This window comes from Pyrus communis, chromosome 1 (assembly GCF_963583255.1).
Source record: "Pyrus communis chromosome 1, drPyrComm1.1, whole genome shotgun sequence".
Lineage (NCBI taxonomy): Eukaryota > Viridiplantae > Streptophyta > Magnoliopsida > Rosales > Rosaceae > Pyrus > Pyrus communis.
In genome coordinates, this window is record NC_084803.1 from 37,205,562 (window position 1) to 37,275,635 (window position 70,074).

Below are 70,074 nucleotides of genomic sequence, written 5' to 3' on the forward strand. Positions count from 1 at the left end.
ATCCCGTACGATGCATATGTCCCATTTCAATCAAATTACCTATTAAGTGGACAAACGAATGCAACAGCATATTTTTGAAAAACCCAATGCCATATGCAGATTATTGGAAATTTTTCTTGAGATCTTTCTCTTTCTTGCTCAGAATAAGGAAAAAAAGATATTGCTATGTTTAAATGGAACAATGGGTCTTATTTGGATTAAACTTTGTAAGAATACGCTAAGTTGAAATGGATCATATGTTTAGTTGAAATGGATCATATGTTTAGTCGAAATTCACTTTGAATACTATATGGTTTTGACACATTTTGCACATTACTGTATATGACATTCTAATGGAATTTAATTACTGCTGAGGAGACTAATATAGGATCACTTCTCGTGATGCAGGTCAGCGATAAGATGGATCCAAACGAGCTTGTTAAGCTCATTGAAATTTTGAATCCTCAGAATAAAGCTGGGAGGATAACAATCATCACAAGAATGGGAGCTGAGAACATGAGGGTGAAACTTCCTCATCTTATTAGGGCAGTCCGCAGGGCAGGGCAGATTGTCACATGGGTTAGTGACCCAATGCATGGAAACACCATTAAGGCTCCTTGTGGTCTCAAAACACGTCCTTTCGATGCCATAAGGGTATGATTCTTGTCTTTTTCCTTTTTGCTATATTCAACTGTTAGGTTTATTGATTATGTTGTAGGTTAGTCGTGGTAATTGATAAACACGTTGGTTCAGTGCACCTAATTAGTAAATAAATAAATGTTTTTGTGGAAAGCTTACCAGCCATGAGAACAAAAATAAATTTGATTGAGCTTGCACATTGTTCACACATGTTTGTTGGTTTTGTCTAATTAGATGCTTATAGTCATGGTACTTCCATATTTTAAACAGGCTTTTCAACTAAGTTTTCATGAATCATGACAACCCGCTGAGTGACGATAATTGTCACAATTTGCCATTGGCTTCTTTACTTGATGGATGATTGTCATCCACCAACACTTGCACTCAATTCGTTGTCCTATGGTCCATATTGTTGAAAAATTCTATAAGTTTGTTGGGGTGGGGGCAGCCAGCTTTATTGTCTCACTTCGTGGCAATTCTGTAGCTTTAAAGATAGGCATCTTAATGATCATGTCCTAGCAATTGACTCGTCTGATGGCGCAATGTGTAGGTGTAGTAGTTAGGTGTACAGTCGAAATGGAAGCACTAGAAAAGCATATTTGAGCTTCAGGTTTTTATACTTTTTATTTTTGTTTACGGGGTTGGGGAAGAAGAGAAAATGGGCGAAAATATTGGCAAAAATTTTTAAATGACCGTTTAGGTAGGTAAGCGATTGTTTTCAAAAGCGACTTGGAGCCCGTTTTGCGTCACAAAGAACTCATTTTCTTAGCAAGAAACAAAAGAAGTCTTCCTTTTTGTACAATGCTTTCCACGATCCCTTTTTATTCTTTTTTTTTTTTTTTTTTTGCTTTGAGAGATTGGATATTGATTTTCATAAATCATTTTTTTGTTGGCTGGTGAGACATCGTATATCAGTATGTCTATTTAATTTTGTGAATTAGATCTCTGATAACAAGAATGGTTTACCTGTACCTGAACTTTATTATTTGCTATTTGTTCAGGCTGAGGTGAGAGCGTTCTTTGATGTGCACGAGCAAGAAGGAAGCCATCCAGGTGGTGTTCATCTAGAGATGACAGGCCAGAATGTGACAGAATGCATCGGAGGTTCACGCACTGTGACATTTGACGACCTTAGCTCGCGCTACCACACTCACTGCGACCCAAGGCTCAATGCCTCGCAATCTCTTGAGCTGGCCTTCATCATCGCCGAGCGCCTCAGGAAAAGAAGGATCAAGTCACAGCATTCAGTTGCGGCCTTGGATCTGTAGAATGGTTTCAAGGGTGAAGAACCGCGGAAGTTGATTCTTTTTGTCTTTTTTACTAAAACTGTACTGTGTTACTACATCACTGCTGTTTAGAGTTAATTCATGTCGTGTGTTGTATGTGTATACTGGAAGTGATGCTTTGAGACCTTGAAGGGAAGGAAAAATAATTACGGTAAATTACATTTTGCCTACTCAAATTTGGATGCAATTACAAACGCATGCATCATCTTTAAAATATTGCAACGTAATTCACCAGCTTATGATTTAGTTGCAAAGTCATACGCTCGGCATATATTCTGTTAAATTAACATATAAGTGATACGACGCTACTCTCAAAAAAGGGTCGTCGTCAAGTGAATTATTTATATGGAAATGGTTTACCGTTGGAGTAGCGTCTTAGTCCAAGCGTCCAACAATACAATACAATGTCGTGTATTTAAATCATACACATAACAATGCAATGTTGGATTTAACGTTAAATCAATGAATCTGTTCAGATGACATCGGTGTTTATTGTAAACCATTTCCATATAGTTTTCCGTGTAAATGAGACTTGTTGATACACAAAATCGGCAAGGACTTTCGTACAACAGAAAGTCTGAAGTTTGTGACCTTCGCTAGATTACTCTGGTCATTAGTGCGGATAAGTGCCTCCTATTTCTGGGACTTTGCCGAGTTTTGAGACTTCTCCTGAGCAGCCTTTGTGAAGGCGGCCTCCTGTTTGTTTGTTTGTTTTGATTCATGTGTATGCACGTATTTGTAATTTATCGAAGATATCAATAAATAAGCTCTACTTCATTCAACGTGTTGTGTTAAATACACTAAGGTATCCTTCATTAAGTTCTTTGAATTTTTTATTTTGTTGAAGTTTGCATGTTGAAACTTCGTGGGTAGACCCTGTAGGTTGAAGTAGTGCTCCCTTAATTTCTTGAGTGAGGAAAACTTCTCGGTTGGGGACTTGAAAAATCCAAGGCACTGAGTAGTCGTGAAATTTCTGAGTACCAAGGTGTAATAGTATATGGTAGGAGTCCCCCAAGTCTCCGGTCGAGGGACTTGATGAGGGAGGTGTCTTGCTAGTAGGCAATTTTCCAAACAAAACTTCACCATTTTCCTTTCTAAGTAGTTGCCTAAAACTCCTTATTCATATATATTTGGTATGAAAGTTGTTAGGCCCAAAGAAGGGGAGGCCTAGCCTCTTTTTTTTTTTTTTTTTTTTTTTTTGAATTTTCGAAATTTTTTTTTTTATTTTTTTTTATTTATTTATTTTTAATGGGTGAATCTTTGATGTTAAAGTTTTGGTGTTTAAGCTTTTGTGTTGAAGCTTTGATGTTGAAGCTTTTGTGTTGAAACTTTGTAGGTGAAGCTTTTGTGAAGCTTTGTAGGTGAAGTTTTGGTGTTGAAACTTTTGTGTTAGAACTTTGGTGTTGAAGCTTTGTAGGTGAAGCTTTTGTGTTGAAGCTTTGTAGTTGAGAGTTGAACCTTTGTAGTGAAACTTTGGTGTTGAAGTTTTGTAGTTGATAGTTGAACCTTTGTAGGTGAAACTTTGGTGTTGAAGTTTTGTAGTTGAGAGTTGAACCTTTGTAGGTGAAACTTTGGTATTGAAGCTTTTGTGTTGAAGCTTTGTAGTTGAGAGTTGAACCTTTGTAGTGAAACTTTGGTGTTGAAGCTTTTGTGTTGAAGTTTTGTAGGTGAAGTTTTGGTGTTGAAGCTTTTGTGTTGAAGCTTTGTAGTTGAGAGTTGAACCTTTGTAGGTGAAAATTTGGTGTTGAAGCTTTTGTGTTGAAGTTTTGTGGTTGAAGCTTTTGTATTGAAGCTTTGTAGGTGAAACCCTTGTGCTGAAACTTTGTAGGTGAAGCTTTTGTGTTGAAGCTTTGTTGGGCACCATAAATTGATTTTGCATCACACTATCTTGATCAAGAGTGTGTGAAGCTTTTGAGAATTGTAGTTGCTCTTCATTGATGAAGCTTTATTTGATGTTGAAACTTTGTAGGTGAAGCTTTTGTTGGCACCATAAATTGATTTTGCTTCACACTATCTTGATCAAGAGTGTGTGAAGCTTTTTGAGAATTGTTGTTGCCCTTCACTTGTTGAAGCTTTTGTTGGCACCATAAATTGATTTTGCTTCACACTATCTTGATCAAGAGTCTGTGAAGCTTTCTGAGACCTGTTGTTGCCCTTCACTTGTTGAAGCTTTTGTTGGCACCATAAATTGATTTTGCTTCATACTATCTTGATCAAGAGTGTGTGAGGCTTTTGACATTTGTTGAAGTTGTTGAATTTCCCATTTTTTTTTTTTTTTTTTTTTTGGGGGGGAAAATTAGAAATTTGAAAATGTGGGAGAGACAACATATACCAATTTTGCTTCCACACTGTTGAGCAAGAGATTGTGATGCAAGCCACACCTTGTAGTAGTCGAAGGTTTGGATGAACCATATAAATTGAATTTGCTTCGAACAGTCTTGATGAAAAGTGTGTGAAGCTTTCTACGAGTTGTAGTGTTTGCATTGTTACAGAGGAGAAATGTCGAAGTAGATGTAAGAGGGCTGAAGAGCTTGATCTTCGTATACCATGCATTGAAGCCGTTGTTGGCTTGCAATAAGACTTTGTTGGTGACTATAACTCTTGTTAGGCATAAGTGTTTCCCTAGTTAAGTTGTAAAGCTTGAGGGTTTTTTATTATTTGTGAATACTAGGAGTTCACATGTACAAGTTGTACCACTCGTCTTCTGGTTGGTGTAATGAATGGTGAGTTGCTTTCATCACTTGGTTAGTGGTACGAATGTGAGTTCCTTTATCACTTTTCATCACATTTCATCACCTGATTGGTGGCACGAAGATGAGTTCCTTCTTCACTTGGTTGGTGGCATGAGTGGCAAGTTGTCAAATGATATTAAAGTACAGGTTGTACATTTTATCACCTGGTTGGTAGCATGAAGGAGAGTACATGTTGTACATTTCATCACCTCGTTGGTTGCATGAAGATGAGTTCTTTCTTCACATTTCATCACTTGGTTGGTGAGAATAAGGGCAAGGTGTCGAGGCATATTGTAGCAAGTGTCGAATGACACAAAGTGTGTTGAACCCTTTCAAAGCACAGTTGACTTATGTATAGATGTGTTGGAATGTATGATGTTTATGTATGAATGTGTTGGAATGTATGATGTTTATGTTGATTGACATAAGTGATGCTTATGAATGTTTTGCTATGCATGAAGGGATCCCTTGTTTGGATATAAGTCATGTTAACATATACTTAGACTTTATTTCATGTTGTAAGCATTCGTGTTGAAGCTTTGAACCTGAGTGTTTCAGTGATAAGAATCTAAGGGAGTTAGGACCAAGTTGTCTAAATCACTTTTTTATTGAATTGATGACAAATGGCCTTCATTACATAGGATGCCAAATGGTCGTAGCTCAACACTTGTACAGTGTGAGTTTACTTGTAATAGTACTTCAAGTGATCAGCGTTCCATGGATGGCCAAGGGTCTTGCCATCGGAGCTCCTGAGCTTGTAAAAACCAGGGCGACTGATGCTAATAACTTTAAACGATCCATCCCAATTTAGGCTAAGCGTGCCTTCACTCGGGACTCTGTCGCAGAGTAGTCTTTTCTTCAATACCCAGTCCCCCACTTTGAAAGAGCGAGGTTTGACTCTTGAGTCATAGTAGTTAGAGATGCGCTGCTTGTAGGCGACATTCCTCAAGTGAGCCTGATTTCTGTGTTCCTCGACTAGATCCAAGTTGAGGGTGAGTTGTTTGTCATTTTCACTTTGCATGTAGTTTTAGACTCGAAACGTTGCTTGCTCAAGCTCAATTGGGATAACAGCCTCTGTACCAAAGGCAAGTGAGAGAATGGAGTTTCTTCTGTTGAAGTCTGATATGAAGTGCGGTATGACCAAAGAACTTGTGGTACAAATTCTGGCCAACAACCTTTAGCCTTGTCCAAGCTGGTTTTCAAAGTGCGCTTGATTATTTTGTTGATGGCCTCAACTTGTCCGTTAGATTGGGGATGAGCTGGAAAGGCAAAACATAAGTTGATGTTGAACTTAGAACAAAACATCCTGAACTTCTTGTTGTCGAACTGTCGCCCATTGTCCGTGACTATCGCATTAGGAATGCCAAATCTGCAAAGGATGTTCTTCCATACGAAGTCTTCTATTTTTGCCTCAATAATGGTTGCCAAAGGTTCTACTTCGGCCCACTTTGTGAAGTAGTCAACTGCAACGATTGCATAGCTGACCTTGTCCTTTCCTACAGGCATTGGGCCGATCAAATCAAGTCCCCATTGGGCGAAGGGCCAAGGGCTAATCATAGGAGTAAGAGGCTCGGGAGGGGAGTGGTGAATAGTTGCGTAGCATTGACACTTATCACATGAGCGGGATATTCTGATGGCATCTTAGTAGAGTGTTGGCCAGTAATATCTTTCGTGAAAAGCCTTGTGTGATAGGGATCGAGATCCCGCATGATCTCCGCAGACTCCTTCATGTATTTCTCGAAAGACAATTTCCGCTTCCGCAAGTGTGAGGCACCATAAGTATGGTAGGTTAAAACCTCGCTTGTAGAGTTGGTCATTAATGATCAGGTAGCAGGTAGACTTGTATCGAATCTGTTTAGCTTGGACTTTATCATTTAGGAGAGTGCCATGAACAAGGAATTTATAAATTGGGGTGATCCAGCTATCCCCATGTTGCAAGTTGCACACTTCTGTGACCATGGTGCTTGGTGTTGCCAACAAGTCGACATGAATTTTTCTCCCAATCTTGTCTTCCACTGCTGAGGCGAGGCGAGCCAAAGTGTCTGCATGACTGTTTGCCGCTCGAGGGACTTGGGTGATTTGGTAGTGGAAATGCTTGAGCAAAAGCTGCGTTTGCGCAAAATACGCTACCATGGAGTTATCCTTAGCGTCAAAGTTGTTCGTCACCTGGTTAACCACCAATTGGGAATCACTGAAGATATCAATTTGTTTAACTCCAAGGTGTTTGGCCAAACGTAAGCCTGCTAAAAGGGCCTCATACTCGGCTTCATTGTTTGACACCTTGAATTTGAAGCGAAGAACATACTTCATTGCCACTTTGTCAGGGGTAGTCAGGATTAGTCCTGCTCCACAACCCTGTTGGTTGGATGATCCATCAACATATAGAGTCCATACTAGGAGTGTTGGTTCTACCTTCCGGATTTCCAGGGGTGATGAAGCCGCTGCCTCAGGTGTAGGAGAAATGTCAACGGAATAAGTGAATTCGATAATGAAATCTGCAACTGCTTGGCCCTTTTCAGCTAGCTTTGGGTGGTAGGAGATGTCAAACTCTCCCAATGCTGTGGCCCATTTGATCATTCACCCCGAAGTGTCATGACTCTGAAGTATTTGTCGAAAGAGGTACTTGGTAAGCATGATGATGGACTGTGCTTGGAAGTAGGGGCGAAGTTTCCGAGCAGACATAACTAATGCTAGAGCTAATTTCTCAATGTTGGAGTATCGTGTCTCCGCATCTTGTAAAGCCTTGCTAGCGTAGTAGACAGGCCGTTCGATACTACCATCCCTACGAATGAGGACGAAACTAACTGCTGAAGCTGAGACAGATAGATAGACAATTAGAGTGTTGCCAACTTCAGGTTTGGAAAGCAGATGGGCTTTACTCATGTATTCCTTGAGGTTCTTAAATGTTTCGGCACATTCATCAGTCCACATAATGTACTTCTTACTTCCCTTAAGTGCTTTGAAAAAATGAGCGCATTTGTCTGTGACCTTAGAGATGAACCTGATCAAGGCTGCCACCTTGCCAGTAAGGTTCTGGATGTCTTTTGAGGTTACTAGTTCTTTCATGTCCATGATTGCTTTGATCTTCTCAGGGTTAGCTTCAATGCCTTGTTGGCTAATCATGAAGCCCAAGAATTTTTCATAGCCCACACCAAAAGCACATTTGTTGGGGTTCAACCTCATTTGATACTTCTTCAGGATGAAGAAGGTTTCAGACAAGTTGGCAATATGTTGGTCAGCATGTTTGCTTTTGACTAACATATCATCAACATAAACTTCCATGTTTTTCCCAATCTGTTCAGCGAACATTGAATTGACTAATCTTTGATAAGTCGTCCATGCATTCTTTAGGCCGAATGGCATGACTTTATAGCAATATAGTCCTCTATCAGTGGTGAAGGCCGTGGGTTCTTGGTCCGAAGTGTTCATGAGGATTTGATTGTACCCTGAGTAAGCATCCATGAAGCTCAAGAGTTCACACCTTGCTGTAGAGTCTACAAGTCTATCAATGAGAGGAAGGGGAAAACTATCATTCGGGCATCTTTTGTTTAAGTCGGTGTAGTCGACACACATTCTCCACAAAATCTTTTGAAGCAAGAGACTTTCCTTGGTCGGAGACCACATTTGCTACCCACGTTGGATAATTGACTTCACGGATGAAGCCTATGCTTTTGAGTTTTTCAACTTCTACCTTCATTGCTTCATATCGTTCAGCATCATAAGATCTTCGCTTCTGTTTCACCGGCTTGGTCTTGGGATCAATACTCAAGCGATGACAGATGATATCGGGAGAGATGCTTGGCATGTCCTCGTATGACCAGACGAAGACTTCAGTGTTCTCTTGCAAAAAATAAATCAATGTCAACCGAATGGGTGATGAAAAAGTGGTGTCAATCTTCACTATGCGATCTGGATAATCTTTTGAGATAGAGACCTTCTCCAACTCTTCAGCAGGTTATGCTTGCTGGGTGAAAGAGTCATCTCGAGGATCGTCAGGTTGATTGTTACCACCGTGAATATTCAAGTTGGCTTTGTCCGAGCTGGTCTTGATAACTTCGTCATGTATAGAAAATGTTTCTTTGGGTACATGCAAGTGTTGTTGCTTGATTGAAGTGTTGTAACATGACCGTGCACTAAGTTGATGTCCTTTGATGTAACCATTGTCATAGAGGGTTGGAAATTTCATCAACAACATATGTGTGGATACCATGGACTTGAGATTATTAATGCCTGTGCGCCCAAAGATGACATTGTATGTCGTTGGGCAGTCAACCACCAAGAAGTTAGTGGTGATGGTGGTTGTGTACGGGCCTGTACCGATGGTGAAGGGTAAATGTACGCTCCCTAAAGGTTGCACGGCATCATCAAAAAAGCTTATCAGAGGAGAAACCGAGTGATCGAGCAAGTGTTCAGCTACATTAAGTGTTTTGAAAGCTTCAGCAAACATGATATTGACCGACACCCCCGTGTCTACCAAGATTCGTCGTACATCAAAGTTGGCTATGTGAGCCTCCATAATCAGTAAGTCGATGTGAGGATAGATGATACCTCTTTCTTCCTCAGGGTAGAAACATATTGGATCCTAGTTAAGCTTTTGATACTTGCCTCCCCTGATGTCTTCCACGTGAAACACTTGGTGGCCAGGCTTCAACGTTCGTTCATTGTTTTTCATGGCTCTGTTGGAAGATTCAGATATGGGTGTGCCACCGCTTATGGAATATATCACATTCACTTGGCGTTGGTTGCGGTTATCCCTTGGAGGGTGAAGAAGGAACTGGTCAATTTTTTCTTCATGTGCTAAAGCTTCAATATGATCACGGAGGGTGATACATTTCTCGCCGTCATAGCCATTATACTCGTGGTAACCACAAAACATGTATGTGTTCTTCATGGACTTGAAATCTGGCTCCCTCGGCTTTGGCTTTGGTATCAAGTGAACTATACTGGGGTAAATGGTCGTGCATGTGGCGTTCAAAGGTGTGTATGTCTCATACCTCGAGGTAGGACCATTCTTGACACGTGTTTGGCCCACTACATTGACCGTCTGGGGGCGGGTATTATCGTGGTGATACCTTTGGTTATCGCGATAGTGCCTCTTACTCTTCTTACTAAAATGAGACTAGTGAGGATGAAAGTTTTTCCTCTTGCTCTGAGAATGATACGCCTGTTGACTTGGCGAGGTATTAGGTAAGGCAGGGGGAAGCGTCACTGCTGTTTGGAAGGTTGAGGTCTTCTCATTCGGCTGGATTTGGCTTCCACTCCCCATTTGCTGATAAGGGATGGTTGTAGGGGGTTTCCCTTGATATGTCATTGTCTCGACGAAAGCATGGTTATAAGCATGTGACATTACCTCAGAGTAAGTCTTCCAAGTGTTAGCATTGATCATGTACTTGAAGAAACAATCGCGTAAGCCTACCGTGAAGGCTTTAAGGACGGTCTTGTCATCTGCTTCAGCGCAGCGAGAATACTCATGGCTGAAGCGGCCGGCATACTTTCGTAGTGACTCATTTGGCTTCTGGCGAATAATGTACAAGTCATCTGCGGAATGCAAGCGATCTGTCTGGAAGATATGTTGAGAGACAAATAGTTTCCTCAGTTCCTCAAATGAGTTTACTGTCTCAGGTGGAAGACGACAATACCAATTCAGAGCTCCGCCAGATAGGGTAGAGGGGAAGAGAAGACATCGTTTTTCATTAGTGTGCATCCGGTATGCCAGGTGGACTCAAAGAGGTTAAGGTGTTCAATCGGGTTCTCCCTTCCAGTGTAGAGTTGTAAGCCAAGGTTCTGCTTTGTCTTTGCTTGGAGGGGGTGTCGAGGATCCTCCTTGTAAGAAGGCCAGGCCTAGGTTGGTTCCAGTCAGGTATTTCGGCCTTCAACTTGTTTACTTCCTCAAGGAGTTGTAGGACAAATGGGTCCTGAGTGGAGTCACGTACTGCTGGATCTTTCTTCCATAAGTCTCCATCTCCTCTTGGAAGTAGGAAACCTAGGTCAAGGGCATGAGATTTTTCTTTGGACTCACCGTACTAACTTCCAGGGCGAGCCTATTGAAACGCCCCTGAGTCTCCTGTACCTTCATATTCCTCTAGGACATGTCGCTCATTCCCTAGATTGGTAATTGGCTTGGGGCATGGGAGAGGACCGAACCTTTCAGAAACCTTTGGATCATTGACTTTCGAGCTTATATAGATGGGGTTCTCTCAACGTTGCCTCAAGAAGTCCCGACAGTCACGATAAACGGCTTTTGATCCTTCCACTCTTTCTGCAAGAAGGTGTCTTCCTCCAGTTCTCCTGCTTCGGGTCGAAGCAGCTGGGTCGAGAGAGGTCTCATGTTGATCAACACCTTGATGAGTAACTCGCTCCCCATTAGGGATATCCATGTTGAAGACAGGTGATCCCCCGTGTTGGGGGGCACCCAGGTGGTGGTTGACTTCCCCGGGGACGATGAGTTCATGTGTTTGAGTATGCCTAGCTTCATGGAGCATTCCGAAGAGCTTCTCATACTGCTTTTGGAGGATCTCATTCTTTATTGCTATCTTGTTGTTCTGAGCCTCTAGCTCATCGACTTTAGCCTGAAGAGCAAACCTCTTTCGTTGCTTTGCACTAAGTGTGAGGGGGTGTCGTTCTGCGTGCTGTGGCTCCCTTCACTCCCCATGTTGGAGAAGGGTGCCTGGTCGAAAAAAAGTATGCGAATGGTGGAAACCAGCTTGACAAAGCTAGAGAGAGTAGGAATAAGTGCGATTCCCACAAACGGCGCCAGATGTTAATGCACAAAATCGGCGAGGACTTTGGTACAACAGAAAGTGTGAAGTTTGTGACCTTCGCTAGATTACTCTGGTCATTAGTGTGGATAAGTATGTAAATGGATAGAGACAGGGAGGCAAACAACACAAAATGTACGTGGTTCACCCAGATTGGCTACGTCCATGGAGTAGAGGAGTTCTCATTAGTTGTGAAGGGTTTACACAAATACATAGGTTCAAGCTCTCCTTTAGTGAGTTATAGTGAATAGTTTAGTACAAATGACATTAGGGATTATTGTGGGAGAATGATCCTCTTTTATAGAAGAGAGTTTCTAGTTTTGTTGTGACATTGACACGTGTCGTGTTATGATTGGTCTCTGATATCGACATGTGTTGTGCTGTGATTGGCCTCTGATTACCGATACGTGTCGCGTTGTGATTGGCCTCCTAGTTAGAGGAAAAGTCTTGTGGGTCCTTGACAGTATGATGTTGACCGGTGTTTAGTAGTTTTGGGATTGGTCAAGTATGGTACAAACAAGACTGACATAATTAATGTCGTATCAGTTGTGTTTATTGGTATATCGTTAATTGCGAACATATCAATGATATAGTAAACAAATATCAATGACAAGTTGAAAAACTCATGTCATTTTCTTATAGGTTGTTATTGGTCTTTCTCCGTTATGGTGTGTGTTGATTTTCTTTAAATCATCATGGAGCAGTGTATTTTTCTTGTCAGATATCATGGAGCAGTTTGCCATCTCAAATTTGTTTTAGTCCTCTTTTGAAGAACTTCACTGGAGAATGGGCTGGTGTTACGTTTAGTGGTATGTTGTAGCCAAGGCCGTCTCTGAGATTTCGGAAAGTTCTGTGCAAAATTTATGAAATGACCCATTTTAAAGATAGGCTTTTTAGAAGGAAAATTCACACTTAATAAAGGTGCACTATCAGAATATTTTTTTTTTTTTTGAACAAACGATATTATTTACACTAAGGGAGTGGGGGAGCTGGCTAAACCTCACAATGGGCTAGCAATAATGTGGTTTAAATTCATCTTTGGCGAGAATCGAACTTAAGATCTCTCACTTACTAATGAAAAGGAATATCACTAGACTGTAGTACTAAGTGAAAAATGCACTATAAGATTTTTTTTTTTTTTTTTTTTTTGAACAAACGAGGAGGAGGGGTGATCTTAGTCTCACAATGGGCTAGCAATAATGTGGTTCAAATTCGCCTTTGACGAGAATCAAACACAAGACCTCTCATTTATAAGTAAAGAGGAATATCATTAGATCGTAGTACTAAGTGGCAGTGCACTATAAGATTTTAAAGTGCTAATAAAAGTTTTTTTTTTAATATATATAACATTATTACATATAGGAAGCCTTTAAGAGAAAGGATCCCCATTTTTATGATCCCCATTTTTTTTATAAAAATGGGCATTAGTTGTGGGGTCCACACCACAACTAACTTTAACGATCCGAACCATCTATTTTTCAAGTTGTACCTCATAGATCATCCTTACAAAATATTAGCCAAATTGGAAATATTTAAGACATCTAATTAGGTTCAAAGAAATGAACGAATACTTCGTTATATAAGAAACAATGAAATTTGATCTTGATAATTAAATAGGCAAGTGGTTTCGGATTTACTTAAATTTTTGGAAGGATGATCTATGAATCGAAACTAACAAAATAGACGTTCGGATCGTTGAAATTCGATGTGGAGTGGGCCCCACACCTAATCCCTATTTTTTTCAAAAAATGGGGATCTCTTTGCATAAAGTGTCTGATTACATATAAATATAAGATACAAAAAATTTTTAGGGATCCTGTGCAATTGCACCTTTCGCTCCCCCTCAACGCCGCCTCTAGTTGTAGCCTTAAGTAAAGGGTTGATCGGAAATTCTCTCATGAACATTTTTATTCACAAGTGAAGATTTAGTTAACAATCATTTTTCTGGGTCCTTTATTGTGCAGGAGAGTAGAGCCTGTAGGTTGATTACTTGCAATTCTCAAATAACAAAGGTAACCGTTGTCAATTGGTTACGAGGCGGAGGTTCTTAATCCTAACCGTTGTCAATTGGTTACGAGGCGGAGGTTTTTACCCAAAATTTCAAAACCAACCTAACCCAATTCAAAACGACCCGACTTTTCGATTTTTATCCCAAACTGACCGATTCAGTTTCAAACTCAGTATAGAAAGTCTTAATCTTTCAGTTCATTTTGAACCAAACCGATATTTATATATTTATGAAATTGTTTTGAAATGTCAAATGAATTTATACACTTTTTTTTTTTGTTGTATGAACCGAGATTTTAAGCGATTTGTCATATCAACTTTTTGAAATCATTAATTTGTCAGCTCATCCTAATTGCATTAAGTTTTCAATCCAAAATAATTCATGACTTAAGTTTAGGGTTATTTTGGGCATTTCAACACCTCATTACTCTGTTAAGTTCATGATTAACTTGTTATATCACTCTAACTCTGTTAATTCTCCCTGTAAACCTTAGACTTTGAAGGAAATCAGTTGAAAATGTTGTGAACATTAAGCAATATTTTCTCATTACTAGGTGCCCTTGATTTTCAACATGATTAGGCAATGGACTAATACTTTTGACATGGTAGCAACGAAATGAAAGAGATGTCATTATTAAGGGAAGTGTTATTGGCACTCCAAAAATCTCATTCTACACTCCTCACAAGTGTATTTTTCTTTCCAAATATAGAAAGTTTGGAGTGTAGAATGAGATTTTTGGAGTGCCAATAACAATTCCCATTATTAATCACATTTTGTTTATGGATTGGCCATGTTTTTTAATTGGGTAAATTACACTTTACCACCTTAGGTTTGTGGTTGATTTCAATTCCTTACAACATCTTTAAAACATTTCACTTTCATACCTCAAGTACTATTTTATTTCAATATAATACATCTGTTACATTTTCCATCCATTTGTCCTTTAAGAGCTGACGTGGCTACTACATCTGTGCTACGTGGCTAAACACTTAATAAAAAATTTTAAAAAATTATTTAAAGAAAAGTTATAAAAAAAATAATAAAAAAAACAAAACAAAACCCAGATCCCGTTTGTCTTCCCCAGCCCACCCGTGCCCACCCTCCCACCTCCCACCCCCCATCACCCACCCCTTCGCAATCTCTCATCTTTACCTCTCTTCTGCAACACCAACACCATCCTCATCTTCTTCCTCGTTTTCACTCCCATTTTCTTCAATTCCAAACCTCCTAACCCCATAAATCCCCTAACTGGGTCTCCCTATTCCCATTCAATCCCCAATTCTCCCCCAAAAAGTCCCAATCTTTCTCCACCATTGACTGAAAATTCCAGAGAGATCCGAACCGCCCCAATTGGGTTCCCAAGGGAACCAAATATCCCACTCTATTTAACACCCTTTGAAATCCCAATGCTGCAAAACCTCTTATTTTTTTTCTTCAATCAATAAAGTGCAGCGAAAACGTTGAGCTTTGAGGGAGAAAGGGACGTAGAGAGAAAAATGAAAGGGAGCCAGAAAGATCAAGAGAAAGTGATTTGGGATCAGATGCGGAGCTCCATAGGGACCCCAATTCCTGGACCCGGCTCCGAATCTTGAGCCACCCCTAAACTCCTCGTCTGGCTCCTCCTCTTCGTCTCTTTAACTTAACAAACTAAAATCTCCGTCGGCTAGTTTACTTTATCGGGTTGGTGGGGTGGGGCGGGGGAGGGTGGGTGCGGATTGGGATGGAAGGGTTGGGTTGCGGGGCAGAGGACGAGGATGGGGACGGGGAAGATGTTTAGGTTTTTTTTTTTTTTTTTTTTAAATGCATAAAAAATTATTTTTTTTGCCATGTGGCACAAATGTGGCAGCTACTTTAGCTCTTCATAGACAAATGGATGGAAAATGTAACGGATGTATTATATTGAAATAAAATAGTATTTGAGGTATGAAAATGAAATGTTTTAAAGATATAAGGAATTGAAATCGACCCCAAACCTGAGGTGGTAAATTGTAATTTACCCTTTTTAATCAGTCAAAATTAAAGGACTTGTACTAAACTGCAATGAACAACTTGTAGAAAGGAGGTCAAAAGTCCGAACTAATCATGTAGACAAGTCATGTACAAGACATGTGACTTATTTTGGATGAAAAGTTAATAGTGTTAGAGTGAAATACCAAATTAATGATTTCCAAAAGTTAATATGGCAAACCGTTTAAATTTTTAGTTAACATGACAAATTGAAAATGTGTATAAGTTTATACATGATATTTCACAAAAAAAAACAAAAATAAAAAATAAAAAAAAATCCTATAGCAAAATTGATGCTAAGGAGACTCACTATACCAACCATCAACTTTTGATGATAAATACATGTTATGTAGTAAAGGGAATTGTTATTAGCACTCTAAAAATCTCATTCTACACTCCAAACTTTCTATATTTGGAAAAAAAAAATACACTTGTGAGGAGTGTAGAATGAGATTTTTAGAGTGCCAATAACACTTCCCGTAGTAAATATTAATTATTCAACTTAACATCTCCTCAAAACCACGGTCGCCATCCTTTTTCACTCTCTCTCTCTCTCCTCTCTCCTCTCTCCTCTCTCCCTTCTCTCTCTCTCTCTCTCTCTCTCTCTCCACCATGATGACTATCACCATCGCTAAAGTTCCTCCTCCATCCCTTTTTCTCGCCACCATCGCTACAAATCAGCCAGTGCCACTCCATTTCAACCATTGCCACCACTGAATTTCAACCACCACACTTTACCGAACCGACTCAAAACCGAAATAAGTTTCGGTATTCTTGATTTTTGGGATCCCAAAAGTTTTTGTTCGGAGTCGGGCCAAAAAAATCTATTTGACTATTTTGGGATTGTATTTCAGGAATTCATATTCGGTTCAAATTTGAAATCTCTCTTATATTTAATACAATCATCATTTGACCGTTAGATATGTCAATATATTTCGTTAATGCAACCATCATTTGACTGTTTAGTTGATTATATTAGATACATATAAGCATTGTGACAAATTCTCCAAATTTCATACATTTCTTATTTTCCAAGTGTTTTTTTCTTCCCTTTTCTAAGTTTTAGATTTTTAAAAGAACAAATGAGAGTAAGAGAGAGAAACATTTCGTACACTTTACAGGAGTTAGGAGTAAAGAGCAAAATTTTGGATGGAGCACAAAACAATAAATAATGCACAAAACATTTGAATTACGTAACGTACTATTGAATATTGATGAAATAAATAATGCACAAAACAATAATTTTACGAAATGATATACGAATATGATTCGAAAAAGTAATATCCCGGAAATTAGTCGGAAAGAAAATAAACTGGCATATATTCGCGCCCTCCGCCCGCGCGAATCTTTGGTCCACCGACTCCACCCTAAATGGCAAAAACAAGAAAAAACACACGCTAACGTCGACGCGGCAAAATCCGACTGCAAATCTCCCAGCAAAACCCCAAAGCCCCGCTCCTCCCCCTCTCTCCTGTTTCATTTGCTTGCTCGCCTACTTGCAATTTCACCAAATCCACAGCTTCTCTTCCTCCGAATTCCAATTCACTTGCTTTCTTTTGTTTTGTTGATCTCCGCAATCTCCAATCTCCGATGGAGAATTCTGAGGCCCAGGAGTTGGGGCTCACAGATCGCCGGCCGGGCGCTCTCGGAAACTTCCGAGTCCTCCCCGACGATCTCATCTGCGACATCCTGGAATACCTCCCTCCTCGCGACGTCGCTCGCCTCGCTTGCGTCAGCAGGTGCCCGTTTGAATTTTGAATTTTGGGACTTTGATTTGCATTTGGATTTGAAATGTTTCTGTTATGAATTGAAGTTATCGTTTTGGTATTTGATTTTAGTTTATTTTATTGGATTTTTGTATGTTGGTTTGTATTGATTACCTTTTGGAATTGATTATATCTTCTGGGAGATTTGGTATGTGCAGTGTGATGTACATACTGTGCAATGAAGAGCCTCTTTGGATGAGTTTATGCCTCGGTAAAGTAAATGGTCCGCTTCAGTACAAAGGCTCGTGGAAAAAGACGGCACTGCATTTGTATGAATCGGAGTTTATGCTGTGCTTTTCGATTAACTGTACATTAGTTTTTTTTAAGAATTTGACTCCTAGTTGTTGTGTTTTTGGATGCAGAGAGAATGTACAATATGAATGCGACCAGGCTGGCAGAAAACCACTTTATTTTGATGGTAATGGATGTCGTGTCTTTCGAATACAAAGTCCTCTTTTATTCTCTTCTATTGAAAATCTTCTCAAGATGATGTCTTTTATAATTTCCCGCTGATGGTTTTAGTCATTTCCTATTTACTTTCTGCAGGATTCAACTCCTTGTTCTTGTACAGAAGATTATACAGGTGCCATACCACATTGGATGGTTTTTCTTTTGACGATGGGAACGTGGCAAGGACGAAAAACCTCACTATGGAAGACTTCTCTCGTGACTATGATGGGAAGAAACCGGTACAGTGATGAATGATGTTGATTCATTTTTTAATTCACAATTTAGGTTGAATTATAACACGCTGGAAGAAATAGTTATATTTTCTTCCCATTGATTATATATTGACATATTCTTCTTTTAAAACTTAAATCATAGTTTTAGATTTGAGAAAGAAGGATGCTCTATCACAGGACCCCCATGGATGAGCCATACACAAGCATGTGCTGATGTTTTTGTAATGGATGCCATATCAAATAAATGAATAAATGGAGAAATATTTTATTTTCTATTAAAAAATATATATATCCTATTCGTATTGCTACCACCGACCATTAACACTTTGCCACACCATACTCCCCTACTGCTCATTCTACCATATCCCCACCCTTCCAGTACCATTCCCTCAGTATCACCAGCATATTGTACAACACTAACACCTTTCTATAACCGACCATGCCACCATTGTCATTACCATAATATCGCTTTACAACCACTGCAGTTGATTTCACTATCCAGTACCACAACCTGCCACATCAAGTGGAAAAGGAACCAATAAACCTCTTTACAACCTTTAATCACCAGCACCTCTATGCCTGATTTTTCCATGCTTCTGTTTTCACAGCTTAAAAATATCCTCTCCCCCAACAACCCAAAGTTTCCCACCACGCTCTCATTTGATTCACAAGTTCTAGCATGTCTGATTTAGTTTTTTTTTCTTTTCTGAAAGAATTTTTCAAGTACACATGGCGCCAAAAGTTTCATATTTTGAGTGTGGGTCATATTGTGTTTGTGTTCTCTATGGTATTGATTTTATTCTGGGAGAATAAAAGGGAAACCGGAGATGAAAACCTGGGGTTGTCCAAATTTGACCTTTTTCTTATGCTTGATGGTCTTGTACTATAGAGAATTTTAAATTGCAAATTGGTAGTCACGATTAGCATGATGTTTATTCTGTACATACAGACTGGTTTTAAGCTATTCACATAGGTCACTGCCAATATTACCAGGTTTTGCTCACGGGGTTAGCTGATGCCTGGCCTGCAAGGCATACATGGACATTTGACCAGTTATTGCAGAAATATGGAGATACAGCTTTCATAATTTCTCAAAAGAGTGCTCGCAAAGTCTCAATGAAATTCAAGGATTATGTTTCATACTTGGAAATTCAACATGATGAGGATCCCCTATATATTTTTGATCACAAGGTGCTCAATGGTTCTGTGTTTATGTTTGAGTATACCTTTGGATTATTTTGTTTTTTTTTTTTTTAATCTAATGTAACTTCTTTTTTAAGCAGTTTGGAGAGGTTGCACCTGCCTTGTTGAAAGATTACAGTGTACCTTGTCTATTTCAAGAGGACTTTTTTGATGTTTTAGATGGAGATAAACGACCTCCTTTTAGGTGGCTCATTATTGGGCCACAGAGGTCTGGTGCCTCTTGGCATGTTGATCCAGCTCTGACCAGTGCTTGGAACACACTGTTAGTAGGCCGAAAGAGGTAAAATTCAACTTTTTTTCTCAAAAGCTCTTGTGTTTAAGAATATATCGTTACTTATGCTTGTGTTAGTTGGGGACATGGATTTAGTATAACACTTCCATTTTGTGTAATTACCGATTTGTTCTACTTCTTCGTCGTTCGAGCTCCTCCACTAGTCCAATGCTGTTTCTAAATTTATATCAATTACAGAGTCTCCTTTTTGCTTGCCTGTTGTCCAGGTTGAATTTGATTTAATTCTCCCCACTCCTCGCAAGTTCTCCTCACTCTTACAGTTAATGGATAGGATAGGTCATTATTGTATACCTAAAACATGAGGCTAATGCTAACCTGAAAAGAGTTGAGAATACCATCAACGTATTTTGCTAATGCATCCATCATTCCCAAATCATCTGAATAATGTTTTTTTTTTTTTCTCTTCTATTCTTTATTCTTCTTTTTTTTTTTTTTTTTTTTTTTTTTGCCTGTTTGGAATTAAATTATTGAGGTCAAGATTGCGTTTTGTGAAGGTGGGCCCTGTATCCTCCAGGAAGAGTACCGCTAGGTGTTACCGTACATGTAAACGAAGAAGATGGTGATGTCAATATTGAAACTCCATCTTCACTGCAGGTATTTTATTCAGCTGTTCTAATCCTCTATGATTTTTCATGTTTTCTGTTGTGGTTTTTAAGTTGCTGTTATTGGTTCCTTTTTATGTGTTCCAGTGGTGGCTAGATTTTTATCCACTTCTTGCTGATGAAGACAAGCCAATAGAGTGTACCCAAGTTCCAGGGGAAACTATTTTTGTTCCAAGTGGATGGTGGCACTGTGTCCTAAATCTGGAACCAAGTATTGCCGTTACCCAGAACTTTGTAAATCCCAAAAACTTTGAATTTGTGTGTTTAGATATGGCACCTGGTTATCGTCATAAGGGAGTTTGCCGTGCTGGATTACTTGCCCATGAAGAAGGAAATTCGGAGAATGATTCTATTATCTCTGATCCGATTAGGAAAAAGAAAAGAGTGAGAACTCTCGAACCTGGAGAAAAGAATGCTGATGCTGCCTCTAATGACCGTAATGTACCACAAGGGAGTTACCAGGGTTTTTCGTATGACATCAATTTCTTAGCCATGTATCTGGACAAAGAGAGAGACCACTACAACTCTCCTTGGAGCTCGGGCAATTGCATAGGACAAAGAGAAATGAGAGAATGGTTATTTAAGCTTTGGTGTGGAAAACCAGGAATGAGAGACTTAATCTGGAAGGTACTTCTACTTGTTAGCCTATTCTTCATGCTTTCCTAATTGAATTTTATATAAATTAGTGAAGTGGTTGCTGGTAATCTATATTTGAGAGTCTAGAAGACAGATAACAGGATTTTCTACATGGGTTTTAATTTCTAAAGTGGTGGATCCTTTGCCAGTGACATCTATCCCACACCCACCGCCCGCCGCCGCCGCCCCCCCCCCCCAAGTCCGTAACTATCATGTTTACTTGCACTTTTTCAACTATAGTAAACCACTTTGTGCTTAAAAAAAGCTGTTCACTATTTTGTCTCTTGTGAGCTTCTTGTTTCAGTTAATTTCTTGAAAGGTGCACTCCAATTTCTTTTCTTTTACTTTTTATTAGAATTGTGATTATTTCTTGCTGTGAATTTCAGGGAGCTTGTCTTGCATTAAATGCAGGGAGATGGTCCGAATGCCTGGCAGAAATTTGTGCATTCCATAATTTGCCTTCTCCAGCAGAAGATGAGAGGCTTCCTGTTGGCACTGGTAGCAATCCTGTAAGTTAAATTTATGAAAGTGGCACATTTTTGCATATATATATATATGTCTGCTAATGTCTTCATTTATGGAGTGAACATATTGTTCCTACATTGTTGTTAGTATCTTGGACTCATAATTTAACTCTCTCTCTCTCTCTCTCTCTCTCTCTCTCTCTCTCTCTATTTTTTTAAGGGAAACAATGTTAAAGAATGAAATCTTTGTCCAATGCGCAGATGAGGAATCCATAATTGAATTACATGAAGCTAGAATAACATACGATCTGACAAAAAGACTTAAGCAAACACAATCTGTACACTAAATTTAAACTTCATCTTCCAACAGCTAAAAAAAATTCACATTAATGAAGAATAATGATAAGGTCATGAATACTATTGGATCCGCTAGTCAACTAAGCTGTGGGAGGAGGTAGCATATAATTTAAAGGAAGGTTCAGGATTGGATCACTAGATCTAAACCAAGCTCAAGTTTGAAGACGCTTAACCCCTTCAAGCAGTCAGTAATTTTGTACCTGTCATATGAGATAATACGACCAATGGCTAGTCATGTCCTGACAGAAGAAAGCAGAGGCCTCAGAGCATATTAGAGTAGCCATGGGAAACTAACCACAGTACTGGGGATATTTCCTATAAGCATTAATACGAATAATTTCACGAAAGTTACCACTAGGGTGGCCAGCTGAGGAGATCATAGATTATGATAGATGAGAAATCGTATTGAGGAAGGACCAAACTTTCTATTATTAAGTCTCTCGATTCATTAGAGTTGTAGTTAGTTTTTGAGTTCAAGTTCTGGGGTATTACATGACAATGTATGTGATGAGTATTGGGGAAATAGATGATTCTGTCCAGCCTGGGTGGGCAGCTGAAGGGATCAGAGATTATGATAGATGAGAAATCATATTAAGGGAGCACCAAACTTTCTATGTTTAATTTTCTCGATTCATTAGAGTCACTGTTAGTTTTTGATTTCATATAGTTCTAGCCCTCTAGGGTATGAAAAAAAAATGTATGTGATGAGATTTGCTAAATAGATGATTGTGTCCAGCCTGAGAGCGGTATTCCATGAAGATTCTCCCCTTATTTCTCTTAATTATTTCCAACAGGTTTATCTCTTGAGCGACTGTGTAATCAAAATTTTTGTTGAAGAAGGGCTGGAAACGTCACTCTATGGTCTGGGCACAGAGGTACTATTTTTCTTTTAATTATTTTCTTGCAGCATTTTTTATATACATCTAACATTTTAGTGCCCCATTGCAGCTAGAGTTTTACAATCTCCTATGCAAAGTCAATTCCCCTCTGAAAAATCACATGCCTGATGTTTTGGAAAGTGGGATCATTTATCTTGAGAATGGAGTTTACAGAATTGTACCATGGGATGGCAGCACGGTTCCTGATGTGATTGCCAGATGCAATCTTATTCCTGAGAAGTTCAATGCAGATGGTTGTCCTTTTGGTGTATGGAGTAAAAAACAATTTAATTACAGAAGGGCTGGGATGCCAATACATGAAACTGTCAGCTCACCTGAATGCTCAAGAATATGGCCATATCTTATAACAAAACGATGCAAAGGAAAAATATATGCAGAGTTGTAAGTGAATTTAGTGTATAAGTTCCTTCTTGTAGTTCAACTTCTACTTAGAGTATACACAGCACAGCTCTTTAATTGGCCTTGTTTTATTTCTAACTTTGCAGAAGAGATACCATATCATTGGAAGATGCACTGAACTTAGCATCCTTTCTGGGAGAGCAGCTCCGTAACCTCCATCTCTTGCCCCGGCCACCTCTTAGTGTCTCAACTTTCTCAGATATTGAACCAGAAATAGATATGCCCTTATCTAATGATTGTATGGAGGCTGTTCCTGATAAATCAAAAATTCCAGCTGAATGGAATATTTTCATCAGAACTCTAATCAGGAAGAAGAAGGATGTCTCAAGCCGCTTGGTTAAATGGTATATTATCTAGTACTTCTGGATAATATACTACTCTGTACTTTATTTACGTATCTGTTTTGATATACTGCTCCATACATGAATGCTGTGATTATGATAGAGTTTGTTTCCGACAGTAGCATCTATACTAATATATAAAACCAAAGATTGCAACATAGTACATCATAGTAAACGAAAAAACGAGTATTAACTTTTGACCTTCCATGGAAGGTATCATGTGGTGAACTCAAAATGCGTATCAGAGAACTAGACCATTCTTGTTTACCCAAAAAAACAGAGAGAGAAAAAGTTATTTTTTTGTAGAGGTGTCCTAATAGGTGTCAGATTGTTGTAGATGCTAGGTCTTGTCAATTATGTCATACTTTAACTAGAAGATTCTCATTTCATAGCTTTATTTAGTCAGTTGTGATAGGTCTTGACTGTCATACGTCATTGTAGTAGATATAGCTGGTTTACCTTGATGGATAGTCCAGAAAAGGTTGACTGGTTGGATTCTCTCAAAATATTGGGATTTTTATTAGATATTCAAGGTGAAGGAATTGACACTTGTTGTGATTATCAATAGCCTGAGTAGGCGTGTGGTGTTTCAATCAAGTCTTTCACTTGCAGTTGAAAGTACTGTGCTAAAGCACATTGCATTTTTATGCATCGTACATCCTGAGTTATATTTCTTACACATGCCACACGTATTCTTGTTTCATGTTTGTGCTTTGTTTCATTGTGTGTATTTTTGGGCATTAGTGCTCCTGTGTATATGTTTGATGTCTTGAAATGTTGCAGAACTGGGTTTTACTTACTGAGAGATTTTTTTTGAATCTATTGTTCTTCAGTACATGTAGTGGTGGTCAAATGTATTTATTTATTGTAATCTGAGCTCCAGTATGTTTAAAACATGGTATGAGATTATCTTACAGGGACAGCTGTTAAGTATCTGAGTTTCAATACGCAGGGGAGATCCAATTCCTGCCACACTAATAGAGAAAGTCGATGAATACTTACCAGATGATTTGGCCAAGTTGCTTCACGTATTTGAGGTCTCTACCCTGTCCCATCATTTAATAAACATGTCAAGATCAATTTCAATTTTATAATAATTTAATGCAGATCACAATCTTTCAAGACCATACATATGCTTGGTCTGATTTGACCATTTACGGTTTCAGGATGAAAATTGCTTAAACAAAGTGGGTAAACTTTGTTCCTGGATACACTCAGATATCATGGATGATAACATTCACATGGAATCGTGTGGTGCTAATTCTTGCTTGATTGAGAACACCAAAGACAATGGTCTGGTAACCAATGGTTCAGAAAATGGAAATTGCAACAGTGCAGGGACTGAGTCATGGCGTCCTAGCCACATTCTTGATTTCAGTGATCTTTCTATAGGTTGGTATTTAGTTATTGAATTAATTTTCCATGTGTTGTTTTATGCTTGTGTCATTGCATTAGTACTTCAATCATATGTTGATTTCTTTTATTAACTTTTCCATGGTTAATCTTTTTTTATGAGTTACAGTTTTGGAATTTGTATGTGTTTATTTTAGTTTTCCGCTTTATTATTTACTATGCGGAGATGCCGGTTAGTTTTACTATGTGTATAGTTATCCTTGTTTATAATCTTCAAATTATATATATTTGTAAAGTATCATACACTTAGTACACATCTTCAATTGGCTTTCTGATATGATGTTTAGGCTTGTATGTACTGTTTTCAAGTTGATTCTTTTATTTCTTTTGCAGGTGACCCCATTTTTGATATAATACCCATATACTTGGATATATTTAGAGGTGATACGCGTCTCCTTAAGCGGCTTTTAGAAAGCTATAAACTTCCTTTAGTGAGTGGAGAATCACAGAATAAGTCTGTTAAGGGTGGAGACGAGTTTGGACGGCTATCCTACCATGCGATGTAAGTAATAACCCTCGTATATGCTTGCTTATGCTGTTTTATCAATTTAGTTGGAAATATATCTTATAATGTTTTAGGCATTTTCAGTGGTATACTGTATACATCATTCGTGTGCTATTCAAACTATGAGAATAGTTACGCAAAGGGTATGCAATGCCTTGGATGTAAAGCCAAGGAAAATTACATTCTGAACAGATATACCCTTTGGTTTAAAAAGGAAAATTACATTCTGAACATTAGCAGTCAAATTTGCCAATCCAATGTTAATATTTTAAGTTCTTACATCCAATCTCTGTTCATGTTTCGTATCAGTATCGTCAGTTGGTCGTTGTTCTGTCAAGCTTGCATTGATGTTTATGTTTTATCTGCTTTGGTGCAAAATGTTGCCCAAACAATGACGGTGGTTGAATTTATTTTGAATGGTTTCATTTGTGTAGGTGCTACTGTATTCTGCATGAAGAGAATGTGTTGGGAGCTATTTTCAGCATGTGGAACGAACTCAAGACGGCAAAGACATGGGAAGAAGTTGAGCAAGTGGTGTGGGGAGAGTTGAATAATTACAAAGGTTTCCCTGGTTTATCTTCCACTTAGCATTGACTGTTGCTAATTTATTGTTTTATCACTTCATAAGGTCCAAATAATGCGTAAAATCATGATACCATGTAAGCAGAGGCCAATGTACCCCCATTTTTATATATGATCGAACCAAGTTTCATGTTTACTTTGTTATGTTCAACATGTGTTTTTCCCAATCTTTTTTTGTCAAATATGTATTGAGTATATCGTCTTCGCTGTGTGAGTTTTGGGACCAGCATTAGTGCAGTCAACTCCCGCTAAACCGAAGGAAGGTTAGTTGGTGTTATCTTTAACATGCTCGAGAAATCTTAGTTATAGGCTTGTATGTGGATGCAAATTTGGTACATGGTTGAATTGACGAAATTTAGACTACAACCAAAAATACTATTAGCATAATTGACGAACACCTAGAAAAATGGGAGGGTGTTCGCCAAAGGTTCTTCAATTCTTAAGTCAGAAAAGTCATTTGAGAAAAAAAGAGAACTAGAGAGAGCTTTGAATAATTAGTTTCCTATTCGACTTGGCTATTTGTAGACATGAACCCTAGCAAGCAGCTAGGAGGGGAGGTTGTACGTCATATTAGGCAGACCGTAACGTCCATACTAGGTAGACTGTAACGTTCTGCTAGTGATGGTGCAGACTGGTCTCCATAATCTTGCTAGCTAGTAGTCCTAAAGGTCTCTATTGGTGTAAGAGCGCAGGCGTGCCGGACACTCTGAAAAGTCAGCTTCTTGCCACCGTTAGGCTAGATATGGGCTGGTGGCTAGACATATCATGGGCCCCAAAGCACCTTTGAACATTGAAGGCCCAAAGATCTAATTATCACAAGATAAACAGGTACCACGGTACCTCATAGAGGGCAGACAAATGCCATGTTCCCTGGAGTAGTTCAGGGTTTGCTCACAACGTCAAGAGTAAAACCATCATAACGAGCATATGATCCATGTGTCCTCTTATTAGATGTGGTTAATATGTGTATCCACAAATACCCTCACATCTGCTTGTATTTAAGTAGAAAACAAAAAGAGATGTACTTCCTATTTGCATAGGAATTTTCTTCCAAGACAAACTAGGTTTGCAAGCCTTAGTAGGAAAAGGTTTTCTTTTTATTTTCCCACAAGAATTTGGTATGTAGCAGATATATTACTTGAATTCTCACAAAATTCCTTACTTTAAATTCAGGCTTTGTGAGGAGAATTCAGAGAGAAAAATCTCGGTATGAAATTTTTCCCTCTTTCTTCCTTCCCCGATTTCATCATACATTACCGGCTCAACGGGGGCTGCCCTCTGGAACATCTCGACCCGGGCAACACGGATGTGTGCTACAGGGTGCACCAGGAGCTGCTGTTGGCTTTACCAAAGTTGGGATGGAAACCGGACCCAATTGGGCATGTGCTGCTTGCTAGAGCGCGCAAGCGCGCGCGGGCGGGGGTTGCAGGTGCGGGTTGCCTGGAGCGGGTAGAGCCGGTCCAATTAGGCCCGGTTCAGCTGACTTTTCCATTTTTTTGTTTATATTTTTGAAAATTCCCCGGTTCTTTCCAGTTCAATCCAACATCAATCCATTTTCTGTTATAAATAAACAAAAGTTAAAGAGATAACATTTGCTAAGGACAGGAGCTAAGTAGATGCAAAATATCACACTATAACTCTAACACAAAAGTATTGTTAAGGAGGTGAGAGATACTGATATAATTTCTCTTGCTTGCTTTCTTTTTGCAGTGTATATTTAGATAGCACACGGAGAGTTCTATTTATAGAGTAACTCCCGTAACTACAACCATCCAAATACAATAATGATACTTTTGAAAATATCAAACACTATTCCGAAGTCTTTATTCCTTTGAGGGCATTCACCCACTAATTCTACAACATTTTCAGCATTGATATCAACAAAAGCGATATCCGACTAAATTAAGGTGTTATGAGCATCTTCTGAGATTTTTTTTTCCCTTTCTTTGGGCAATAATTTAAACCAAATACTGTAATGTTTCGACATGTAGAGTAAGAATAATGTGAAGCGACAAGGATAATCTGTGTACACGTTAGAAGTCTAGTTGAGTATGGATTATACGGGCAAACAAAACTATCAAATGACAAAAATTAATTCGGGTGTAAAGCATTAGACTTTACCTTGAAACAGAAAAATAAGATACGATAAAAGAAAATTTTAACAAAACACTACCGGTACTTTTCACTTTTAACGAAAAAAAACATTTTTACTTTAAAAACTACCACAATTCACTTACAACACCTTTTTATCCTTCTAATTAGAACTAAATTTTCAAACTTTTTTCATTAATTTTCCTAAGACAAAAAAGGGAAAATGTAGCCACAATTATTAACGACTTATAAAAAGCTCCAATATATTAATAAAACGGAAGTTCTCCTAGTGAAAATTCCAATTATCTCAGCAGCAATAGAGCAAGAACTTTAAACAGTCATCAAGTAGCACAAAAACCGGAAAACAATAACACACTAACATCCATCTTTCAACTTTAACAAAACTTAGATGACTCGACCACGGATTATGCTGCAATAGATGGCTTTGAAGCAGCAGAGAGCCTGGACCTCTTCTTGGCCAAGCTCTCACTTCGGCGATCCCTCTGCTCCTTCAATCTTGATGCAAGGAGTTTCTGGTACTCAGCAGCCTCGGACTTGGCCTTTGCAACCCTCTTCTTCTTGTCTGCAATTCTAGCTCTCTTTCTTTGCAGGGTCAATGGAGTGACCAGTCTCTGGATCTTGGGGGCCTTGCTGACCTCCTTACCTGCGGAACCAGATGGGATAACCGAGTTGAAAGGGCCACCAAACCAAACAAACAAACTTAAAATGTAACACATTACAATACCAAGATTGCTTATGAATCCAACAGTCTAAAGGTACAAAATTTAAGCACCACCAGAGGACAGGAAAAGATATTAACTACACCTATGCCATATGTTGATTCTTATTATATGTAAGTCGGCAAACAATAATTTTCTAGCTAAGGATTCAAAGGCATTCTTTAGAGAATAGTTTCCTAAGATAAGGATACTGGTAGTTTGTCAAACTGTCAAACACATGAGATACAGTATAACGATGCATCAAAGTGTACATTTTAAGAAGCCAAATCGCCCAAACATGAGCAAACAGAATGGCAACAACTAAGAAAGCTTACCCTTTTTGTTTGTGAATGTTCTACGGTATGTGTTGACATACTTGCGAACATCATCTTCTTTTGAGAGGTTAAAGAGTTTGCGGATCTTAGATGCCCTCTTGGGACCTCTCATCCTAGGCTTCTCAGTGTCGGTCAAACCAGGAAGGTCATTGTCACCCTTCTTCACAATGACCAAGTTCAAAACAGAGAGGTCGGGGCTGACAATGCACCCACGCACAGACTTCCTCCTCCTCTCACCATTTCTCCTTCCATAACCACGGAAGCAAGGAGTTCCTGACCAAATAAATTTACCAGGTTAGGAAAAATGAAGACAAGCTTCTGGGAAATTTATTTATGAATGGAACAAATACTGATATTAAGCATGAGTTTCTAACAACCTCTGTGGAGCAAGAGGCGAACACGTCCAGGGGTCAACACTCCCTGCTTCATGGGGAAACCTTGCTTGTCACAGCCTCCCATGATTTTGAAAACATAGCCCTTAAATTCCTGTTTCACAAATAATAGCTATTCAAAAAACTTGAAACCCAAATGAAGAAACACGAAAAAGACAGAAAAAAGTGCAAGTTGTATACCTCTCCAAGAGCATCTCCGCTGACCTCCTGGGAGATTCTCTTGTCGAAAAAGGCACGCCTACACAATAGCAGAAGCAAATAAAATCAAAACCCTTGCCCAATGAAATAACTAAACAACTGCTAATTTAAAATATACAAGCCAAAATCTAAGCTAACTGTTTCTGGGAAAGGAAATAAAATGCTAACATTCAAATCAAAGTTTAAAATTTCAAACCCTAGCGTTCACAAAAATAAAAAATAAATTTCACAACAAATCTGAAATACAAGGCAAATATTCAAGACCAAATCTAAACAAAAAGGAACCCAATAATTCAATTTAACAAATGCAACAGATATCAGAAATGCAAAGCAAATATTCAAGGCGTTCAAGCTAGACACAAAACATACTCAAATCATCGAAAACAGCGGTACAAAAAATTAAAATCATGGATAAAATTGCATAAAAAAAATCACATCATTTCAAGAAAACCCAGATGAAAAAAGGCGTTACAGTTTGTGGTCATCGTCGATTTCGAGCTTCTTCTGGCACCCAGTGGTGGGGTTGGCGATGTTGAACTGCACAGTAAACAGGGATTAGGAGTCAGCGAAAACGGAGAAGGAAGAAGGAGAGAGAGGAAAAGATGGGAATTGGGTGGGTGAGAGAAACCTTCATGTTTGGGTCTCAGATTGCAGAGGCAGCCGCGCAACCGAGAGAGAAGGAAGATCGGCGGAAACTATATTGCGCTCTCTCGCTTGCTCTAGGGTTTTGAGCGGCGAGTGATGGGCATTTTATACACTGGAGTTTTGTGTGGTTTGTGGGGTTTAATGCGGACGCTGTCGCAATTTTTGGGATGAAGGCCCAAACTTATGTAGCGGCTACTGGAAATTGGACTCAGCTCATTTGCATTACAAGCCCCATAAGCGATATTTAAAATACTAGAACTGTTTTTTTTTTTTTTTGGGACAAGTTCATTTCATTATTTATTAGTGTCTCTTCAGCGAAGTCCTCTTTTGTGGTGTCGAGTGATAGTTGCAGATATTGTTGGATCTCGTGGACTTGTGATATTCTTGTGTAGTCTTTCCTTTCATTTCGGGTTTATCTCTCATTGTCAACAAAAAAAACATTATTAGTGTTTAAATATTCATGTAAACTAGAGATAGAAATTTAGTACTCTCTATTGGATTAGGCTTATCGCTTATGCGCTTTTGTAATTAGTGAAGGACTCCTAAACTTTTAGATGGAGCACACAAGAAATTAGGCTTATGCATTTTTATAAATTCACCAACTGAAAATATAAACGTAAGGCATTACGCGAAACAAAAGAACACACAAGAAGTTCTATTATCCCTTTTCTCTTTCTTGTGTTTTTTATTTTTTTGGGTGTTAGCCACACACATATTTATTTCTCACACATTCTTTTTTAATTTATATCATTTAATTTTGTTTTCATTCATTGAATTCAATAACTAAATTTTTAAAAAGTTGTGCAGAAGGTAGAAAGGGGTACATAAATAGCACTGCTTGTTTTTTCTCTCTAATTTTGCTCTACAACCAAACATGTTTTTAAAAGAATGTATATGTCTTGCACATTTGCTCTGCAATCGGGTTGTACTCGTGGACATTCTCTTTAATTTTATTGCTCTTTCTATCAAAATAAATAGGGTAAATTACACAGAATTACCTCAACCATTAGGTCATTTACCAGTTTCATACCTCGTCTTTAAAAAGTTTCAATGTCATACCTCATCTACGAAGTCGAACCACCTCATCTAGGAAGGGGATCTGGGTTTGGTTTTTTTTTTTTTTAATAATTTTTTAATATTTAATTAATTTTTAATAGAAAGTGGGTCTCACCTCAAGCCATGTCAACATTTAACAAAGGAATTGATAGACAACTGACGGAAGATATGAAATTGTAACAAATTTGTAGATGAGGTATGATGTTGAAACTTTTTAAAGACAAGGTATGAAACTGTTATTGACCTAATAGTTTAGGTAGTTCTATGTAATTTACCCAAATAAATAAGGGATGTGCTATCCACACACCTTATTTTACGTCTCACACACTCTTGATAATTTATGTCCGTTGATCTTCTTCAATTCATCCGATCCGACAACTGAAAATTAAAAATATGTATGAGAAGTAAAATGAGGTGTGTGAATATCACACCCCATAAATAAATATGGTAAGTGGGCCTAATTATATCAAACAACGTAACAGTAATTCGTTCCATTTATTAATCATGTGGTGTTGGGATTGTCATTGACCCATCTGATAAGCCCCAAAAACCACATCACCATCACAAATTAAAATATTTATTGGAAAGTGACCGCTCTTTGATGGTTATCCTCTAACTTATTATCCATATTGTATCAATTTATTTTCAGCTCTATATTATTAATATTGTGAGGATTAGGCTTAGCCTCATAATAAACTAATAATGATGTGGTTCAACTTTGTCTTTGGCAAACATCGAACCATCCGATAAGCCCCAAAAACCACATCACCATCACAAGTTAAAATATTTATTGGAAAGTGACCGCTCTTTGATGGTTTTCCTCTAACTTATCGTCCATATTTATCAATTTATTTTCAACTCTATATTATCAATATTGTGAGGATTAGGCTTAGCCTCATAATAAACTAATAATGATGTGGTTGAACTTCGTCTTTGGCGAACATCGAATATAAGACATTTTCCTTACAAGTGAAGAAAAATATCACTTGATAATAATACTAAATGACACACGTATAGTGCACATTAGTGTTTGAGAGAACGGCTATTTTGTTGTTGGTGTTTTTGTAAGATAGTTACTAAAAGCCAATTTCTCTACATTTTTGTCTCCAAATCATATATGTATTTCATGATGTTGAATTAAATAAATTAAACGATATGCACGAGGAGAAAACGTTGTGCCGCTACCATGGACTGGTTGGTCTCAATATTTGCTCATAATATTTTGCGTTTTTATCACAAATGATTTCTAAAATTGAAAATCAATTAATGTAGTCCTGAAAATAAGTGTCGTAAATTAATGTGGTCATTCCGTCACAATTCTGTTAAAAATTCTATTAAGTGCTGATGTGGCACATAAATAGGTCCCACAAGATTTACGGGTTTTTATCACAATTGATCCCTGAAATTGACTCACACCATCAAGATGGTCCTTAAAATTGAGCTACACCATCAAGATGGTCCATAAAGTTGAAAATCGTTGAATGTAGTCCTTCAAAATAGGTGTCACAAATCAATACAATCCTTCCGCTACAATTCTATAAAAAAATTTGTTATGTGCTGATGTGGCTGTAATAATTAATTTAAAAAGTGTCTAAATACCTTTTTGCATACTGATTTTTTTTTTCTTATAGTAGGACCTACTCCGAAAAGAGATCTCTTTCGTAAATTTTTAAAGGCACAAGGCTTAACCAAGACCTAAGAGAAGAGATGGTTTGGAAATAGCTTTCAACCAACAATAGACGCACGTCGGTTATAACCTTAAGTCACTAGACCAACAGGGAAGCATCGAACAAGCTCTTCAAGATTAAGGTTGTGAGTATGTTGATCACATAAATGTTAACGGTGATGTCTTAGAAGTCGTTGTCAATCAACCAAGTCGTCACCAAAGGTGATCACGATCTAGGTTCAATTCGGTGAAGGGTGTCGAATTGTGTAAAGATGCGTGTATTGAGATTTTTTTTAGAGAATAGACAACAAAGGAGGTAGAGGAATGTGGACTGGGATTAGAGATGATTGCAAGACTGGGTTTTTGGATTCACAACTTTCTATTAATTATTAAATTATTAAACTTATTTGTAATTTTTTAATTTAATTAGACTTGTGTTTGATCCATTTATGTGTCACATTAGCACATAACAAAAATTTTGACAATGTGACAAAATGCTACATTGATTTGGGACACTTACTTGCGAGACTACATTAATCGATTTTCAATTTTAGAGACTATTTTGATATCACAAGTCAATTTCAATGACCATTTTGATGTCGCGGGTCAATTTCAAAGACCATTTGTGAGGAAAAAAAGACTTATGAGAACCATTTATGTGCCACATCAGCATTTAACGAAATTTTTAACAGAATTGTGACGAAATGACTACATTGATTTATGACACCTATTTTTAGGCACTTCATTGATTCGGTTTTTAATTTCAATGATCATCTTGATGGTGAGGATCAATTTCAAAAACCATTTGTGATAAAAACCCTAATATTTTTGCACATTCATATATTTTTCTCCTTCAAAAAACAACTATTTCATTACACATTTGACCATGTGAAGGTTAAGGCTCTGCAAGAACAGAAAGAAAATGTTCCAACGAACACATTGCACAAAGCAATAAGCAAAAAATATGTTCCAACGAGCACATTGCACAAAACAATGAGCAAAAAAATATGTTCCACCTTAGAGCAACTCCACCCCTATCCACTTTGTGCCAGCACCCAGCCCATTTATCCACTTAATTGAACAGTAACAGACTCAATGAACAGTAATAGGCCAAAGCATCTCCACCTCAAAAAAAAATGTGCTGGCACCTATCAAATGTAGAAAGTGTAGAAAGTGTAGAAAATATTGAAATGTGGTGTAAGGTGGAAGATGAGGGTTAGGTATTTATAGAAAAAAAAAATTAATTTTTAAAATTTTTTGACATTTTTAATTAATTTTTAATAAATTTTAATGTTGTAATTAATCGGGACCGTTGGATTTGAAAAATAATCAAATCCAACAGCACTCATTACGCCACATGGCCAACGGTCAAATTTCTGACCGTTGGGCCTTTTCTTTTTTTTTTTAAATTTTTGGTGAAATAAACGCGGACCGTTGATCTGTGATCGGACGGTCCAATTTAAAATTCAAATTCAAATTTTTTTTACCGTTGGAAATCCAACGGCCTCAAAAACTAGCCGTTGGAAATCCAACGGCTCTGAGGAGGCCACGTATCCTTCACCCCGGACGACTGCAAGTTGCCCTGCCGCGCGGGCCCCACGGCCTGCAAAGCTGTCGGCTACTCGCCTGGCCTCCCGCGTGTTGTGCACGCGCCAGAAACAGACCGGGGAATGGGTCTGTCCATTTTGGGCTGGGCTCTTGACTGGCACGGGCTGGGTGCCAGGCAAGTTGGCGGGCTGGAGCACTTTCCCTGCATGCCGGGCTGTTATTTGGACTTGGTGCTGGGCAAAAAAAGCTCCGGTGGAGCTGCTCTTACTAGAATCCAACCAAAAAGGACGAGGAGTTGTGAACTGAAACTGGAGTCGCTCGAAGATCAATCGACCTTTTTCATCCAAGGGGTTCAAATGGGGGAACCCTAGAACCGAAGGGGTATTCAGTCGCTAGGTTTCTCAAGGATTCTCGCATTCGAGTTAAACTCATCTAGTTCAAACAGACTCTATACAATAATTTTCCAATTGAGGGTAGTAATTTGTGTTAACCAAAAAGGACGAGGAGTTGTGAACTGAAACCGGAGTCGCTTGAAGATCAATCGACCTTGTTCATCCAAGGGGTTCAAATGATGGAACCCTAGAACCGAAGGGGTATTCAGTCGCTAGGTTTCTCAAGGATTCTCGCATTCGAGTTAAACTCATCTAGTTCAAACAGACTCTATACAATAATTTTCCAATTGAGGGTAGTAATTTGTGTTAGCAAGTTCTGTTCTCATCAAACTTGTTTAATTAATCGTGTCAGATGACCCAATAACAATCAAACTCATTGACCAGTCAAATCATGTTCAAAGAAATCGTGACAAAATATAACAGCAAGTCATCTGCAACAAGTACAACATATCTGATGAACCATTTCGTACAGCTGGGTTTGCCTTCAAAAACTATTAGGTACCTACTGCTGCTAGGTAAGAAACAGAGTCACAGATGGGGGATTGGTGTCAATTTTGCACATAATACTTTTGTACATATCAATTCACAAATCAAACCTATACAAAAGCAACATACAATCTTCAGCCAAGAAGCAGTAAGCATTTCAAACAAAGGAATAACTTTTTTCTTAAGTGCTTATGCAATAGAACTTCTAGATCATGCTAACCAAATTCTAGCTTCTGAAAAATACCTAAAAGATAAGCAATTAACAACCACAGAGTTCATCAAACCTTACCATCCTACCCAGAAAATAAAAAATAAAAAAAAACTACACACCAAATCTTATTATTTGACCTAATGATTGGGGCCTAAAAGCGCCAGCAGAAACGCCCTGTAATGCCCAGAAGTCTCCGAATGAACCGCATCATTCAACGTCTTCCCGTACTTCTTCAAATACTCCGCCTTTATAAACTGCATATCGATTTCGGCCCTCGAAACGATCACCCTCAGGAGAGTACTGTCGTCTGTCCCCAGACCCTTCATCGCCCGGTGCAAAACCTTCGCAAAGTACCTCCCGGGATGCTCCGCGCACTGCAAGATAGTCAGAAGTGCGTGCTCAAAGTACCCAGATGTCTCCTTCTTCACCGCCTTCTTCAGCGAGCTACCGTACATGTTGTGGTAGGCGGCGCTCACGGTGGCCAAGTGGGCGCTGCTCCGCCCGCTGAATATCTGCACAAACACCTTCTCATCAGTTCCCAGTCTCTTCTCCCCTGCGCGGAAGAGAGCTTTAGCGTCATGCTCCGCCGCCGCCCTGTCGACCTCCAAACCCTCGTACCGCGGCGTCGCCACATAAGCGAGGAGGAGCTTTTTGTGGTCCCCGGAGGTGTGAAGCTCGATGTCTTGCTCGAGGTAAACCCCGAAGGCGGAGAAGTAGATGTTCTTGAAGTGGAGGATCTGAGATGGGGTTCTGGAGCAGATGACTTCGGTGGCGGCTCTGAGGTCCACGATGCCGCCTCCGGCCAGAGCCTGGCGGATGATGGTGGCGTCGCGGGTTGGGGGGTCGTGCATCCAGAGGAGGACGGACTTCTTGGTGTTGCCGCTGAGCTCGGAGGAGAGGCGCTTGGCGAGGTCCTCGTGGTACATGGTTTTGTACTCCTGTTTGAGGTAGGCTCGCTGGGTGGCGTCGCGGTGGGCGAGGATGTTGATGACGGCGGATGTGTCGCAGCCCAACCCTTTGAAGGCGCGGTGGAGGCTAATTGCGTCGTCCCTGGGGGTGGTCAGCACCGGCGGTATGGTCACAGAGGCCATTGATTTTGTTTCTGCAACTAGAATCGATGAATTTTGAGACCAAGTTTATGAATTGTGGGATTAAACTGGAAAATATTGAGATAACATAAAGAGGTGATCCACCGAGTAAAGGAACAAATTTAATCTGAGAAGGAAAGGGAAAGGGAGGTCAACATACATCAGCTTTAATGTACAGGTCATGCCGTACCAACTTTTAGGTAGCATTCAATGCAAATTACGTTTAAAATTCATCATACGCGGTGTACTAGTTTAACGCTCAGTTTAATCATGTTTACAATTTGTTACACGCATGCGCGTAAAATCGATTAGCTTGAACCATAACAGTGAGCATACATATTTTTAAAAGGGAATTTTAACGGGAAAAAAAAATTCTTGATACAGTTTATTTTAATAAAAAAATATATTTTTACACAAAAAAATTAATCCTGATACTATTTATTATATCATTTATTTTATTCTTATTATTAAAACTCAAAATTTTCAAATTATTTTCATTAATTTTTCCTTTTTAAAATTTATTAGGACAACGGATTTGATAGCGCTTTTTATATCATAAGCATAAAATTCTAAAAAATTTATATAATCTATATATTCTCATTGTGAGAAGGTTTTTGACTAAAATATGTCATACATGTCTTAAAGAGCACGGTAAACGAATAGTTCAAATTTTTCTGAAAAGACAAAAAATTCAAATTCAAATTCAAATTGAATTGAACTAATAAATAAAAGCAGAGAAAACCTGTTTTCTCACCGCTTCGTATGAATTGAATTATGTTGCTGGTTCAAATTTGTCCCTATTGATTAAGATTGTTCTATATAAAAGGTTGTTACTTTTTTTGAGGCATGCAATTGGCGTTTGTAGAGGAAGAGGAAGGGCCACATCAATAATTGGATTAGTTGTATAAAAAGACCTGGTCAGTTTTTTTTTTTTTTTTTTTTTTTTTTTTGAAAGACCTTGTCAGTTCCAATCTTCTTTTTTTGGGTCAAGAAAGCTTCAACTTGTTGACGATGCTAAGTGTGGGGTCTCTGAATAATTGAAGACGCACTGGAAATTTCCTAATTCATTTACGAAAGTTTTAAATAGTAAATGTAATGAGTAAATACATATACGATAGTCAAGTCCCTAATTTTGGTCATTGGTTAAAACTAAATCCACATGCATATATGCTTATGACATCGGTGATAGTAAACATTTATCCTCAAATGTCAAAGTTAGTTCGAATCTCCTTCCATATTCTTTGAACAAAATAAATAGATAGAAACATTACACTACCAATATAAATAAACGTCATGCAATATGTGGAGTAAAAAATAATCAAGAAAATTATAGAGGTGGCACGTGAACTTTTGGGTAAAAATGACAAAATTACCTTCAAGGCACATCGGGATTCTCACGCGCATGCAACAAACAATAACAGCTCAATCAAGAAAAAGTCAAAGGTGATCAAAATGGTATTTATTCAAATCTTTCTCATCACTCCTCATTAAATCCTTATTCAATAGGTAACTCCTAATTTTCCTATTTAAATTAAGAATAATTGCCATGGTAATTGCAAGATATTGTTTCACATAATATCTTGCAATTATTCACAAAAATTCACCATATATGGCCAGCCTCTATTCTCCAAATAGGGCCGGTCACACCCCTATAAATAGCCATATTTTCTCACTAAAAAGCTAATCCATTTTTGATACCCACAAACTCCAAAACACATTCTTTTCAGAATTCTAACTTTGGCATCAGAGATTTTTCGACCAAACCCCCCCCCATTCATCATGGGCACGTGAGGCTTTTAGCCTTAATCTTAGATGTTATTATTTTGCAGCTGCATTTAAGTCCAAAGAGAAGATGGCGGAAATTTGCATCCACGAATTGGTGTTTTCATTGAGAGTTTGATTCACACGCTCAAAGAAGACTCTCGCATTCAAAGTTTCTCGTTTCTCGTTCATTTGTAGATTTTTCGTACGTTCTTATTCCTAGATTTTTTTATAAAGTTATTTGAATAAATGTAAAAGAAAAGTACAATGACTAGAAATACAGAAACCACAACGAACAAAACTTCCTACGTTCAATGATTTGGACCAAGCGATGGAGATCAAGGCATAGCCCTACCACGATGATCCACGAGGCTCAACATGACAATGAATGGAGCAGCACCACCCCCACGAGGCACCACCGTGGCTATGCCAATGGCAGCCACCGTGGTAGCAGCCACTGTGGCAGCTCACGGCGAGACCCAAGCCCATGGTGAAAGCATTAACTTGCAGCTGCAAGCCCAGACACATGCTACCTTGTAGCAACAAGCCCAACCTTGCGCTACAAAGGAGCCCAGCACGGCTGAGCCCAAGCAGGCCCAAGGTGCAACCGTACTCACCAAAGTTGCACCTATGGGAGCCCAACGCCCACACACTCCAACAGCCTAGCCTGCACCCAGAATCCGACCCATGCTAGCGACCCGACCCACTCCCGCAGTCCAACCCGAAGTCCGGCCCATTCTTGTGGCCTTTCTAGCAGCCCCAAAACTTGTCTAAAATTAGTTTAACCATCCCGGCTTTAGATTTCTGAATCGACGATTGAACCGAGGGTATTTTCACCCCATTTCTCCGTAGATTTGACAAGCGTCATCGCGCAGCAAACGACCTTGATGAATCAACTTTTACAGCGTACCGAGATTCAGCGTGTCCCAGATGATGTGTCCTGAAGTAAGACAATAGCAAACGATGAACCTCTCTAGCAACATCCTGGCAAGCAGCCACTTGACCAGTCACGAACCAAGCCTTCTGTTAATGTACACTTTTGACTAGGCCCCCGAGATAGATTATACTCTCGTTTTAGCGTGCGGATGAGCGTGCACTCTTGGTTAGGCCCACGAACGAGCATACATTCACGATTGGGGCCACATTCTGATAATCAACATGAGCAACCTTCCAGGTGAAGGGTTCATGCATAGCTAGGCTCACAAGGAGCATCATCCACCTCACATCGGAGTAGGTAGCACGATGGACGGAGATAAGCAGTCACTTAATCCGACCCAAGTTCAACTAATAGACTGCGAGAAACTCGCTCGCCAACTAGGAACATACCACATGCACTATAGTCGCAGCATAGACGACCAGAACATATGGAAGAGTAGCTTTGACCAGTATGTCACGACCAGGGGTAATCAATAGCTCTGCTACCCCCCAACAAAGGTAAATTCAGGACGAAGTAGAAAGGCTTCTGATTGAGAGATTATATGATTTCCAACGCAACGAGGTCACTGATGAGGCAATATGACAGGACATGACCAACATAAGCAGGTCATCCTTCATAGACGAGATCGAGCAAGTATAGCCTCCACACAAGTTCAACATGTCGTATTTCACATCATTCAAATGGGGTGGAGACCTAAATAGACATCTAAAGCACTATCAAAGTGTAATGATCCTCTATTGAAACAGCAATGCTCTCATGTGCAAGATATTCGCCATCACTTTACAAGGCGAAGCGGAAGATTGGTTCCACACCCTGCTGCCATAATCCATCCGGAGTTTTGACAAACTTTCTTTGGTTTCCACCAAAGAATATTCATCCTATTGCTCGATTAAGAAAAAGTCCGATCACTTGTTCAACATCAAGAAAAACCCAAAAGAGTCGCTCCGCGACTATATGAAGACGTTCAAAGCAGAGAAGGCAAAGATAGTCGAATGTAACGACTCGATAGCTAGTGCATTTTTCCAAAAAAGATTCCCAGTAGACCATCTGTTGTTCGGAGAATTGATCATGAAAGAAGATCTAACTCTGGTAGACTCTTTCACTCTGGTAGAGAAGCATGCACTTTGGGACAAGGTTCAACGAGCAGACAAAGCACCCGAGCAACCTCGAAAAGAATTTACAGTAGCTCAACAAAAAGAAGACGAGAAGCAGTACAACAACAAAAGCAGGCTGGAGGCCAAGCGCAGAGACCAAGTACTGCGTATTCCATTGAAGTCTCGGTCACATAACTGATGATTGTTACACTTGGAAAAACTACCTAAAGAAGTTGATGAAAGAAGGTAAGGTCGACAGATACTTGGACAAGCCAACTATAGTCAATGGCATCTTCGCCGAATCCAAGCACTTAGGGACCACCAACAACTCTAAGAAAAAATAAGATCTAACAGGCTATACTAGTCTCATAGGTCCAGGCAGTCAATGCCCAACCTAAACCTATCATTGGTTTCATCGAGTAGGATGCCAAAGGCGTCGACTGACCACACGACGACGCACTAGTAGAATCTGTCTAACTAGCCCACGCTATAGTCAACAGAATGATGGTTGACAATAGAAGTACGGCTAACATACTTTAGCTCTCAGTAATTCAGAAGATGGGCCTGGAAAGAACAATCATACTCCGAGCGGAGGTACTCATCGAATTCAACAGACATACCTCGATTGTCATCGGCAACATTACACTTGACGTGAGAACATTCCAGTTATCTCAAAGTAGATGTTCACGATGGTAAGCAACCCGTCTCCCTTCAATGGGATTCTAGGGCGACTTTGGCTTATAAAGTTGGACGTTGTAACCTCCTTCAAGTATCAAAAACTCTGATTCCATATTCCAAAAAAAGGAATCGAAGAAATTAAGTCTGACTAGGCCACATCTCGACGATGCACTGTGCAAGTACTGAAGGAGTAAAAAAAAAGGCATTTACCCTCGCAAAGGCTACCGAGGTCCAAAGGGACAACGAAGCTACCAAATAGCAACTACAACAACTAGATCAAGAAGATGGTGTCCAAATCAATGCGTTAGCATACAAGACGGGATGGAAACCCGAAGATAAGGCCGAACACATCATTCTTGATCCCCTGCAGCCAGAGAAGACTGCTAGAATCAACTCACATCTAAGCCCAAACATCTACTTGGCAGTCTTAAAAGTAGCTGTAAGCTCTACCCTCATATAAGAAGAGTTGGGGGCCCAACTGCTGGTATTCTACACTTCTAAAGTTCTTCTCGATATGAAAACCAAATATCCAAAAATGGAGAAATTAATTTTGGTGCTATTTTTTGCAGCTCAAAAGCTCATACCATATTTTCAAGCTCATACATTTATCGTCATGACTCAGTATCCTCTACGATCAATCTTACATGACCCAGATGCTTTTCAACAAGTAATGAAATAGGCATTGGAAGTTGGCCAATACGACTTGATTTTATGACCCCGCACGGCAATAAAGACTTAAGCCTTGGCCGACTTTATAGCAGAATTCACGTCTAGCCTAGGCGACGCAACAGAGTGACCCAATGAAATCCTGGAGGCAACTGAGCACGGCCTAGCCATGCCTGCTTCACCCGAAAGAGACTTCTGGCATTTGCATGTCGACGACGCATCCAACTACAAGGGCTTGGGAGTAAGTGTGGCCCTTATCACCCTACACGGTTTGATGCTCGAGCATGCAATCACTCTAAGCTTCAAAGCATCCAACAATGAAGCAAAGTATGAAGCCTTAGTAGCAAGCCGCCGAATTGCAAAAGACTTGGCGGTGGAAAAGCTTGCAATTTATTCTGATTCCCAGCTAATCACCAGCCAGACTACTGGGGCATACACTGCAAAACATCCAAAGATGGCACAATACCTAGAGAAAATACAAAAGCAACTTGAGGCGTTTCAGACTTACACCTTCACTCAAGTTTCATGGGTAAACAACGCCCATGCAGACGTGCTAGTCGGCCTAGGCTCTGCCCTTGACCATCAACTCAAACCATCTATTCCAGTAAAATATCTAGACAAGCTAAGCACAGAGGCAAAGCCAGCAGCCAAGGTGTCACAGGTTAGTACAACTCCAAACTGGCTAGATTTCATTATAGACTACATGATCAATGACACACTCCCCATGGAAAGATTGGAGTCTAAAAAGCTCCAAACAATGGCAGCACGTTACTACATGTGGAACGATGTTCTTGTCCGAAAATCCTACACTAGACCACATCTTCACTGCCTAGCGCATCCTGATGACTTAAAGATTCTAAGTTCAATCCACGAAGGCGGTTATGGAAATCAATTTGGAGGCCGATCCTTAGCACATAAGGCTTTTAACGTAGGCTACTATTAGCCTAATATGCATCAAGACGCTAGGGAGTTAGTACAAAAATGCGACATTGCCAATGCTACAAGCTGGTACCAACAGTCTTACTAGCGAACTACACCCACAGATGAGTCATTGGCCGTTCATGCTGTGGACAATTGACTTGGTAGGGCCAATGCTGCCCGCTACTAGGGGCAGAGGCATGATGATCGTGGCAATTGACTATTTCACCAAGCAAGTAGAAGTGGAGCCCATGACAACCACAACTTAGACGGACATAGAGCGTTTCATATGGAAGAATATCATTTGCCGATTTGGCATCCCTCAATCCATCATCACAAACAACGACTCGCAATTAGTAGGCAAAGATTTGGCGATGTTCTTCTAGAAATACGGCATCAAACAACACATGTCCACGTCGAGGTATCCCCAAGACAATGGGTAGGAAGAAGCATCTAACAAGATGATTCTCAACTGCCTTAAGAAATCTCTCTCCTACATGAAGAGAAAATGGCCAGACAAACTTCTCGGATGTCTATAGGCGTATCGCACAACCAAACGATGAGCAACCAACGAGACTCATTTCTCTTTGGCATTTGGTTCAAAAACAATCATTTCTCCCAATGTCATCATGCAAGTATCAGCACTCTACTGCCGAGCATCGAGCAGAACAGAAATGAGATGGCCACAAACATAGATCTGGCAGAAGAGAAATGCGAGAAGGTTATCACCTGCATCGTAGCTTACCAGCAGCAACTCTTTTCCAGCTACAACAAAAGGGCCAAGATCCGGCAGTTTCAGCCTAGAGATCTAGTCCTAAGAAAAGCATTCATCACTGCCCGTAGAAAAGCTATGGAACGCCTACAATATGAGGAAGTATCATGCGTGACCTTCCACTATATCAAAGCCCGAAGACTTAAGCAGCTCGACAAGCACCACCTTGCAAACTGAAAACTATCCAGTTGTTATGTAGTTCCCACCTTACAGCTAAGTTTTCGTGCGTTCCACTCGTTTTTCAATGAAGAATTCAAAAGTAATTTACAACTTGGTTCGGCTGCATGCTTACAACAATTGATCACTCATGCACTTCAAATATCCAGATATGAATGAGTAGAGTTACCCTGGTATAACTAGGTGCATAATGGCTTGCGCCAGGATTCCTAGAAGTAGCCACAATGGTCTTTTTCAAGGCTTAGCTAACTGAAGGATTTTTGGTCTCTTGGCCGAATCTGTGGGGAACCGGGCCTTAGAGACGGATGAGGCACATTACGCAGTACGCCCTATGAACGGCTGCCCTGAACCCTAAAGCTGCTACTGAGTGCACCAAGGTAGCCTACGGTTTCTAAAAGACTACATACGGCTTGCCCTTCGAGCAATAAACCGCGCTAAACTTATACAACCGCACATTTTTGTGAAAGGTTAAACAGTTTATGTGTATAAACAAAACTCTATCCACTGCCGACATGCTACGTAGTCGACAAGCTTCACCTCTGCCAAAGCACGGAACGATCATTTAGATCTACACTAATTCCTAAAGTGTTGTGATACTTGCTACGTAACCCACGAAATTGGCTACATAAGAAGCATGAAGTTCTCTCAGACCTTTGCTTACGAAATTCCATACAACTACGTACTTTTGATACGAAAGGTTAGCGAATTTCATGACCAAAAAATCTTTAGTATGTTGTGATGCAGGCTACACAGCTCAAATGATTGAAGAAATCCAAGGTTAACAGCCAAGTGGTCACGTAGACTCGTCTGCTTCTATAAGTAAGGCATCCATCTGCCGACCCTATGGCTAACAACTTTGCAAAAGTTCTACACTAACACCTACGGCTGCATAGGCTATGTGGGCCTATTTGCTTATAGAAAAACAACACGTCTACTGGTCTAAAGGTCAAAAGATTGGGCATAAACAAAAGAAGCGGAAATGAAGAAAAACAAAGGAAACAAGTTTATTAAATTTTCTAGCAAAATTTGGTAAATAAATAGCAAAGGTCGAAGGAGTTCAAGCAAAGTAAAAAGCAACAAGGAAAACAAAGAAAATCGTAAAGGTTACCTAAAAGACTACATTTTAGCATTTTGGACGTCCTACGACTACTCAGTCGTCGCATCTTCATCAACGGCATCATCAACGCTTCACCCCCAGCTGCCATAGCCTGGACACCAACTTCTCCGACTACTTCACCAATGGAAGCCTCAAAAGTAAAGGTAATCAAGTCTTCTAGAGAAATAGAGAATGTCTTCAAGTTTTTCCCATTAAACTCAAAATCAAACGGCCTACCAAAGAGATAATCTACATAACCCAGCTTGTAGAAATTAGCCTGACTCTGAACAAGCGAAGCCTCGAGCCCAACCTTCTCATCATTCAGCTTCTCGTTCTCCTCAAGCAGACCAACACGGACACGCTGCAACTCATCCACTTCATTCCTCAAATTTTCGTTGATCTTCAATGCACCTTGGAGTTTCAATACTTAGGGTTCATGCCTATTGACGACCTTCTTAAAGTAGATCACTTGATTATAAGCAACAATCAACTCTTAATCCTTTGCGTAAGTAGAAGAATGAAGCTCAGAAACTACACGCTTAAGATCTTAAATATGAGGTATGTAACATCCAATCTCCTTCTCTGATCTTTCATACTTAACTTAGATCGCATCAAGCCTAGTCTTCAAGTCAACGATCTCCTGGTGAGCGGTCTTAAGCTGTAGAGAAGTGGGGGTAAAGATATTAGACCCCTTCAAAGCAACAAACTTAGACTCCAACCTCTTGATCTTCTCAGGAGAATAATAAGCTTCAACTGCCATAGTCTTTGCCGCCCACGCGGGCAGTCTCATTTTTTCACAGCAGGCGAACCAGTCTCAATAGCAAAAGGAACATGCCTTGGCACTACTTTAGCAGTGGAGTCCACCTTATCACTCTTCATAGTAACAAGCCTCTCCGAATGTGAACTAAACTTTGCTCCCAACAGACGTCTTGGCACAAATTTTGCCATTGGGGGCACGACGGAACCTCTACACTAAGCAACCCTATTAGTAATCGTACTAACTACCTTTGGCATGGAAAACGTCATTGGCTCAGACCTAGCGACCTCATTTTTCCTCTTCTTGGAAGAAATCAAGTCAATAACAAACCTATCGGTAGCAGGCGGTCCCTCATGAGCAATGGAGGAAGTCATCCGCTTCTTCTGAACCGGCATCTCTTGAGCAGGTGGGGAACATCTCTTCTTTCTACCTTCATTTACAACAGGCTCTACAACGTCGATCGAATGAGCTAATACCTCTGCCTTGATCTGCTTTATCTTCTCTCTCGGGGATAGTCCACCTTTCTCCCGGCGAAAAGGACTAAGCAGCTAACGTAATTCACGGTACTCAGCAGGGACACCTAAAGCAACATGCACCTTCTTCATATTTGGAAAAGTCTTGGAAGTTGAGCCAAATTCCGAATCTAGAAAAGTAAGGGAGAACAATCAACAAATCAAAAAGCAACTCAGCAAAAGCACAAAGCAACCTAAACACTAAACAGTCTACTTACCGGTGATGAAAATCGTCGAATCACGCAGCTAAAGGGAAAAATCAGACTCCCACTCTCCAATTATCTCCAAAGTCTCTTTGGCTTAGTCATGATCTCCCTTGCTCGAATGATCAAATAACCTATGTCAAATAAGTACCAGAATTCGTTGACAGTCAGATCCAAGTCAAAGAATTGGCTTAAATTGAAGAATTCCACCATCACACAGACCGTATTTAGAGAACATTGAGCGGGGTCACACTTCATGGAGCAAAGCACTTCTTAGAAGAAACGCGACATGGGAAAAGTAAATCCCAACACGAAATAGTAGGGGTGAAACTTGATGGCTTTCTGAGCCCCACTACATTGCTCACGGCTACTACCCTTCTTAACACGCTTAACACGCACCCTAGATGGAATGGTGTGCCTATATGTTTCAAGGAAATCTCTGAACGAGTCATCAGAGCTAATTTTGAAGTGAACAGCCTTGAAGTAAACCACTTTACTCAAAGACTCACCTTGGCGATACAACGGCGGCACACCATCGTCATTCTTATGGCTTAAAGAAGACATACTTGAAGAAATTCTACAAAGATACAAGGAAGAATCATTAGACGACTATTAAAAAAAAAAAAAAAAACATTTGCCCCACGGCCCAAAGATAGCAGTCAAGGGAGCGCAACCCACGCTAGTTCCCATCTCGTTCTCAGCCTAACATGCTAGGCAGCCCAGCACACCAGGAAACCTAGCATGCCAAGCAACCCAACACGCTAGGCATCGCCATTCTCTTGGCCCAAAGGCCTCGCGGCCTAATCCAAAAGAAGAGGGTTAGCGCCTTCGCACCTCCCTCTCTCTCATCTCTCATGCACAGGCCCAAGCCCAACGGTCGAAGTCGAGAAGTTCCTGACTCGAGTCGAACCCCAACTTGCCTCTGCGGCCCACAACATTGCACTCAGACCTCGGCCCATGCTGAGCTGCCTCTGCACCAAGCCACCCACAGCAACAATGTCGTGACCCTTCTAAGCCACTTTTTGACACATCCTCGATCCCTGTCGAGCCAAATTTCAAGCCTTGAGGCTCCAAAAAATTACGAAGACAATGAAAAATTATTTATTCTTACCTTGGTGCTGCATGAAGACGAAGAAAACAATGAAAGACGGTCATTATTTGGGTTAATTTGCAACCGTCGCACACGTAAATATTTCCTCATATTTTTAGATTGTTTTAAATTTGACAAGAAATCATCTTAAAAATAAGAATTGAGAAAGATTCTGATTATGAACTATTTATGCTAGGGTTGGGCAAACGGGGCATGGACCCATGGGTAAAGGCAGGTCCAAGTGGTTCGGGGTGGGTATGGGCCGGGTCTATTTTTTTTTTTTAAATTTGAAACGGGGTGGGTCCACGTTAATTACGGGGTGGGGCGAGTCCTAATTGCTGAAGAAACGGGGTCCTCGACCAAGCCGTTTCCATCATCCAAAAATTTGAGATTTAACTTGGTTTGTTGATCAAATCTCTGCATTAAAACATATAACAAAGTCTGTCTCGCAGACCTCGATCGCACTCAGACTTTCCCACTCCCCTAATCTCCTCCAATCTCTCATCTCAGACCTCGATAAGGCACACATCTCCATCCATCGACTCTCCCTACTTTCTCGTTCTCCCTCACACCCCTACTCAACTCGACGCACTAAGATGTATAGTGACTGAGTCGACCTCGGTTGTGTCAACATCACAACAACTAGCCACCATCACCGTTGTGGCATCGTCTCCTAACTCTCCTCCAGTCCTTCCAATCCCGAGTTCTGGCCACCACCACACCATCCTCGCCATTAAGAACACCACCATCATCCTGCAAATCCCTAGGTAATTTATGAATTAGGGTTTCTGATTTAGGAACTTAGAGTTTTTGCATAAGCTTTTCAATTGATTTAGGAATTATGTGGGTTTCTGATTTGGAAATTTAGGTTTTTTGGGGTTGTGATTGCATGAACTTTTCGATTCATTATATGGCCTATTGTGATTTGATTAGTTGTTGAAACTTTTCGATTGGTTTTGAATTTTATGGATCTGCTTATAGATTGTAGATTTTAAGTTGTTTGGTATTTAAATTTGTTACAATTTTTTGAAGATATTGATTTTTGACTAAAATTGGTAATTGAAGCTGCAATCTTGATGCTTGTAAGTCAAAAGCAATAGTGAAGATTATTTGATATCCATTATTGGTTTCGATTTTTAACCCCGAATCGGAACTGACTAGATTATTGAGCAAAGCCAATAATGAAAAGTTTGTTGGCTTTCTTTATGTTTATGAAATTTGTTATACTTATCATGTAATATATTTCATGCAATTACTGATTATGTAATATGCTTCTAATCTCTCATTTCTAATGATCTCATATGTTTCTTCCTCAATTGTAGTTAGAGAGAGATCACAAGGAAGGGTGTCGTCCTTCTACCATAAATCACCAAAATATTGGAAGTCATTTCGAATGTTAATTTCAATGTTATTACGGATTTCATTTTATGTGATTTTGCATGTTAATTTGATCTTTGGACTTTGGATGTCTCAAATGTTATTTTTTGTTGTTTTGGATGTTATTATGGAGCTTATATGTTATTTTGATGTTCGGACCTTGAACTTTCAATGTTATTTAGATTTTTGATGTTATTTGAAATTTTGGATCTTATAATAAGTAGGCTCTGTACTCGGTTCTATTTTTGGATCTTGGAAATTTGGATTTTTTGTGTTATTTGGAATTTTAGATCTAGGAATTTCGAAGATGGAAAAAAAAAAAGGGATAATGCATTAGAGTATGTACTCTGTTCTAATGAAAAAATTGAAAATAGACCCAACAATCAATTCAAGAAAGAAAAAAAAGTAAGTGGACATGGCCCCAACCAGCCTGTTTGAAACGAGCCGGGTTAGGTCTGGTTCCATATTCAAAAATTTCATTACCTAGCCTGGCCGTGCTCACCCCCAATTTATGTGTTTGTTTGGACTAAATGAGGAACTTCATCCTTCGATTTTGGAGCAATTGGATTAATTGTAAATTATTGTAATTAGTAAGATATGTTCTTTTTTCTTGAATTAACTTGACTCCTCAATGATGAGGTGGAAGTTCCTTGTCTTCAAGATGATTTATTCCCAATTTACAAAATTCCGTACTTATAATCGAAATTGTTCTTATTATAAATCACTTTATAAAATTTATTTCTACAAAAAATAATAAAATATAAGATCGTTTAATTATCGAACAGTATAAAAACAAATGGTCAAATACAATAAAAATAGTTATGAATTGTCTATCTGTTTTATATAATTGTTTAACTAAATGACCTTACTTTTAAATTGATTTTCTATAGAGATGATCTTTGCAGAGTAATTTATAATATGAATGATTACGATCATGAGCACAAAGTTTATGAACTGGTCATAGAGTATTTTGAGGAGGAACTCCTCCTCAATTTTAAGGAGCCAAGCTTTCCTCTTCATAAGCTACATTCCCATTTAGACTTTATTGTACTTGTTTTTTTTTTTTTTTTTTTTTTTAATAAATGATGTTATCTACTATTTTTTGTTGCAATAATATAGTTCAAATTCGCATTTTTGAGATAATTGAACCTAAGACTTCTTACTTACAAATGAAGAGAAATATTATTATACCGTAGTACTAAGTTGTAGACTTTATTGTAATTAGAACTAGGAGAGATTAGTTTCTTTTAATCTCCAAGGATTATACACTATGAGAAAACTCGTACAAAAAAAATTCTCACATAAAACTAGTTCTAGTAGTATTCTGATTTTGGGAGAATAAAACTCATCAAAGTTTCGAGTTCGGCTATAATGATTACATCTCACTTAGTAATACAAGTTTTATGGATCATATAACTGTGGAAAGATCCATTTGATCCCTACATGCAAGACCTAACTCCTAATTTTCAAAATGACTCGTGGTTTGTACTCTGAAAGAAAAATTGCAAAGTTTTGTTACTTTCAGCCATTGTGTCCTCACATCATACCTTAAAGTTCAAGTTTGTCCATTAGCTATAATTCAACAAACATTAACCAATTAGCATATAAAATAATTAAACTAGTAAACAACTTATTTGGAATCAATACCTTTCTTACTCCAGTTCTAGATAGTAAACAACTGCAATAAAAATTCGGATTTTGACTCCTCCCATTATGGCTACATATAAGTGAACATGTCATGCATGAAAAGTTATGAAGCTTTTTAAAAGAAAATAAAAAGAGAGAGAACCTTACAACAACAGTAAACCCAAAATGATACATAAATCAAGGGCCATGTATCAGACCATATCACAAGAAGGTCCCAAAAAGTCTTAACAAGATCCCAATACTCACAAATTCACTCGTATGATAATGCATGTACACTCTAATTACTCATATTTGGCAACACAAAATCACCACTTGTTTCAATATCTTCAACATAGGCTTCATAATCATCAACATCCATGCTGCTGCTTCCGATGAGATGCCTACTGGCATTCGGGACGTTTAATGGTTTCCTTGCCTCTTGTATTATGGACAGAACTTCTTCAACGCTTTGCGACGGATTATTTACATCGTTGCACTGCCAACTTCCTCCTTCCATCATTTCCATAGGTAAGTTCTTTAGAAACCAAGGGTGGCTTTTGATTTCTGGGATATTTATTCTCTGCAGAGAGATAGTAAGCAGAGACCGCGGTGAGAAGGCTGAGCCGAACAGATCAATTTCAAAAAGAAATGTGCAACAAGAACCAGATGTTTGCAATAATATGAGGGAAAAACAAAATTCAAGGAAACTCTTCATGCTCGCTAACAGTATACCAAAATAGATTACAAGAGTATCAATACAGTCATGTAGTACTTTCAACACCAAATTAAAAACTACGTTACCTCTTCAGGGTTTGCTACAAAGATATGAGATAAGAGATGTCTACATTCAATTGAAACTCGGACATAATCTGGAACTGAGTACTGCACACTAAGAATCCGCTGCCAAACGACACATATTGTGTTAATGACAACTCAAGAACGAATTAGCAAGTTTTGATATATACGATGTTTAACTTCTGTTCCATTTTATCGGCGAAAAACACTTACCCCAATTGTTTTTCTAAAGTTTCTAGGGTCTTCGGGATTTTCAAAGGGATATGCTCCAACTATCATCACATATAAGGTGACTCCACAAGACCAAACATCTGCAATCTGTAATATCTAAGATTAGATCGAAAGATGCTATAACAAGTTATAATGTCGATCACAAGGGCGCAAGAAGTGGACTTACCTTTCCATCATATTGTTTTTTAGATAGGACCTCAGGTGCTATATAAGCCGGTGTTCCTACAGTAGATTTAGGCTGAGAATGCAATAATGACTACAAAACAAAGTGAACGAATTAATCAAAGTCTAATTAACTCAAATCCCTAATGTAGATCAGTATACTAAGGTTTGCGGATTACCTTTGAGTATCCGAAATCACATATTTTTACACGGGGTGCTGTACTGCCGTCTAAGAGTGTGTTTTCAAGCTTAAGGTCTCTATGACAGATTTGCTGCAACAAACAAATTATTTCCTTACTACAACCAACACTTCCAATATCAAAAGAGAAAGAAATAATAGTATACGACAAATTAACAGACAAGTGCCGCATTACATACCATTGAATGACAGTAACTAACTCCTGATATCAACTGCTGGAAGAAAAACCTTGCCTGATACGAATCAATAAGTAAATCGAAATTTTTTGTAAGTTTAGTTATATTATGAACTGTTTATGTAAAAATGTTTCAGACCTAACTTTACCTAACAGAAACTCAACAAAAATCGAGATGGATTCCATTTCAGGGGACACTAAGAGATCCCATATTTCAGAATCTACGTTAAATACATTTCCAATGAAATTTTCTCAGCCTTCAAAACTACTTTACCTCATCCTCACTAAATCTGCCAGCATTGCATATTCTCCCGAAGAGTTCTCCCCCAGCCGCGTACTCCATCACTATGGCTAGATGAGTTGGTGTCAGAAGGACCTGCAAGAAAGAGACCGCACTACTCCCAAGTCAATTATCTCAAATAAGCCATTGTAAAGATTATTTCCGCTTCACAGTAAAAATAAAATGCAGGAAGTAATGCTCATTTTTAGCAGAGGCATTTCTCTTAGTCCCACTGCATCCCTGGTTCAAAGTTCTAACAATCCCCCATCCCCTTGGTGCATTACAGAGTATAAATACCACGTTTTAATAAATAAAAACATCACATCTGATCATCCATACAAGGTTAAGCACATTAAAGACCAAATTTAGCATGTTCAGTGTTCAGCCACCCAACCCCAGCAGATACTTATACAAAATTGAAACAGAACTTGCCAAATTCACTCTCTTAAAATTAAAAATGAATGTAGTTCTTGACCACTGACCTCTTTGAATCGAACGATATTCGGATGCTTGAGTGATCTGTGGTTCAAGATTTCCCTCTGAACATGTTCTTCTATCTGCGTCACCAAAGAAATTAAATATTAAACAAAACAAAATAAAATTCAAAGGATAAGTAAAAAAGAGAACGCAGAAAAAAGGGAAGATATAAGAGTTGAAGAGAACCTTGTGTCCTCTCTCAATGAACTTGACAGCATAGAGCTCTCTGGTGAGCTTGTCTCTGACCAGCCTTGCCACCCCAAAATTCCCAGACCCAATATCTTTCACAATCTCATACCTCTCCATGCTATTACACCAACGAATTCCTAAACCCTAAATTTGCACTCTTCTTCTTCTTGTTATTTGACAGACTTGACAATCCAGATCATGAGACATCAACTTGGACTAAACTGGAAAGGGATTGGAGTGGGGTCAGGCACTGACAAAGATTTTAGAGGGTTTAGGGGATCAGGATCCTCTCTTGACCCTTAAAATCTGAGCCTGCCGAGCAGGCGATCGTGGTCGTTGAAATTTGATCCAACAATTACAAATAAGAGATCTTCTAAAATTATAATAATTGTAACCATTAAATCAAATTTCAACGATCATAATCGCCTACTCAACAGACTTAGATTTTAAAGATCAAGAGAGGATCCTGATCCAAGGTTTAGAGGGACAATTGGAAAAATGGGTTGGTGTGAGACTTGTCATTAAAATGTCTTGACAAGCCATGAGATTGAGAGGCCACCACACGCTGTTTGACTGTATGCTTTGGAAAAGGGTAATACTAGATACATCATATTTTAGATTGCATTTATAAATCAAGAGATGGGTCATAAATAAAAAAATTAGGAATGATTACCTGTTTTATGTGTGAGAAATATAATTTTTATTTTTATTTTTTTTAAATATTGTTGTTAATATTTTTAAGGGAGGAGTTATTTGTTTTTAACAAGATTGGCAGGCGTACGGAAAAAAAGGGGTTGGCACTTAGAGTAGAGAGAATGAGAGAGAGAAAGTATAGAAGGTAGTGATAAAATGACATGGCTGTGAGGTTATAATTATAATTTCATTGTTTTTTTTTGTTTTTGCTTTTTTTTTTGGCTGATAAAGGGACTTCTACTAATATATAGTTTATATAAGTACATTAATTAATATTTATGTAGTAATTCAATCATTAACAAGACAACAATCACGTCAAAATAAATGAGTTTGCATATGAGTTAGGCAAGGGCAATGTATCCACATGTTACACTCAAATTCGAATTATCTTTATGAAATATTATGGTCTGGTGGTATTCCTCTTCACTTGGAAGTGAGAGGCCTTAGGTTCGAATTTCGTGGATAGCAAATTCAATACCTTAGGTTGCTCATCGTGTGACTTAGCCGAACTCCCCCTCTCCTTAGTGTAAAAATATCAATGTACGTACACTAAGAGAAAAAGGAAAAGAGGATGATTTCCCTTATGTAGAAAAGATTGGATAGTGAATTATGAGCTCAGTTTGAAAATAAAACTCTTTTATTGGGTTCTTAATTAAGGACTTTAAGGAGAAGCAAAAGATAAAATTACACTCAGGACTGACTGACTATTGACGAAAACAATTTGCTTAGAATGAATGTGTGACGTCCCAACCTAATAAAATATAATATTATGCAGAGAAAGACTTTAATTGTGTTATTAAAACATAAGACTTCAATTGTGTTATACATGATGAAAAACCCATTCTATGTAAGTAGTTATGCTAAACGCTAAACTATGGGCGCGAGTTGGATAGAAAATTCCAACTCCAGCTGATTCCAATCGGAAAAATTCCAACTTTTCCAAAAAAAGGAATTTATGTTAACTTCGGAATAAAGTGGAAGATATTTAGAAATAAATTGGAATTTTTGTTGGTCTGGTTCCAATCTAATCCGTCAGAAATATGTCTACCCCAAACCTTGGGTTGGAAGTATTATTTTCTGGGCACAAACTAACAGTAACCCAAAATGCGACATACATCAAGGGCCCAAATTCACAAGTAAGATTTGTGAATGCAAAAACACCACTTAAAGTTTCAATATCTTCAACACCAGCAACCAAATCGTCAAGGATTCATGCTCCTGCTCCTGCCGCTGCCGCTGCTTCGAGGACGAGGCCTATCAGCAGCATTCAGAACCTCTAACGATTTTTTTGCCTCCTGTATTATTGTTAGAACTTCGTCTATGCTCTGGGCTGGAGTATTTACATCGTAGCACTGCCAGCTTCCTTCTTCCATCATTTCCACAGGCAAGTTCTTTAAGAACCACGGGTGGCTTTTAATTTCCGAAACTGTTATTCGCTGCGAAACAATAAATAGTGACCAAGATGAGAATGCTAAAGTGAACTTAAAATTTCAACTATAACCAAATCGTTATCTAGTAGTTTCAGCACCAAACATTACCTTTTCGGGGTTTGCCACGAATATTTTAGATAAGAGATCTTTACATTCCTTGGAAACTCGGACAGTATCTGGAATTGAGTAGCGTACAGTAAGGATTCGCTGCCATAAGACATACACGTAGTATATTAACTACAACTCAGAAAAGAATTAGCCAGTTGTGATATATGCAATATTTAATTTCAGTTACATTTCAATGGTGAAAAAGGTCGTAGTGCAACTAACCCCAATAATTTTTTTGATGTTTAAAGGGTCTTTAGGATCTTCGAAGGGGTATGCTCCAACTAACATCACATACAAGGCAACTCCAGAAGACCAAACATCTGCAATCTATAATTTCTATAAGATCAGATAAAAAATATACTTAACGTAATTACAAGCTCCAGTGTCAATGAAATGGCATTTGAAATGGACTTACCTTTCCATCATATTGTTTTGTCGAAAGGACCTCAGGTGCGATATAAGCTGGGGTTCCTACAGCAGATTTTGGCCGAGAATGCAATGCTGACTATAAAACATGGTGAAAGAATAAATTACTCGAAGTCTCACTATACCGAATCACTCTTGTGGATCCGTACTCTAGGGTTTGTGGAATACCTTTGAGTGTCCAAAATCACATATTTTTACTCGGGGTGCTGTGCTGCCATCTAAGAGTGTATTTTCAAGCTTAAGGTCTCTATGACAGATTTGCTGCCAGAAATGAATTATTTCCTTACTACAATCAAAACACTACCAAAGAACACAAACACTAGCAAATATCGTACGAGAAAGAAACAGCAGTATAACATATTAACAGAAGAATTCCGATTTAGATACCATTGAATGACAGTAACTAATTCCTGATATCAATTGTTGGTAGAAATACCTCGCCTGATGCAAAACAACAACAAAAAAATTGAATAAGATGTAAATTTTATTTCGATTATAACTGATCGTTTAAGTAGATGCTTCAGGAAATTAAAAAAAAAAAAAAAGAGAATGGACCTCGTTTTCCCACTTTTTAGTAAAAGAAAATCTAGATGTTTTGCATTTTCAGGGGACATTCTGAAGATCCAAAGTTCCAAACTACAAATATTTTGCATGAAATTGTCACCCACTCAGTAATTAGTTAATTACTTTACCTCGTCCTCACTAAATTTTCCAGCCTTGCATATTCTTGTATAAAGTTCTCCCCCGGCAGCATACTCCATTACTATGGCTAAATGAGATGGCGTCAGCAGGACCTGCAAGAAAAAGACCCTAAAACTCTTAGGTAGGCCATTGCTGATTCAAAAGAACACCACCATTACTGAAGCTTCAAGAATTAAGAGAATTGCAAGTGAATGTACTTTCTTATTGAGAAAACAGAATGAGTTGTGATCGTCCAATATGTTTCAGACACAACATATACACCTTCGTTAATGAGCTGTCATTAACTAAATAACTAAAACTGATTATTAAAGGACTCTCATCTTACGGAAGCTGTCACGCACGAATCAAAAGCTGATGTGGCACCTTACTATCCATTATCCTCCCTCAAGCTTACGCTCGGTATCTGGAGCATGATACTCTTTCTAAGATAAAGAAATTGAGGAGAATGCAAGCCCTTTGTCCTGTTCTGTGCAAGTTGATCAGAGCTAGAAAATGATAAACTGCAAGATCTCTCTCTGCTCTCTATTGAAATGAACAACCTCTTCCACATATTTATTGTCACATTGAAACACAGGGTTATGGGCTAAGGCAATAGCGGATATATTATCACACCAAGGGATTGGTGGTCTATCATGCAAGTCCAATAGCAACTTTCAAATCCAAGCTAAAGCTTTGTACTCTGCTTATGTGGAGGAACGAGAAACAGTCGGTCCCGAGCAATGGGATAAGTAACTGCAAGGCTTTTCGGGCAGAGTTCATCACAAGGCACAAGGCACGCTCAGTTGCAAAAGGTACTTTACCTTACAGAAGAAGGTTTGGACTTTGATGAGACTTTCAATCCAGTGGTTAAACTTGCCACTGTCTGGTTAGTTTTGGCTTTACCTTCAACTTTCAATTGGATTCCTTTGTGCATTGTTAGTTTTGGCTTTACCTTCAACTATCAACAACCTTCAAATCCTATCAATCGAAGAACACTAAGGGTATGTTTGAGTGAGGAACTTTACAAAATCCAAATGATTTAGGCATAGTGATGAATAGATGGGTCACATAATGTTTGATACGAGGGGTTAGAAATGCACCACATGAGCATTACAATAGGCATGACAGAAGGATTTGCAAATGACTACTTGGAAGGACTCATTTACAAATCCCTATCACATGCTTCTGTAATGCCCATGAGGTGCATTTTCCAATTCCTCCGAACTAACTTTTTGTGATCCATTTCTTCTTCATTTTGCCTAAATGCATTGGAATTTGGAAGTCTCTCGTCCATAAACAAACCCTAAAGGCGGGATTTTAGCATATTTAAGTAGAAAGACATGCTATATGTTTACACAGCAAATTCATTCTCAAATGAAAACAAACAAAATCAAAGTGATAAGCATGCATCCACCAAAACAATGTATTCTATTTATTAAAGAATGAAAATTGGATATTTAAGTATATTTATTTACATAAACTTATGATGACAGACCTCTTTGAAGAGAACGATATTGGGATGCTTCAGTGCTCTGTGGTTCATAATTTCCCTCTGCACATGTTCACCTATCTTCATCACCAAGCCAATGAAATGGATTAAAACTCAAAACCCAGTACCCAGAAAAATTCAAAAAAAATCGATATATCAGAAGAAAAAATAATGATTTAAAAGAATAAGGACAGACCTTGTTGCCTCTCTCAATGAACTTAACAGCATAGAGTTCTCCGGTGATCCTGTCTCTGACCAGCCTGGCCACCCCAAAATTTCCAGACCCAATATCCTTCAAAATCTCATACCTCTCCATGTCATACGAAACGGAAACTGCCAATTAATTTTTCGTTTAATTATTTTAAGAGGGTTTGGGAGAGAAGACAAGTTGGAAAGATGGTTGGTGGGAGAGGGAGTGTAATCATTAAAAAAGTATTTTAAGGGAGAAGACAAGGGATTAGAGGCCACACAGTTTATGCCGGCAATCGAGTGGAAATTAAGTAAAGATGTTTTGGACTTTTCAATCAATTATCTTCTGTTCTCTCTCTGCCCCATGCGTGAGACGGTGCTGGAAACTCTTCCAGTTACTTGCCCCCAACCCAAAGCCCCTCCTCTCTGCATATTTTGGACTGGTTTAATAAACAGTTTTTTATTCAAAATGGTTCTTAAGATTTGCACCCGGAGTTTTTGGCCAAAAGTTTGAGTAATTTTCAAAATTTCGTAACTCAATCGGTTCTTAACTAAATTCAACTCATAATATATCAAAATGAAGATAGGAAAGTGTAGAACAAGATTATACCTATTTGGAAGCCTAATAGTTTCCATTGATGATCAGAAAATATCCTAAAAGGTGACTGGTCAGTGGAAAAAATAGAAAACTAGCAGGAAACTGGGTAAAATTTAAACATTCATAACTTCTTCAATACTCAACGAAATCGAATGATTCAAAAACAAAAATCATTCTTCTCGACAAGACGAAGAGAATGTTACCTATCTTGAAGGATAAATTGTCGTGGTTTGGCCGTAAAACGGCTCGAAAATGGTTGTCTTGATCGTCAAGTTAGCCACTTTCGAGCCGTTTTCCGGCCAAACCACTACAAGTTAGCCATCAAGAAAGTTACCATTCTTTTCGACTCGTTGAGAAGTATGATTTTCATTTTTAAATCACTCGATTTCGTTGAGTATTGAAGAAGTTATGAACGTTTAATATTTAACCAGTTTCCGGCGAGTTTTCTAGTTTTCCCACAAACCAGTCACCTTTCAGGCTATTTTCCGGTCATCTTCGGCAACCATTGGGCTTCCAAATAAGTATAATCTTGTTCTGCACTTTCCTATCTTCATTTTGATATATTATAGGTCGAATTTGGTTAAGAAACGATTGAGGTACGAAGCTTTGAAAATTACCCAAAGTTCCAGCCAAGAGCTCCGGGACACTTAATGGAGTTTTTAACGGAATGGCCAAAATAATGGATGATGGACAATCTCAAGGACCATTTCTATTGATTTTCAATCTCAGGACCAAAATGATGTGTTATGCAAATCTCATAAAGTATTTTGATTAAAATAGTTCAGGTTGCTCATTTTGGATAAACCTTGGCTAACTTAGACATGAAATGTCTAGGTGGCCCCTCTTTTAGATATCCAACATGTGCCATCTCACATGCAAAACTCATATTTTTACTGTATTTATTTTCACACTTCTTAACTTTTAACATCCTTATTTGTATTTATGATTATTAAATTGAATAAATTAAACAAAAAATATTAGATGAAATTAAACAAGGTATGTGTTTATCATTCATCTATTTTTGTGGGTCAACCTTGAGGAGTGAGGGGTGTGTGACCGCACATGGTCCCTAATTTTTAAGGGCCCTAAATTTTTGTAACCTTTATAAGATACTACATATAGAAAAAATTGTGAACATAATTCACAAGTCGTCTTAACAAAGTTGTCAAGTATTGGTACTTCCATTTAATTGTGCACGGGTTTGACTCCCTATTGGGCATGTGAGGCGTAGCCATTATGGGTCTATTTGAGCTACATTATTTTTTTTCTTTTAAAAAAAAAATATATATATATATATATAATTTAATTTCTTTCATTATAAAAGATAACTTTTGCTAATAAATATATAATTAGAAATATCATAATAAATCAAAATCTTAAAAATATGAAGATACAATCTTAAAAAAAAAAAAAACCCTTTCCTTATATGATAATTTAATCTAATACATATTATTCATTTAGTATTTTGGTTACCGTTTAATGGTCATCTAATTTTCATTTCATCAAGACCATTTAGCCATCCATATATCATCAAAAAGAAAATTATAGTACAAATTTGCTTGCTTTCTTCTCGTCGCAGACCCGAGTTTGCAACCGTTGCAGTGAACAGTCCAAATGGGGACGGATCGAAGCAGGCAATCAGCAAGTTGGAGCTAGCTCGACTCGTCGCATTTGAGGGTCATGTGGAAGAGCTCGAATCGTATCTCGTTGACTAGCTAGCAGTCATGCTGGATGCACAACCACACATGACTGCGGCAGTGGCCGAACATTGTGCCGATGACCATGGATTTCGAGGGGCGGGTTTGCTGGGGTGGAATCGCCACGTCGTCATTTTGGGTGGGCGAGGTGGATGGATGTGTAAAGGAGAGAAGGGAGGGAGGGTTGGGTGCATATGGGATTGCTGAAAAAGGTGGGTGGGATTTGGGTTTGAATTGGAGAAGATAGGAGGGGGAAGAAAGGGTGAGGGGATAAGGGGTGGGTTCAAAAAACTGAAAACTGAAAAAAATTGAAAACCGAACCAAACTGAAACTGAAAAAATCGAACCGAATCGAATTCTTTTGGTTCGGTTTCGGTTTCAGTGGTCTAGAAATCGAACCAAACCGAATTAATTAAATTAATATTTTTATTATTATTATTTAATTATTTGTTTTGGGTATTATTTTCTAAACCCATTTTGTAAGTCTAAATGTGATGCCCAATGTGTTGCCAAACTTTAAGCTCAAAATGTTAAAAATAAAGCCTTTAGAAACTCTAAACCCAAAATATTGCTTCTTTACCAATACCCAGATTATAAAAAATAAAATAAAATAAATAAATAAATAAAGATGAAACTGGAAAACAAGAGCAAACTGTACTATATGCATGCCACATTTCAAATATTGTTTTGCATTGGTTATGTATTTCTCTATGTATAGCAAACCTACAGCAAATAACAATCATTATATAACCTACCCACCCACGGATACTGCAACGAAAACCATAAGCTTCTCGGAGATAATTTATAAATCATTGGTTGATGAGTGTTCTCCGCTTGGATGGACGCCATGCCATGATGATGGTTTTTCTTGCATACACGGAATAAGAGCCTACTGTTCCTGGTAGTCATGAAAACAGCTTGATTAGATATTCATTTGTTCTACTAGCTAGCTTTCAGTAATATAGTTTACCACCCTATTTTATCAAGTCTAAGGTCTAAGCGTTATTATGTTTTTGGGAATGATTTTAGGGCAGCTAAATAACATGCCAATATCCAGATTTAAAAAAAAAAAAAAAAAATTCATGGAAAAAACCAAACCGAACCGAAAAAAACTAAAAAAAAAAGAACCGAATCAAAATTTCAGTTCGATTTCGGTTTTGGCAAAAAACCGAACCGATTTGAACGGAACCCAGCCCTACTGGGGTCCACATGCAAAAAAAAAAATTAAATGAACTTTTTTTTTTAAGTTTTTAATATTTTATTAATTTTTTTAATAGAGAGTGGGTCATGTCTCAAGCCACGACACTATTTAACAGAAGAAGTGACAGAAAACTAACGGAAGGCATGAAATTGTAAAAAATTCGTAGATGTATGACATTGAAATTTTTTAAAGATGGAGTATAAAATTGTGACTGATCCAAAATAGTTATGATAATTTTATGTAATTTACCCTTTTAATTTTCTCGATTTAACTCATGTAGTTTGCTTTTACCACAAAGAGTAATTTAGGGCATGAGTGGTTAAGTGACACATGACCCTAGCATTCTCTTGTTTGAAGGATATAATATGAATTTCCGTTTTAAAATTACAGTAGTTAATGGCAAACGGACCGGAAGTGAAATGACACCTAAATTACTAGAAATGAAGAAATTTGTTATTGGTATTCCAAAAAATATGCAAGTTAAAGGATAATTTCTTTTAAATGTCAATAAGTTTCGAACTAAACTCGTAATTTTTTTTTTTTTTTGAACAAACTAAACTTGTAGTTGTGTCGTTACTTTTTCATTTATTTATTTATTTGTGGGCGAAGGGGTGGGGATTTGGTGGAAGGGTAGACTCACTGTAGACAATCCTAAATTTTTATCCAATTTTAAAATTCCAGTTTTACCCGCGAGGTAAAGACATACGAGCATGTGGTTGGAGATGGTTTGGGAGGGGTTCAAGTTTATATTTTAAAATTTTATCTCATGTGTTTGTGATAATTTTAATATAAATAATATTGTTTGTTAAAAAAAAAACAAAAAATACATACAATCTATTGAATTAATCATATAAGATCGTGGACATGTTTATTAATCTTATCGTGATTGACACATATCTTACCATCTAAAGCTGAGATTAGGATAACTTATTTAATCTCTAGTCATTCGTCACTCTTAGACCTTATCAAGCTCAACTTGCAAAAGGGAAAAACAAGTTGCTGCCAGCCATTGTGTTTCAAGTTGGCTTGTTTCTTTTAGTCCATCTTCAATCTTAAGGTTAAAATTAAAAAATTTTAACGTAGAAAATTTTAATTTTAATTCAGAAATAATTTTTCTTCTCCAATTTTTATGGGTTAAATTTTAGCCTGATATTATTAAATAATAAATTTACGACTTAACTTAAATTTGAGCAATTTTCAAAACTTCGTAACTCAATCGGTTCTTAACTAAATTCAACTCATAATATATCAAAATGAAGATAGGAAAGTGTAGAACAAGATTATACCTATTTGGAAGCCTAATAGTTTCCATCGATGATCAGAAAATATCCTAAAAGGTGACTGGTCAGTGGAAAAAATGAAAAACTCGCAAGAAACTGGGTAAAATTTAAACATTCATAACTTCTTCAATACTCAACGAAATCGAATGATTCAAAAACAAAAATCATTCTTCTCGACAAGACAAAGAGAATGTTACATTTCTTGAAGGATAAATTGTCGTGGTTTGGCCGTAAAACGGCTCGAAAATGGTTGTCTTGATCGTCAAGTTAACCACTTTCAAGCCGTTTTCCGGCCAAACCACGGTGAGTTAGCCATCAAGAAAGTTACCATTCTCTTCGTCTCGTTGAGAAGTATGATTTTCATTTTTAAATCACTTGATTTCGTTGAGTATTGAAGAAGTTATGAACGTTTAAAATTTACCCAGTTTCCGACGAGTTTTCTAGTTTTCCCACAGACCAGTCACCTTTCAGGCTATTTTCCGGTCATCTTCGGCAACCATTGGGCTTCCAAATAAGTATAATCTTGTTCTACACTTTCTTATCTTCATTTTGATATATTATGGGTCGAATTTGGTTAAGAAATGTCACATCCCGGCCCGAGGCGGATCACTTCCCGGGCCCGCTCCACCACCTTAGCACGATATTGTCCGCTTTGGGCTTACCATTCCCTCACGGTTTTGTTTTTGGGAACTCACGAGCAACTTCCCAGTTGGTCACCCATCATGGGATTGCTCTAGCCCCCTTCTCGCTTAACTTCGGAGTTCCCATGGAACCCGAAGCCAGTGAGCTCCCAAAAGGCCTCGTGCTAGGTAGGGATGGGAATATACATTTAAGGATCACTCCCCTAGACGATGTGGGATGTCACAATCCACCCCCCTTAGGGGCCCGACGTCCTCGTCGACACACACGCGACCAGGGTTAGGCTCTGATACCAAATTGTCACATCCCGGCCCGGGGCGGATCATTTCCCGGGCCCGCTCCACCACCGTAGCACGATATTGTCCGCTTTGGGCTTACCATTCCCTCACGGTTTTGTTTTTGGGAACTCACGAGCAACTTCCCAGTGGGTCACCCATCATGGGATTGCTCTAGCCCCCTTCTCGCTTAACTTCGGAGTTCCTACGGAACCCGAAGCCAGTGAGCTCCCAAAAGGCCTCATGCTAGGTAGGGATGGGAATATACATTTAAGGATCACTCCCCTAGACGATGTGGGATGTCACAAGAAACGACTGAGTTACGAAGCTTTGAAAATTGCCCAAAGTTCCAGTCAAGAGCTCCAGGACACTTAACGGAGTTTTTAACGGAAGGGCCAAAATAATGGATGATGGACAATCTCAAGGACCATTTCTATTGATTTTCAATCTCAGGACCAAAATGATGTGTTATGCAAATCTCATGAAGTATTTTGATTAAAATAGTTCAGGTTGCTCCTTTTGGATAAACCTTGGCTAACTTAGACATGAAATGTCCAGGTGGCCCCTCTTTTAGATATCCAACATGTGCCATCTCACATGCAAAACTCATATTTTTAGTGTATTTATTTTCACACTTCTTAACTTTTAACATCCTTATTTGTATTTATGATTATTAAATTGAATAAATTAAACAAAAAATATTAGATGAAATTAAACAAGGTATGTGTTTATTATTCATCTATTTTTGTGGGTCAACCTTGAGGAGTGAGGGGCGTGTGACCGCACATAGTCCCTAATTTTTAAGGGCCCTAAATTTTTGTAACCTTTATAAGATACTACATATAGAAAAAATTGTGAACATAATTCACAAGTCGTCTTAACGAAGTTGTCAAGTATTGGTACTTCCATTTAATTGTGCACGGGTTTGACTCCCTATTGGGCATGTGAGGCGTAGCCATTATGGGTCTATTTGAGCTACATTATTTTTTTCTTTTTAAAAAAAAATATATATATATATAATTTAATTTCTTTCATTATAAAAGATAACTTTGGCTAATAAATCTATAATTAGGAATATCATAATAAATCAAAATCTTAAAAATATGAAGATACAATCTCAAAAAAAAAAACCCTTTCCTTATATGATAATTTAATCTAATACATATTATTTATTTATTATTTTGGTCACCGTTTAATGGTCATCTAATTTTCATTTCATCAAGACCATTTAGTCATCAATATATCATCAAAAAGAAAATTATAGTACAAATTTTCTCACACCACTAAAGTGGAGGTCAGCAGGTGATGCTGTAACAACCTGTCCCGAAAATTTACAGAACGAAAGGGCAATGTTGTTATTTCATTTTGGTTTTGGGATATTTGTTTAAAATATTGTTTTTGGGTCTTAATAGGTGTGCCCAAAAAGGGCCTACATTTGGTTTGTGTCCCCTGCCCCAATTGCTCCCTCACCTCTCCCGTGTCTCTCACTCTCGGACAACTCTCTACCCCTCTTCTTCTCGCTACACTCCACCCTCCTCGAGGGCAGCTTATACACCCGCACAAACACACACCAACTCTCTCTCGGACCTCCCTCACCCCTCTTATCCCTCTCCCTTTTCTATGTGTGACAACCCCAGATGTTGGAGACCTCAAGCACCTGTACAAATGCATGAGGGAGCTCCGACGAGTCTCCATTCCCCTCGATATGGGTAAGTCTCAAAAAACACTCCAAAACTTTCCATTTTGGTCCCCATATTTCACTTCTAATTGTATGTATGTATGTATTGTGGACGTTGAAAACATCGAGAAATCACCTCGGATGAACTAAACCCAATTTCCAACGAGGGAACTCGAGACTTGCCAGCCGTTTTAGAAACCTTTCGGCCCAAACCCACCAGCCCAACCCGGATGGAATATTCCGTCAGGGAATATTCTCTCGAATATTCTTTCTGTTGACTTTTTCAAAATTTACCAGGATCCTTCTTAGGGTAATTTGACGTCCTGAATTCGTTTTTTACATCCGTTTTTCCAAATTCAATCATTTGAGTATAGTTTTGTTAATTGTACCCTTTATGTGCTTAGGTGCAATTATTAGCGGCAATTCCTTCATTTCTATTTCGTATGGCTCTTCGACAACGGAATATCTGTGAATAAACCTCTTCTAAAATGTATGTTTTAATATTAGAAATGCATACATGAAAAACATGATTTAATGGTTATGTTTTACGAAACGTTTTATGAGTAAATTAGATTTACACTTATGATATATCATGCTTTACTGTGAATATTTTGGAATACCATATTTTATCGAACTTATGTTCTTTGTAGTATATATGATGGATGACTAGATACTATTTATGAACATGTTTTCTTTAAACTTCTTTATAGTATATATGATAGATGACTATATGCTATGAAGATGATTTTGAGATATATGTACTTATGTTTGGAAAGAGTATATTCAAGGTTTTGTGCGTATCTAGTGGTCACTGTTCAGCCTATGGGCGATGATACTTATATTGACCTACGTGTTGGGTGCTATAGGAGTCTACGGGCGATTGATACTTGTGAATGAAGTGTTCTGAAGGAAGAGTTCTATATGCCTTCGGGCAATACTAATACCCCTAGTTAGCACACTATATACGATATATGTTTTATGAAAGTTTTCATGGCATGCTAGGGTTTCGGAAAACCTACCACATATTATGCTATTAGTTTTCATACAACTTTGGGGGTTAGTACGTTATTGAATAACTGTTTCAGTATTATATATTTATCAACTTAGTCCACTCATGTTTGTTTTGCGCCCCCTCAGGACTTAGAATTGAGGTGTACAATCCTAGCGTCAAGACACTTCTGCATCGACATCTTCGAGTCCTCTCGGTGTGGGACCCATTCCTTTATTCATTCAATTTTATATTACTTATTTTTAGTGTTCTAGATTAGTTGTATGCTCTGAACACATTCCTCATTTGCATATTAATTATATTTAAATTTATAAGTCTTATTTATTTTCTTTGGTTCTCATGCATTCTAATATGGTTTCGTCACTTTTCGGGTGTCGGCCAGCACGTGCCTACCCTGATGTTTGGAGAATATCAGGGTCGGGCGTGTCATATGCTCACCCCCTTTTGATTACTACTAGATTTATTTGGTTTAATTAATTTAAGACTCGAATTTCAAATTTTAACTAATCTCACAGTAATCAACCGGGTGGGGGTTAGAATCATCCTCACTTTAGGGCATGAGAAAAAATGCAATGAAAACTAACAATTCATTATAAGATGGTACAAATGTCATAACCAATGATTTGTTTAACCAGTTCATAATAAAGTGCATAAATGGTTATGATTATGATATTTGTACGGTGGTATAATAGGTACATAGCCACACACCTTGCTTTTTTATAAAAGTAAGGAGTTTCGAACCCAAAAACATAGGAAATGCAAATAGGTACATAGCCACCACACATGCTTCATTTTTATTTATTTTCTTTTGCATTTATATCAATTTATACATAAGGAAAAAAAAGAAATATAAAAGAAAATATAACAACCAAAGTTTAGACCATGTAAGAGATTCCGTTTAAGTCTCACACAGGACCTTCAAAATCTCATAACCGACCCTGCATATATGCAAATACTCAAATTTAAAGCTATACTAAAATGGCTTATTTGGAACTATACTTAAATTTAGTGTTTTCTGATTACAAAAATTTCTTATGACCATGTTTCGTAGTGCTTGTAATAGATGCGTTTTTAGAATAATTGCTTTCTAAGAAGCATCTTTAAACGAGCATTTGTATTTTAAGTCTAAAAAATGTATTGGATTTGAGTTTTTGTTAACAATATCTTATACACATATTTTTATATTTCATTTTAAAAATTGAGTCTTGCATGGGGAGAAAATATTAGAGATAAAAGACACTTTTGAGTTTTGACAGTTTTAATATGTGCATTTAAGATTATTAGACTCACAACTTAAATATCTTTCTTGGATAAATAATATTTTTCCTTGTTGGCATTAGCTTCACCCTTCAGCAGTTTGGATGTTGTTTGTACCATATAATAACGATCTTGAAATCACCGAGTACCGATCAACTAAGAAGCCTCGTGACCCCTTCGAAGGGTCCATGTTGAGGCATGTTGCTGAAGCACACGAGCCAACCTTAAACAAATGAGCTCTCCATTCCTCCAACTTGGAGCACACTTGCTCAAGGACGCGTGACAACAATACAACAACGTTCATAGAGTCTCATATCGATCACAAACAAGAATGGGAGACTCTCCTCACCTATAAATGGAGACTCCTCTTCCACAATTAAGCTCACTTGGATCAACGGACCCATAATCCAGGCTTAGTCCTTCACGCGTGCTTATACGTACCATTGTATTATGTACACACTACGTTATTAATGAAAACTCCTCTAACCAAGTGGACATACCCCACTTAAGGCGAACCATGTACATTTGTGTCTAATTTCCCCTTATCTCTTTACATATTATCTCTACATAATGACATAAGCACCATCGCGTAGGTCACTTCACCACACTTTACGTTGACTCAAGATCCACTCAATTTTATGTATCAACATATGCAGAAATATTTGATATCAAATAGTAAGTCTAAACTTTCTAGTGCATCAAAGATGCTCTAAATTCTTATACTTGGCCTAAAAGGGGTGGGTTTAAATTTTTCTGTTTTCTCCTCTAATGCACATACTTCAATCTCAATTCAAGACTATTTTTAGTTGTTAATGACAATGCGGATGCTCACTTATTGTTCATGTTCATGCAAATTAAGAAAATTCTTCATTGGTATTCAGCTTATACATGTACTTCTATTCGGACACAATGAACTTTTAAACTATTCTAACATATAGAAAAGAAGATTTCGCAATTTGAGTTCAGTAAGGTGAACACAGTACTTTGATCAACTGCTCACTCACGTATGCAACTTTACATATTTCAAAAACTAGGTGCACAAACATATAGAAAAGAAGATTAGCAATTTAAGTCCCATAAAGTGAACAAACTACCTTGATCAACTGTTCACTCACTTATGCAACTACACATAATTCAAAAACTAGATGCACTAACATATAGAAAATAAGATTAGCAATTTAAGTTTTATAAGGTGAACACACTACTTTGATCAACTGTTTACTCACGTATGCAACTATACATATTTCAAAAACTTGATGCACTCCGAAATACAAAGTTAAAAGTCAGGAAGTCAACAACGGTCATCACACGCTTGAATAGGAGGGCCAAGATATGGCGCTCCAGCAACAAACAGATCTTCGGGCATGTCCCTTTCCTCAAGCACTGCATAGCCTGCTGCTCCATAAATTGGACACAGTAACAGATTAGCCATGACTATTTATATGAAATAAAAATTCTGTGATACTCTGGAATATATAATACTTTGATTTTTAATCGTTAGATTTTAATCAAAGACCTAATAATTAAAATATTCAAAATACCCGATACTCTAGATCAGTGTAAAAAAATCCCTATATGAAATTTAGAACTGAATAAATCAGTGGTGGTAAATGGTAATTACAAATTACCAGGAAGAGATGGAATAGGGAAGTCGAAGAAGTAAGTAGAAGGCCTGCCATGGTCGTCGGAGTAAGGTGGCGTCAGTACATCCAAGATAGCACAGGGAGTTACTGCTGTAAAAGAATGAATGTTCCCGCCACTTCTTGGAAATAATACACGAGTCTCACATGGTGAGCTTATAACTCCATCAAAAACCTTGCCTGCCAATCCAACTGCAAGCACCCACAGATTAATCAATTTTAACCACAATTTCCACATTGTTTTTTTCAATAAAATCCCAACACAAAATAATGAAATGAAAAATATTGAATTTATGAATATTATTGGCTCTTACATGTTCTGAAGCTAGAAGAAGTTTCCACTTTGATCCAATCGTAAGATTTAACATAAACAGAACCGTAGAGGAGTTTGGTAAAGACTGTCATTCCAGGGTGATCATGAAGGGGAAGCGTAGCGCCAGCCGGGAAGCAAAACACGCCTATCTGCTCGTAACGTTCTTCTTACTTGTCAGAATTATATGTTATGTTAAAAGACTGTCAAAATACATAATATATCAAATTGGCGGACAAGAGTACGTAAATTATTCGCTTACAGAGAAATGGTCACATTCATGAACATGAATGTAAGTGATTTGGGAGATGCCTTGCCCAGAAACCAATCCCTTGCAGCTCCTTGGACTCGAAGATGGAGATCTACCTGAACCAAATTCATCGATTCCGAAATCTATGGCTTCAAATGTGCCTGCATATTTTAAGCTCTAGTTATTCATATAAAAACAAAGTGATCATAACAAGCGAAGAAACATACCAAGGAGATTTTTCAGCCATTGGATTTGTCGGAAAGTTGGGAGTGCTTTCGGATCCGACAAGACGACATTGCAGGCTTCATACAGCATTTGTATTTTGCTTTTCTCCAATATTTTGCAGTTCATTGCTGTTCGTATTCATTCGCCGTAGAATGTCTGACACCTTTGATAAATAAAGAGATAAAAAGAGAGGACTTTTGAGCACAAGCTTGCGTCATTAAACCAGGGGCATATTTAGACTTTTCACTTTTTTCAATGGGCTACGAGAAGCCTTCGGATTAAAGAAATTGTGCACACAACATATGCCCTATGTATACATTTAAATGTGGGCTGAGATTTAGGGCAACTTCTCTTCTGGCTTTCAGCAAAACTAGGAAATACGTCAAATATGGTGTAACTATCTAATTAGGCCAGTTAGGTCGGTTGGCAGTGACACTTCAAGCACGTATA

At 38.4% G+C, this 70,074-nt stretch overlaps 8 protein-coding genes across 11 annotated transcripts in view; 2 read left to right on the forward strand and 6 right to left on the reverse strand.

Annotated features, from left to right (window-relative positions):
- Window positions 1-2,068, forward strand: part of LOC137749005 (phospho-2-dehydro-3-deoxyheptonate aldolase 1, chloroplastic-like) — a 4,073-nt gene extending 2,005 nt beyond the window's left edge. Inside the window, exons 4-5 of the mRNA XM_068489188.1 lie at window positions 388-633; window positions 1,620-2,068. Of these exons, the coding sequence (XP_068345289.1) occupies window positions 388-633; window positions 1,620-1,886 (513 nt within the window). The 3' untranslated portion in view covers window positions 1,887-2,068. The remainder of the gene's footprint in view (window positions 1-387; window positions 634-1,619) is intronic.
- Window positions 2,069-6,277: 4,209 nt separating this feature from the next.
- On the reverse strand, window positions 6,278-7,213 carry LOC137726983 (uncharacterized). Its single transcript, XM_068465935.1, has one exon. The coding sequence runs from the start codon at window positions 7,211-7,213 to the stop codon at window positions 6,278-6,280; it is 936 nt and encodes a 311-aa protein (XP_068322036.1).
- Window positions 7,214-16,756: 9,543 nt separating this feature from the next.
- Window positions 16,757-25,687, forward strand: LOC137741089 (lysine-specific demethylase JMJ21). The gene is made up of 16 exons (XM_068480898.1): window positions 16,757-17,148; window positions 17,334-17,444; window positions 17,538-17,593; window positions 17,722-17,864; window positions 18,852-19,049; window positions 19,142-19,341; window positions 19,848-19,947; window positions 20,043-20,582; window positions 20,978-21,100; window positions 22,207-22,287; window positions 22,361-22,692; window positions 22,797-23,054; window positions 24,004-24,088; window positions 24,218-24,443; window positions 24,798-24,966; window positions 25,404-25,687. Exons 1-16 carry the CDS (start codon window positions 17,000-17,002, stop codon window positions 25,555-25,557), a joined length of 2,925 nt encoding a protein of 974 aa, XP_068336999.1. The 5' UTR covers window positions 16,757-16,999; the 3' UTR covers window positions 25,558-25,687.
- A 2,201-nt stretch (window positions 25,688-27,888) lies between these two features.
- On the reverse strand, window positions 27,889-30,055 carry LOC137749043 (small ribosomal subunit protein eS6). The gene is made up of 6 exons (XM_068489232.1): window positions 29,915-30,055; window positions 29,759-29,823; window positions 29,269-29,326; window positions 29,074-29,182; window positions 28,697-28,969; window positions 27,889-28,306 (listed from the first exon to the last, which is right to left on the reverse strand). Exons 1-6 carry the CDS (start codon window positions 29,918-29,920, stop codon window positions 28,068-28,070), a joined length of 750 nt encoding a protein of 249 aa, XP_068345333.1. The 5' UTR covers window positions 29,921-30,055; the 3' UTR covers window positions 27,889-28,067.
- Window positions 30,056-34,997: 4,942 nt separating this feature from the next.
- On the reverse strand, window positions 34,998-36,513 carry LOC137744272 (annexin D5-like). Its single transcript, XM_068484129.1, has one exon. It carries the CDS (start codon window positions 36,379-36,381, stop codon window positions 35,428-35,430), a length of 954 nt encoding a protein of 317 aa, XP_068340230.1. The 5' UTR covers window positions 36,382-36,513; the 3' UTR covers window positions 34,998-35,427.
- Window positions 36,514-50,144: 13,631 nt separating this feature from the next.
- On the reverse strand, window positions 50,145-52,986 carry LOC137737204 (serine/threonine-protein kinase SAPK2-like). The gene is made up of 9 exons (XM_068476618.1): window positions 52,548-52,986; window positions 52,367-52,441; window positions 51,879-51,980; window positions 51,609-51,662; window positions 51,410-51,502; window positions 51,235-51,324; window positions 51,051-51,155; window positions 50,844-50,942; window positions 50,145-50,622 (listed from the first exon to the last, which is right to left on the reverse strand). The coding sequence occupies exons 1-9, from the start codon at window positions 52,665-52,667 to the stop codon at window positions 50,341-50,343; spliced, it is 1,020 nt and encodes a 339-aa protein (XP_068332719.1). The 5' UTR covers window positions 52,668-52,986; the 3' UTR covers window positions 50,145-50,340.
- A 1,063-nt stretch (window positions 52,987-54,049) lies between these two features.
- On the reverse strand, window positions 54,050-57,999 carry LOC137734111 (serine/threonine-protein kinase SAPK1-like). 3 transcript variants are annotated; one of them, XM_068473408.1, is made up of 9 exons: window positions 57,574-57,999; window positions 57,384-57,458; window positions 55,900-56,001; window positions 55,595-55,648; window positions 55,376-55,468; window positions 55,197-55,286; window positions 55,004-55,108; window positions 54,782-54,849; window positions 54,050-54,679 (listed from the first exon to the last, which is right to left on the reverse strand). In XM_068473408.1, exons 1-9 carry the CDS (start codon window positions 57,691-57,693, stop codon window positions 54,673-54,675), a joined length of 714 nt encoding a protein of 237 aa, XP_068329509.1. In that variant the 5' UTR covers window positions 57,694-57,999; the 3' UTR covers window positions 54,050-54,672. The 3 variants fall into 3 exon arrangements, with proteins under 3 accessions (XP_068329509.1, XP_068329501.1, XP_068329516.1); XM_068473400.1 differs by having other exon boundaries at window positions 54,782-54,880; window positions 57,384-57,454; window positions 57,574-57,689; XM_068473415.1 differs by having other exon boundaries at window positions 54,051-54,679; window positions 54,782-54,880; window positions 57,574-57,715.
- Window positions 58,000-67,859: 9,860 nt separating this feature from the next.
- On the reverse strand, window positions 67,860-69,871 carry LOC137729352 (plant cysteine oxidase 1-like). 2 transcript variants are annotated; one of them, XM_068468292.1, is made up of 5 exons: window positions 69,627-69,871; window positions 69,412-69,560; window positions 69,154-69,301; window positions 68,828-69,031; window positions 67,860-68,591 (listed from the first exon to the last, which is right to left on the reverse strand). In XM_068468292.1, exons 1-5 carry the CDS (start codon window positions 69,748-69,750, stop codon window positions 68,491-68,493), a joined length of 726 nt encoding a protein of 241 aa, XP_068324393.1. In that variant the 5' UTR covers window positions 69,751-69,871; the 3' UTR covers window positions 67,860-68,490. The 2 variants fall into 2 exon arrangements, with proteins under 2 accessions (XP_068324393.1, XP_068324385.1); XM_068468284.1 differs by having other exon boundaries at window positions 67,860-68,594.
- Between the last annotated feature and the right edge of the window lie 203 nt (window positions 69,872-70,074).

Bases quoted from the DNA above. Each gene is read 5' to 3' on its own strand.
- LOC137726983 (XM_068465935.1), bottom strand. From the start codon at position 7,213: ATGATCAAATGGGCCACAGCATTGGGAGAGTTTGACATCTCCTACCAC.
- LOC137741089 (XM_068480898.1), top strand. From the start codon at position 17,000: ATGGAGAATTCTGAGGCCCAGGAGTTGGGGCTCACAGATCGCCGGCCG. The intron at 21,101-22,206 runs GTAAGTTAAATT...TATTTCCAACAG, and splicing joins TTGGCACTGGTAGCAATCCT to GTTTATCTCTTGAGCGACTG. The intron at 24,444-24,797 runs GTTGGTATTTAG...TTTCTTTTGCAG, and splicing joins TTTCAGTGATCTTTCTATAG to GTGACCCCATTTTTGATATA.
- LOC137749043 (XM_068489232.1), bottom strand. The intron at 29,183-29,268 runs GTATACAACTTG...TTTGTGAAACAG, and splicing joins GCGGAGATGCTCTTGGAGAG to GAATTTAAGGGCTATGTTTT. The intron at 28,970-29,073 runs GTTGTTAGAAAC...TTATTTGGTCAG, and splicing joins TCGCCTCTTGCTCCACAGAG to GAACTCCTTGCTTCCGTGGT.
- LOC137744272 (XM_068484129.1), bottom strand. From the start codon at position 36,381: ATGGCCTCTGTGACCATACCGCCGGTGCTGACCACCCCCAGGGACGAC.
- LOC137737204 (XM_068476618.1), bottom strand. From the start codon at position 52,667: ATGGAGAGGTATGAGATTGTGAAAGATATTGGGTCTGGGAATTTTGGG. The intron at 51,663-51,878 runs GTAAAGTAGTTT...GATTCGTATCAG, and splicing joins GCAGATTTAGTGAGGATGAG to GCAAGGTTTTTCTTCCAGCA. The intron at 51,325-51,409 runs GTAATCCGCAAA...TTTGTTTTGTAG, and splicing joins GTGATTTCGGATACTCAAAG to TCATTATTGCATTCTCAGCC.
- LOC137734111 (XM_068473415.1), bottom strand. From the start codon at position 57,693: ATGGAGAGGTATGAGATTTTGAAGGATATTGGGTCTGGAAATTTTGGG. The intron at 57,459-57,573 runs GTCTGTCCTTAT...TTGGTGATGAAG, and splicing joins TCATTGAGAGAGGCAACAAG to ATAGGTGAACATGTGCAGAG. The intron at 56,002-57,383 runs GTCTGTCATCAT...TTTTTCTTGCAG, and splicing joins ATATCGTTCTCTTCAAAGAG to GTCCTGCTGACGCCATCTCA.
- LOC137729352 (XM_068468284.1), bottom strand. From the start codon at position 69,750: ATGAACTGCAAAATATTGGAGAAAAGCAAAATACAAATGCTGTATGAA. The intron at 69,032-69,153 runs GTAAGAGCCAAT...GGGTGCTTGCAG, and splicing joins TTCTTCTAGCTTCAGAACAT to TTGGATTGGCAGGCAAGGTT. The intron at 68,595-68,827 runs GTAATTTGTAAT...TTTATGGAGCAG, and splicing joins CCCTATTCCATCTCTTCCTG to CAGGCTATGCAGTGCTTGAG.